Source organism: Pezoporus flaviventris, unplaced genomic scaffold (assembly GCF_033815535.1).
Source record: "Pezoporus flaviventris isolate CSIRO_AGI_PZ_B2104156 unplaced genomic scaffold, CSIRO_AGI_Pfla_v1 ptg000006l, whole genome shotgun sequence".
Taxonomy (NCBI): domain Eukaryota; kingdom Metazoa; phylum Chordata; class Aves; order Psittaciformes; family Psittacidae; genus Pezoporus; species Pezoporus flaviventris.
Window position 1 is genome coordinate 12,894,595 of NW_026892554.1, and position 61,111 is coordinate 12,955,705.

The window sequence follows — 61,111 nt, forward strand, 5'->3', positions numbered from 1 at the left end:
TTCAGTCAGCATTGCAAATAATCTACTGGCAATACTAATCTGTGTAACCTGAAGGAAACAGAAGCACAAAGGAAGCAGATGGCCCACTTCTTACAGAATTGCACCTGGAGGCTTAAAAATATCCTGAATCTTTTCTCTCCACTGCAATAAACCCCCCTTGATGGTCAAATAGCTGATTAAGAAGTTGGTATATTCTAATGATAAATGTCTGTGCCCTGGTGAGGAAACCCAGTTCCTGACTTACCTGTTTGCTGGTTAGCCATGGTGGTGGCTTATTTTGAATTCTGTTCATATGGGAGTTTTTTGACTAGCCCTGCAGAGAGCTGATGTGCTTTGACCAGAGCCCTGTGTCATCAGCCAAACTGCCAGCTCAAGTCTGATTCTTGAGTGTGGATGGTGACAGCTGAAAACAGAACAAATGGGTTCCCACGTGGTGCAATGAGTAACTCCCCTGAAGGAAATTGTCTTGGGGCAAATACTACACTTGATAGCTATAGCTGGCATTATGTTCCCTCAGCAAAGCCTTGGCCACAGGACAAAGGGAGTTGCAGAGCCTGAGACCCTTGATCTCTGCATGCAAAGAGTACAGAACACCTTATGAACTCGGCCAGGGATCCTATTAGCTCTCCCCAGCAGTGCCCTTTGATGTAATATATTTGAGCATGAGGGTGGAACCTCCACCGTAAGATCTCTTTGCCCATTATAAAACTATCCAAACGTCAGGACCAGACACTATTCTTTCGCTGAGAGAGCAGGTGAGAGAGAGACCCAGTGATTTTTTGTGTTGGTTTAAATGTAAAGCTATCCTTGGAGAGCCTTTAGGACAGCTTACCAAGCTGCTCTGGACCTTCTGATTCCACCCATCTTCACAGTGAGCACATCTGCGGTAAAGCCTGGTAACAATTTAAGTGTTAGAGATGACTGAAATGGACAGGCAAGTTCGAATCTTCAAACTGAAACTGTGAGGAAAGTCCTGTGGCCTGGGGAAATCAAGGTGTCTGATCACAGAGGACTCTCCAGTCTTGCACTCCCGTCCTCTGTGGAAGCAACACTAGCTTTGCCTTCCAGATGTGGCTAGCAGTAAGAGGCAGTTTTAAAATTGTTGAAATCAATCAAAATGTTAAACTGAATCTTTGAAAATGATTATTTTTTTTTTCTGATGGAAAACATAAACGTGTTATTCTCACTGAATGCTAAAGCCAGCCTACAAGTATGTATCAATTGCTAAAAAGAAAAACAAGTAGAAATGTGATCCAGAGAGAGAGGCATTTCTAGGTCAAGGTTTAACAGAAAGCTCTGATCTGAAAGTTCATAATTTTTCACAAATAATCCAAGCTATGATTATCACTTCCCTCATCTGGAAGTGTGATACTTAAGATACATGGAAGACAAGAGATGTGGAAGTCAGTGGCAGGCGGCACAGGTAGAGAAAGCTTTCCAGCTCTTGCTGCCACTTCTTCTGGAGGAAGGTAGACCAAAATAGGGAGGACTGTGATTTCTGTGCCACTAGCAGTGTAGCTTTTGCATCTGATACCACAGGAGGCTATTTCAAGGCATATAAAAACACTGGTGGGTGAGGTCTGGGACAATGAAGGGCCTGCTCATGTTTGGGGGTTGTGTGGGAGGACAGTGAAGTAGCATCAAATTTAAAGCTGCATTTGATCCTTTATAATGAATTTTCGTAATGTTAGATATGTAGTGCTTTTGTTTTTTTAAACTCTTTTCAACTTTGAAATGCAGTGTTTTAACATTCTGCTCTGTAACTGGGTATATACAACAGTGATTAGTTTGGGAATTTCTTCAGATCTTTAGGGAGGCCACAGTTTTTTTCTTGACAATATAATAATATATGAGAGCCCATCTTGGAAGCAGGCTGTGATAATTAGCTTGTTTTGGTATAAAGCTGTTCTAGCAGCGCTTTGAAGCTATGCCAGCTGACAAAGCCCTTCAACTTAGCTAGGGCCGTGCGAGGTGCTGAGAGCTGTAGGTTACTTTTATTGATGTTAGCCTCTAAAACTACGTATGGCAAATGTCACCAACAGCAGAATCCAGCTGGATTATGGGGGTTCAAGAAAAGTGTAAACACTGTATTTTTGTATGAATATTCCAGATCAGTCTTCTTCCAGAAGGCAATGTGAGCGAATAAGCTAGGCAACAGTGGTCTAAATGAAACAAGTGATAAAACTCTGTGCAGTGAATATAAGGTTGATTAATTCTTACCTAAATCAGAAAAGCTGGATTATCTCCAAAAGCGTTCATATTTCAGAGGCTTTGAGTGGTTACTTGATGTTTATTTTTAAAGACATCTAGAGGGGTGCTGCTCAGAAGATACTTTACATAGGAAAAGATTATACGTGGTAAAGGCAGTGAAGAGAGGGTTAGGAACCAAATCCAGTGAAACAGCCTAGGAATAGTATTTGTGAATGATCAGAGGCATTTGTCTGTATGCATGCTTCTAAGAGTCTTTTGGAAATGACTTCAAGATTTAAGCCCTTTTTCCTGCAGTAATGCTAACACTTCAGCTATATTTCCTTTATTTATTGTCTGTAACATATGGCTTGCTCTACTCTGCATGCTTTCTCCTTGTGAGTAACACCTCATAAGCATTCAAGATTATATCTTTAAATGAAAATATGATATCCCATGTTTGTCCTAAAGAACAAACAGCTATGGCACAACACACTATTTACCTCTTTGGGGTTGACACAGCAAAGCTGCAAAAGAGCTCTGATATTTAACAGTCACTACAGTTGAATACAAGTAGTTTTTAAGACTGCTGCTTTGTCTTTTATTACATGACTGCTTATCTTTATTTACATTATGTTTTCTCAGAAAAGTTTGACTTCAATAGCCAGCATTCATCTCTTCAAAATGTTGTAGAAGTACCTACTGGCTCCTTCTCACATCAGTGGCTCCAGAAGCTGCGTTACTTCTTACCATCCCATCAGCCACTAGCTGAACTGGTATGGAGATCTGTGCCCAAATGCCAGTTAGGATCACAGTGAGAGAGAGCTGTGGCTGTTCTTCATTATGTTTGACCACATCACACCCCCAGTGAGGCTACAGCTTGCATGAGATCAGCTCATGGAGGAAAACCAGCTGCCATGGCAGGCAGGCAAAGAGCATTCTCAAGGACAGAAGAAAGCATTCTGAAGAGCTTTAAGATAAGGTGTGGTGTCCTTGGTTGAAAGTAGAAAGCCATAATTGTCCAATTCCATCTGCCATTTAGGAGTACGGTTGGATTTCACAGTACTGCTAAGCTGTCTCACAATGGCACCCACTTGTCACTCTTCCCAGTACCTTGGGAAGGCTTGAAGTCTTGGGTCATTTCATCATTTTGTCCAAACATTCCCACAGATGGGCAGAGAGGTACAAAGCCATATTGTTCAATGCCTGCTGGGCATTTTTCAGTCAGGTCTAATAATAAGATTGCACTTCTGCGTTAAGCAGGAGACTTCCCTTTAGACGTGTCCTACAAGCTTTATCCGAGGGAAAGCTGGACGTTTTGCACATTTGTTGGGATTCCTGCATGTCTGGAAATCCAGGCTATGCAAGTGCTTACCTGGGTTTCAGTGTTTACTGGCTGATTTGGACCTCTTGTAGCTTTCTGACAGAGAAAGGCTACAGGTATTAATCTATCTGACGCATTTGGTGTGTCAGGCATTTTGTGCATTTGCAGTCTGTGCAAGGGTGTTCTGAGCAGGTTGGGTACCTCTCAAACACGTTGGTGCTTTGAGACAGTTATGCCTTAGAGACAAGGAAAGTGAGATGGCTGTCTGTGACAATGAGTGCTGGCTACAGGCAAGGTGAAAATGAAGGGTTTGGCTTCCTTCACAGATACTGTTTTTCTATTGCGTACCTTCATCTCTGGGCCAGTCCTGGTCTTATTCACCATCTCCAAGGGAATGATGAAACCTGCCACTGAATTCCTCCTGATTTCATCCTCTTTTCCTGCTCTTTCCTTAATGGCCTTGTATTGGCCAGAGTCAGAAACAGGGTTAGGCTAGATTGGTCTGATCCGGTCTGACCCACTATGGTGGTTCTCTCCTCCTTAAAGAGTGCTGTTAAAACCATAGCCTTTGCTTGTGTGCTGGAAGTCCTCACTTGTTAGTATTGTAACACACGTGAAAGCTGGAATGATTTGAGTTTGGTTTTCTTCTTTAATGTGAAGCCAACCCTACAGAAACTAATGGGTGCAAATGGCCCCACAGGGTAAACAGGACTTGGAGGACTGCTGGGAAGAGAGATCAGCAGGAGCAAGAGTCTGCCTGGCATAACTGTACCAGGCACCACACACTGTGTACTTTCAGGATTTGGGTCTCAACGCCTGCTGCTGTAGGAGGTACTGTGCACTTATATAGTCTGGTGCCCATGGGCTTTAGGAAGAAACATAATTTCTTAATACCTTTTCCTAACATTTTTCCTACAGCCTCCTGTCTAGCAAAATGTATCCAGCTGATGCTGGGCAGGCACTACCATTCCATTCCAGCATTCCCATCTCTGCTGCTTCGGTGTGGGCTTTCCCTGACTTGCTCCACCAAGTGGGTTTTGCACAGGGCTGTTTGCTGGCTCTTGACCCGCTTCACAGTGGAAAATTCTTCCACAAGTGTTACTTACAGGAAGCAAATGAACATCTCTTTAAATGGTCTGGCCACATGGGGAGGAAACGGGTCATTTAGTGAGGTATACTGTTTACCGGATAGCCAGTGGACTGTCTCCAAAATACATACTTAGCCCAAAGGAAGAAAAATATCTGAGGTGATTCAATTTTTATGTCAGTGTTTAAATATTATGTAGTTCATGGCTTATGAAACTGTGGGCTAACCCCCTCCTATCCTGTACCAGGAAATTGGTAAAGCCAAGTTTTCCATTTCTAGAAAAAAAAAAAGTCCTGGGTGTGCATGGCTTGCACACTTTTTAGCTTCATTATAGTGGTTGGTGGTAGGGGTATGAAACAAAGGGAGTGCTTCCCTGGGATACTGACAAATTCTGTACTTGTTTCACTCTGTAGCTTTAACGCAGCAGCCAGCTCAAGGCTGGAGCATGATCTCAGCTTCATGCAGGGCTGGTTTCGTGATGTCTTCATTTATAATTACAGTTTCTGCCAGAGTCTCTTTGGTATTTTTGGTCCAACCTCAGGCTGAAGGGAAAGTGCTGCATTCCCTAACCCAAGAGACATGAGTAAGCGTGTTGACATGGATTCAGTGCAAGATTAGCGCTGCTTTGGCTTCAGATTATCTAGATCAGACACCATCCTGCAATGTGATACTCATTCATCCAAGTTCAAAACACTGTAATCTGGCATAAACAAAATGCAGCCAAACACAGTGTTTAATGAGGAGCTAAGGCGAAATGCCATGCTGTGGCATGGACACTGTCAGGGAAGGCAACAAGTGAACATGAGCGCAGCACCAGGCTGTTGATGGTGTTTAGGGGGAACTCTGCCTGCGAGCAGTACAGAAATGCCTGTAACATTCATTACGTGGGTGCTCACTGCTTCACACTGTTAAATACATATCATCTTTTCAAAACTGTCAAATATAGAAGAAAAACAGAAAAAAAAGCAGCAGAAATCTCTAAGTATAGAGGCTGAGCTCCATGAAAGTGAGCAGCATGTTTGGGTCTTCTCTAAAGGTTAGTAGTTGGTGAAACACCCAAGGGTCATCCAAAGCTTCATGGTCAACATTTGAAACTGTCAGAGCACAGAAAGCATCCTGCATGTGTATGTGTCTCTGGATCAGCTCCATGATCACTATCGGATTCGGTGTTATCGGTTACATGACTCCTCATGTTTCCAACAAGTAGGTGTTTGCACAGTGGATAAGAGCCTTCATTTTCAATCCAAAAACATTCATCAGTCTGCTCCAGCAGTCAAATCTTCAAACAGATGATTCTACCATCACCTTCTTCATGTGATTCCAGCACAACGTGGTTATGACTTTTACTTGAAGGTATGTCCAGGGCTACGGCAAACTCCTCTGAACTGTTTTGTCAGGCAAACTCCCATACCTCTAGACTTTGCTTGATAATTGCAAAATGGTTAGCCAGTTAGTATTTATCTTATTGTTACTAAAGCTCACAGTTCAGTGTGTCTTACTTTAGAGAGCAGTATATATGTCAGTAGTAATTACAAGTTGCTCCTTGAGTTAGAGCCTCCCAAGCTAAATGAAAAGCAACTGTGGCTTGAGCTAAATGACTAAAGGACATGTTTCCAAAGGCAGCCAATCCCTGAAAGATGCAGTTACATTCAGTTCCTATCACTTATGCTTTCGGGTGGGATTTTCATTCCTAATTTATAATGGGATCTTTGTGAGTCCCTGTGGATATCCACCCGTTTTAATTTTATTTTTTAAGTCCTGCTTGAAATCTCCTTGCTGATGACTGTTCCAGTCTAGCATCTTCTGTGGATAGCACACAGAACAGCACAGACCACATCCTGTCTGGAAACTGCATCGCTTCATGAGTAGCAGAAAACCCAGCAGTGGTCAAGCAGAAAAACAGTTGTAGAACAGTACCACCCACTGAAGGCTTTGCTAGGGTTTGAGAATCTGTTTGTGCTCCGAGTTTGGATGTCTCAAAGGGACAAGATTTGTGTGAAGCTGTCTGTGAGGCACTGTAAGTCTGGGACACGATACAAAGGTAGGCATAATCTGTCTGCCATGGCTCTGGATTGTAACGGTCTGTGTGCAAGAGCCGCAGCTGGTGCCTGCCTCCTCGTAGCTCCCCGGGAGCAGTGCTGCCCCTCGTACTCCACAAAGCATCACAGCCACCTCCATTGTTTTCCAGACCATGGAGTGGTACCTGTGAGATTCTGGGAGGTGCCAGATGGGGATGGCTCCCAGATGACTCCCTCCTTTTTGCATTGGGCCGGTCCCCATCGGCCAGAATCATTCCCTCCAAATGCAGAAGTGTGCCCTTGTGAGGGCTGGTAGTGGGTGCAAGATGCTGGATTGCCAGTATAAAATTGGCTGGAAGTCCTTGTCACAAGGGTTTGTTTCCACTTGTGTAGAAAGAGCCACTTTGGTCCAGTTTGGAGTAAGCTGTCTGCAGGCAGTCCGGCTGGGAGATGTGATTCAGTGCAACCACTGCCTGGGAAGCTGTGCACAGCCACGCGGTTCCTGTGCCGAACAACTGGAAAAGATGACTGGTTTAATGGGATGCAGGTTCACGAGCTAAATCAGCCTCGGCAGCGCTTTTGTGGTTTCAACTGCTTCATGCATTGAAAACTCCACGCCATGGCCATCTGTGAAGGCTGGCTACGTACCAGTGGTGTAAGACCAGCACTGGTGATGGGTGCTCACTGCGAGGGTGAGCCCAGCCCCTGGGCAGAGGGGAGGTGGAGAGGGGCAGGTTAAACCTGTACCATTTGCTCTGCGGTGGCAGAGCTGAGGAGAGAGAAGGTGAACAGCCTAGACAGCAGTGCATGTCCTGTGCCCTGAGCAGCAAAGCACAGGCTTTCTGTGGAGAGCAGAGACAGCAAAGAGAGAGGCAGCTGTGCCAACCCACTCTGCATGCTTAGTCCATTAAGGTTTTGTCTGTCAAACGCATGTGGGCTGCAGCCACAGCCATTGCTGCCCTTTGTTTGATGGAGGCAACTGGGTGCTGGAGCTCTACTGGACAGGGGACCTTCAGGATCTTGTGGCTTGCAAAGGGAGATGCTTTTCAAACCTCCTCCTTCCCTCCCATGTAGAAATGGACACAGAAAAACAGATTTGCAATCAGGGAGCCCTCCTTGCACTTGCCTCCCAGAGTTCTCAATCGACTTTTCCTTGCCTAGATGCAGTGAACCTGCGCGTTCATGTCACATAGCAGGGGACTATGCACACTGGCTGAGGTAAATGGCAGTGTAGCCAGTAAGACCCAGACAAGTAATTCTTGGGCCATGTTCAGCAGAGATGTGGCTACAGCTGTAATTCTGGGTCTGGGTTTTGGGTGCTCTAGTTGATGAAAGTGGTGGATCACACTAGAAAAAAGCAGCAAAAGTAACAGCAGCACTACTCCCCTGCAACATATTCCATATGGAACAATTGAAATAAGGGTTATACAGGCTAAACTACAAAGAATTAAAGAGGGGAAAATTAGGGTTTAAATGTGAAGTCAGTACCATACTAAAGGACCTGCTCCCCAGGTGTATGGTGGATGACACAAGAAGAAGTGGGCTGAGCCTGCAGTGAGAAGGGTCATTGTGAGGCAGGAGCCTGGGGTCAGACTCCTGCCTTTCTGCTGCAGAGGATCTGATCAATGTGCAAAGCATTGAGTTGTTTTACCTGAAAATTAGGGATGATGCCTCCCTCCTTGCGTGTATGTCTTTATCATACGTGGGGGCCCTATGGGAAAGAGTGCTATGCAAATGTCAGGTATGAAACCTGCAGGAGCAGGTCTGCAGCAGAAGAAATATTATCTGGTTGCTTTGATCCCAGCAATCAGCTTGTTTCTGAACTGCTCGAGTGCTTTAGAGGTGTAAGGGAGCTCAGCCAAGCATTGCACTTGAGTAGCAGCTTGTGTTTATGGTGTAAGGCTGTAGCTGATGAGCATGTGCACACACGAGGGGTGTATGTGTGTGTACGCAAGCCACTGGCACTCCTGCACACACAGCAGATGCTCCCTGTACCTACAGCCGCACAAGCCTGCTGACTGCATCCTGCAGAGCAAATGGAGAGCAGCCGGTGTTTTGCCTTGTGACTGTATCCGTGTGGCTGCTAGCGTTCTCAGATCTGTTTTAAAGCATGGCAGAGGGTTGTGCTGCATTCAGGAAGAATCTGATTTTGCTGGCAGTGGACTCCTGCGCTGAGGTCCTCGGAGCCATGAGAATTTATGCAGCCAATATTGTCTCTGGTGTGATTCTTGTGGATGGTAGAAATAAGGTTGAAAGTAGGGATGAGGCTTGCCTTTCATCTCCCAGAGCCTTCTCAACCACAAGCACAGAGAGCTTTATCAGCTCTTGAAACTCCATTGTGAGTCCCAAGATACTTGGTAGCTTGACAAAGAGACAGCTGCTGAATACACAGTATTTCAGAGAAACTGAAGTATTTTTTAAAGGGCAATGAGGAAGAAGAGATGTTTCCAGCTCCAGTGCTTGCAGAGACTTAAAAATGCAAAGGGGTCATAACCTTTTTTTCATGCTGAGCATTGGTTTTAAGTTCAGATCTGTACAAAGTTTTGTACTGGTACTACTGCCTCTTAAAAGCCCCTAATTCAGAGTATTCCACTCCCAGGCATTGTGCAAGACTAATGAACAGCAAGGAAATGACTGCTAGAAGAGCCCTTTGTTAGGCTTGTCCAGCAAGCTGTGGAAGGTGCTTTACCTGCCACGCAGGTTGGCTGCAGACTAGAGAAGTGTGATGGGAGAAGGATGGTGCTGGGAAGAGGTTGGGAGGGGCAGAAATGCCACTCTGGGTTCCCTTATAGTCACCACTGGTTTAGACAACCAGCAGCATGCTTGCAGCAAGGCTTGTCTGTGTGGGGCTCAGCACAGTCCCCACGAGGTGAGATGCTGCTCTTACATGTTCTTGGATGTCTTACATGTCTTTGGATGCTTGAGCTTGGCTCCAGTTCCCAGCAAAGCCTCTGAAGTCCTTTCAAGGTGCCTGGATGAGTGTTTCTACCAGTCTCTTCATGAGAGGATCTGAGAACCTTGGGTCTGAGGGAGCGCTGGGAGCATTGTGCCAGTGCCTCCATTTTGTACTTTAGCAAGATTTTATAAATAGCAGAAAATGTGGTCATTCTCAGTGTGCTTTTCTAAAGCCCTCATTACTCACCCTGCAGTGAGCCCAGCATCTTCTGCAGTTAAGGCTGTCTATAATTTCTAGCTTTGACAGCCTTGACCGTGACCTGGCTGTAGTCAGACCTCTCTAAGCACTGCAGGGCATCTTGGAAGGATGCTTCAGCACAGATCTGCTTCTGCCTGGATCTGATGCATGGAGGAGCTGAAAGCTGTTCATGCAGATTGCTCATTGAAATGCAAACCTCATCCCAGTAAAGCTTCTGTCTGCCAGCATCCCCTTTGACAAACTGATAATCTGTGATAATAGAGAATTTTATCTCCATTCTTAAACATCATCAGGCATGATTATTAATGTCTTCCCATTGCACAATAAACACGGAGCCCTCAGCTTTTCTGAAAGTGGGAGGCATGCAAGTTACATCTGCACCGTGGGTGAGCTGTGCATTTACTGCTTCTGCAATCAGCCAACAAACCCCTCCAGATTTCCGAGGCCAGAATGTTGCTGCTGGCAGCTTATCTCCTTACTCAACAGCAGAGCAGACTCTTGGGGTGAAAAGCTGGGCCTGTTGAAATCAGTGGCAAAGTCCTGCTCGTTTTACTGGAGTCAGGGTTTCTCACTTGATCTCCTCATTTCTGAGCGGGCAGGGGAAAAAGCCCTTTCTTTTCTGAGAGCCTCTTTTGCGGTGCAGACTGTATAGATGTTCTGCTCTTGGTCGTGCAGAAGCTGTGCAAGGTGTTAGGGGTCCTGCAATCCTGCCCTTCCCCAGGTGAGCTGTGCTTGGGAAGGCAGGAGCAGGCAGACTGGATTGGTCTGCGCATGGCACATGGTTTGCCAGCCCAAATACAGTACCTGTTTTTCACCCTGTTGGGACTAAAACACATCTCAACAAAATACCCTGTATAATTCTGGTTAGGGTGGAGGTCAGGAACTTCTCTTTTTGATCCTTTGGTAATTTGTGTGACCCCCTCAATCTGATTAGGCAGTTTGCTTAGTGCTGTTGGAATCAAATTTACAATTCTCTTTACCAAGCATGAACTTTCCTACAGGCAGCCTCAACTTGTTCACAGGTATGTGTATGGAGTGTTACTCTTGCATGTAGGGAAAGTACAAGAGAAGTATGAGCCACCTTCCCAGCAGCTGCAGCAGGCAGTGACACAGCTGAGAGATCCACAACAGTCTGAGAAATCCAGTAGCTGCAACCCAACCAGATAGATGCTTATGATCAATTCTGAATCAGAAAGAGCCGTGGAACTAGCAGTTCAAAGATGGTTTCTGGCCAAGGGTAGATGGAATAGCCACTACGCTAGATCTAACTGGGAGTAGATGCTCTCAGCTCTGGTGCTCACAGTGCCGCACTAATTGCACGTGTATTGCAAGTACCTTGCTCCTTTCCAGAGAATACTCTGACCTGCCAACTGGTCACCTCCAGCTTCTGTGAACAGAGCAAAGTCATGGGAGCCAATGGCCCCAGAGGGCAAAGACCCCGTGTCTCGCCTCTGAGGCACAGCAACAGAATTGGCTTTTCTCTCTTATTTCCTGAAACCTGCCCTCTGGTTTGTTGTTTAAAGAGCAATTACACAAGCCTTTATCTCATCTCCTATTTTGTGCCGAGGACGTCAACTGCACCTGGTTTGTTGGGGGCTTTTTGGTTGTTTGGTTTTGGGGTTTTTTTCCTCCCCTTTATCTCCTAGAGACTTTGATGCACCCTTGTTCTTAGGACACCACCTTTATCGCAGGCCACCTAATAGATAATTCTGGTTGTGTTATTTCAAGGTATTTCCTCTTTCTCTCTTTTTATGGTAGACATTGGTAGAGCTCTGCTGAAGCACTGGCTGAACCCCTTCCAAGATGTCTTTCCCTGTGCTCCAGCAACATCCATAACAAAATCCCAAGTAAGGTGGAGGTAGAAGGATTTAAGCTGTGAGTAACCATGCTTCCAGCGATGCCGGGCTTGTTGGTTTTGACCTGCACGCTGCCCCAGTGCCTACAAGCCTGTGCTGCACCTCTGTAGAGCTGACGTGTGCTTGAGTCACCGTTAAAACCTGCTTCCTGCACAGCCTCTGTCAAACTTGATCAAATAACCAAAAATCAGAGGTGAAGGACAGAAAACGGCTTTTCTGCAGCTGAGACACTGCCGGGCTCTAGACTGCAACCACAGACATCTGACAGCCATCTGCAGAGGGGGAATGTGGTGGTCCTGTTTGCCAGTGCCGCAGAGTGTGGCACTGCTGGCTCTCATTTTCCATTTCTCAATTGAAGGCCTCATTTTGACACCTTTCATTTTTCCCCTAGCACAACTGGTGCTGTGAGGAAGCTGTGGGACATGCCAGCTGTCAGTCACTCTTGGCTGGATGCAGCTCACACAGATACATCCGGTCTTTGGCTGCAAATGAAGCTTCTTTGTGCAGTGATTGCACTTGCCTTACCCTGGTATTCAGAGCCATATGTGCCTACCAGGTAAGAAACCCAAGTAATCACGGGATTGTAGGAATATCTTTGAGGTATTTCATTTCTGTGGGAAACAGAAGTGCACTTGCCCCAGCCTTTCACCTTTTGCAATGGCCTGTGTTAAGGTGCTGTCTGCATGAAGGAGCAGGGCTGTACAGGACTCTGGAGGGGCAGTTTCTGTTGCTCCTCATTCAGCCGGAGGCATTGGCATTAAGCAACCCTGGGCACACATTCCCCCCCCCACCCCAAGCACACTGCCTACATGCAGGTTGGCCCTGGGGTGCCACCACCAGAGCCCTGCCCCTGGCCCTGGGGTACCACCAACCCTGGGGTGCCACCGGCTCCCAGCCCATGTGAGGTACCTCCGAGCAGGAGCAGCAGAGCTGAGACCCTGCCTGGCTCACAGAGCTGGGGATGAAAATCCAGCAACTGCTCCAGCGCTAAGGCAATCAAACCCTTAGCACTGGGGCCGGACCCAATGCCAAGCATCTGCCGGAGCAGCGCTAGGCACAGCGTTAGCTGGAAGCAGGAGCTCCCTTTGCAGAGAAATGCGTGTGTATTTGTGTGTTTGTGTGTGCACTTGCATGGCCAAGGCATCTAATTGGTTCATTTATATTTGTATTATTACCACCTATTTTGATGCATTTAAATATTGCCAGCTGTGTTAATGATGGCTGCAGCACATCAACCACTTCTGTTCTCTCCCAGACTTGCTATTTTTCCCACTGGTTCTCTATTCTATTTCATGAAAGTGTTACAGTGCAGTTACTTTCACACAAATGGTCTCATGTAGGCAAGGGTGGTGTAGATTATATATTTTAAACATTACTCAATTTGTACTGGCAGGATCCTAGGTTTGTTAGAGCAGAGAGAGACCTCATAGCTAGGATCAGCTAGCTGCAGAGGCTGAGGCAGGCTTTAATAAAAAAGCTCTATTATCATCTTTGGGATATTTAAAAAGCATATGCCTCCTCTCCAGTACTCCAGACTATTGAGCTTTATCAGTTTTACTGCAAACTACAAATGCTTTTTGTGTAATGACAGCTCTTTAATTAGAACTTGGAAGCAATAGCATCTGCTGATTATAGCATGGTCCAGCTTGTTCATATTCCTCAGTTTTATTTCCAGCTCTGCAACTAAATTGTTGCATGCCTCAAGGCAAGTGACTTCACCTTTCTGTGTCTTTGCCTCCACAGATAGGATTAAAACCTCTGCTGGAGATCCCTGGATAGAACCTGCTCAAATGGCACAGTCTTGGGTTACTTCTGCATCCTGTGCATGTTTGGGATCCCATGTATCTGTCCAGTGGATGAGGGCTTGGGATTTTCCTTGTCCAGGCAAATACCTGTGAGAGAATCTAGGTTTGAACAATGGAAATTTTATAGGCTCCAATTAACTGGCTGGGCAAGAAACAACAGTTTCACAGTAATGAGTCCTCACTTGCATGGTATGTCATTTAGTGTCTGATCTCTCCTTGGCAAAGAGAGATGCTAAAATCTGTCAATCCAGAGTGTACTTCTAAAGTGATGAAAAAGGGGGGAAATGCTTTCAGTCTGAAGCGATTCTCAGTTCTGTTAGCAAAAGGGGTTGTTTCCCAAGGGGGGTATTATATACTAGCAATTATGGAAAGAATGAGGCAATGCAGTTCAGAGACAGCATGGCTAATTTTGCTGCCTGCAATCTTTTCCCCCACCTTGGTGGGGATACTGGTGTAGATGAAGGAAGATGAGAAGTGGTTGCTGTGATGCCTCTCTTTAAATCCTTCTTTTAGGGATTGCCAGTTTGAACAAGAGGAACAGAATATTTATCCTTACAGCCAAAGGTAGCAGAGTGCTGTGCAGTCCCATACCATGTCACTGGTGTCCCTTTCATTAGGGATTCAAATAAAGGAAATGAAAGATTGCTTTAAAGTAGCCCCTGTTATTAGATCAAACTGGGGTGAAGTCAGAAGGGATGTACACAAGGAAACAGGGGTCAGACCATAGAATAGTTACAGCTGGAAAGGACCTTAAGGTCATCTAGCTCCACCCCCCCTCCCATGGGCAAATCAGTACCAAGAAAGGACAGTTAATCAGTGTTGTGTATGCTTACAGGCAAGCAGTGCTGTAAATCACAACAAGCAAATTATGTTCTTTTTTCTAGTCTTACTTAAAAATGTTCCCCAAATCCATGAGTACAGCGTCACTGAACGCCTGATACTCTTTAATGCCGCAAACACTGACCTTAAAAGACACCAGAAACCTCTCTGGGAGTTTTATCCATTTGCGGTGGAAACATGAGGTCTGTAATAGTGAGAATGTTTCAGTAACTTTCCCGGATTTTCTTCCACTTTGGCACAGCTGTTCCCCGACAGAGCGCAAAGGAAAGGAATTTGGTAGTAACAGCTTGATCCTGCAGGATTCTACAGCCTTTCTGCCCAGCGCTGCATGCCTTCAGCCCCTGCCCAGGGCAGCTTGGCATCTCACAGGATTACTCTGTGTGGAGCCTTTCCTACCCACTTGGCCTTGCCAACGACTTTTCTATTTCTATTTCTGTGGAAATGAGCCAAAAGCAGTGCCATTCTCTGAAGGGACTCATTAGCCTTCCTGTCGAGGAAAGGGCTCGGTGTTGTCAGAGGGAAGCAGCATACGACTGTGATGATACCACTTGACAATTTATGCATCAATTTGTCCCTCTTAGAAAGGCAACATCTTGATGCTAGGTTCAGTAATGGTGGCAGCATAACTGAAAGGTTTATTACGTTGTATTAAGGTTATGTAGAAGAAATGTCAGGGGAAATGGATTCCTCCCCCTCTTCTAAAACTAAGTATAGGCTCCAAATGGGTGTTTATTCTGATAGAATTTAACAGTTTGGGAAGAGGTGGTTTTTTAATTGATTAAATAAATGAAACAAAAAGTTATCTTCGCTACAGCTGGCATGGTCAATGTTAATTACACCTCTCATTCAGCCATCAAATACCCACTGTTGCATAAACAGTCCCTGGGCTTTACCCATACAGCATTTATAGGGCCAATGGTAAAGTTCTTGCCAGCTTCATGAGGCCAAAGGAGTTTCAGACTGTTCTGTCCCTTCCTGGTATTTGCTGTTTCACAGATCAGTGTATTGCAGAATCCTCTGTTGCTCAAAAGAAGGCAGAAAACATGTTTTCCCTCTTTTCACCCTGGCCTTTCCTTCTCAGAACAAGGGAAAAAAGCAGGAGACTGAAGCAAAACAACCATGAGCAGGGCAGGATGGTATTTGGTTACTTTGGGAGTAACTTAGCTGGAGTGAACTGCTCGCTGGTTTTAATACAGTCTACGTATGAGAAAGACAGCCCCACTTTCCATCAAGCACTCCCAAGCTGCTGCTGCTCTGCATGGGAAAGGGGATGCTTTCCCTAGAAACAGACCCAACTGCTGCACTGTGTTGTAGCTGGGAATGGCGATTCTGACACCCAGAAATCCCACTTCCTTGCAGCACAGCATGTCAGTCTTTGCCTTGGCACTGCTGCCAAATGCACTGCTGCCAGAGCACAGCCCAGGGGACAGCAGAAAGCCAATCCCTCCCTGTCCAGTTTTGAAAGCCTTATAGCCTTTTGCTATAAGGGCCCCTATAAGACCCTATGCCACAGCAGAAAGAATGGCCAGACCATCACAGGTGAGCCAGTGGTGGTTGTAAGGATGTCTTGGCTCCCTCAGCAAGGACACATGAACTGGTGTTGGTTGTGTTCCTAGTGCATAATCAGATAGGACACCTTCAGTCACCTGCTGCAGGGAGCTTAAACTGATCAGGGTGGTCCTTCTCAGCTGCTGGGATGGTAATTTTGTTTTAATTGTTCCAACTTGCTTGCATGCAATCACCTGCCCTCTGAGGAGAACATGCAATGCTTTAACACTGAGGTCAACCTCTTCTAATCACTCCTTTAGGCCCACTTTGCAAACTTCCTATCTGACCAGTGTTGAAACTCAGGCAAGCATTTATCTGAATGAGGGCTGCTTTTGCTCCTTCACTAATCTCTTGGTCATTAACTATAGAAATTAATGTAGGGTCTCAGTTCATACATATATAAAAAATAGATGTGCAACACAATGCTGGATTACAGTCCACTGAAGTGTATGTGTAACTAAGTGGGTCATATCCTACAGTGCTATCTTTCCTGTGATAACATTTAAAACATGCAGCCATGGGTAAGTAACTTCAGAGGTAAGCCTTGCTTTGGTTTGTTTAGTTGTTGGGCTTTTCTTAATACAAAGCTTTTCAGCAATGGACCGCAAAGCCTGCCTTTGAAGTGGGACATGAGACACTGCACTGATTCAGCGAGCACGGGGCTGGGAGCAGCCAGCCCTGGACTGGGTGCTCCCAGGGACCTGCTGTCCTCACTGGGGGGCTTCCTGCCCCCCCCCCAGCACTCACTTCCTCCCTCCAGGGAGCAGGGCTTGTTCTCTCCCTCCTCCCCACAGCAGCATGACATTGGGTGTTTATTTTCAAAAGCTGGCTGCAAAACTCCTCAGGGCAGTTCTCTATTGTAAGGGGGGAAATTAAAACTGAGTGAACAGTCACCTCTTGGAAAACAAAACCCAAAGCAAGTGATTTTGCTTTGTGTAGCAGGGTACACTGCCTTCTGCATCTGAAAAGGACAACGGCTGCAGATTTTTCCAGCATAAAGTGACTTGCAGCTTAAATTTGTCCCACAGGTCCTTAGAACCAGCTCCACACTAGAAGCTTATGATACTAAGGAAATGCTGATTAAAGAAAAGATTTCTTTTATGCTATTTCTGCATCATTAAAATCCCATTGTAGGTGTATAATTAAATCAACACAACTTTTTTCCTGCTTAGGTTATTTTACTTACTGAACTGGGAGATGCTCTGCCAGCAGAAGTACCCTTAGTAGGGAAGTTTGTCATTTTTACTGCTCTGAGAAAATCTGGGGTTAGAGACAGGGCTGTTATGTAAAGGCTTTTTTTAGTCTAGGCTGTGTCTTCAGACCAGAGATTTAGGAGTACTTTGGCTAGCAGGTAGTTGCCAAACTGACTCTAGCAGCCTGACTCCTGGGGACCAAAGCCCACTGACTGTCAGCGTCACTTCTGACAAGGTGACCACCTGCTTGTGCCATGCAGCAGCGCCGGTCTTGCTGATGAAGAATGAGTTTTGTTAGAAATGAGATAGACAGTCTTTGTACAACAATATTGCCATCAAAAGCATGGAGAAAAGAAAGATGTATTTCACTTACATGTACTGCTTAAGTGAACAGCACAGATGAGGTATCAAAGCAAGTACCGAGTGGAGTACTCTTTTGATTCTGATTCAGCAAACTGTTTAAGCATACACTTATCTCTGCTATAGATCTGCCTGGTTAAAAAATAAAAGAGAGAACTGAGGTGTAGTAGCCAAATCTCCAGTGCTGATTTAAGGGTTTTTTTTTTCCTCTCTGTGGTTTTCTTCTGTCTGTGGTTTATAGGCAAAAAAAAAAAACAAAACAAAACAGAGAGCAGCTTCTGGATGTTCTGGCAGCCCTGGAAGGCACAGAGCAGCCTTTTATGAAGGGAGGAGAGCAGCAGATCCAACACACGGGAGGGAAGAGCTGTTCTCACATTCTCCAAGGCTTGTGATGATGTTTGGCAAGCCTTAGTCCTGCTCAGGGAGCCAGGGGAGCTATTCCTGACATGGGACATCCCATCCAAGTGCTATCGTGTCCTACAATTTTAGCATTGCTAAGTTTATAACTGATCAGGAGAATAAGCTGCTAAAAAGAGTAAGTGAAGTAGGCTCCCAGCTTGGATTGCAAGAGAGGGAAGGCACAAGCTCATGGCTGGAGCATGGGCAGACCGTGGGGTGCTTAACCCACAGAGTGGCCACAAAGTGGGGGATAGCAGGTAGCTTGTCGCCTGTGAGTGTTGGAAAGGTTTATGGTCCTTATACCCAGTGGGCAGCAAACAGATGTGGTAATTAAGGCAAAGAACCTCGTCATCACTTACAGAGATTTACACTCAGAAATGCTGACAACTCAGGAACAGGTTTGAAGGTTCAAGCAATAGATACACAGGGTTGCGGGGCTGCACAGAGCAGCTTGTCTGCTGCTCAGACAAGCAGGCTGGGCTCCTGACTTGCCTGCTCTCTCTGCCTTAGTCCTGCACCTGGAGTCCCTAGCTGATGTTTTCCTCATCAGCCTGAAACCCCTTGCCCTGCCTACAAAGATATTTTGAGCTAAGGTAGTTATTTTGGGTGGAGATTCTGTAAAAGCCTGTGGTTTCAGCAGTTTTTGCTTTGAGTTTTGGGTGGAAACCTGCACCCAAAGCAAGGTTCACATGCTGCAAAAGAACCAGGCAGAAGTGTTCACACAAACTCCTGAAAGTTCAAGTTTCAGATTTATTCAGCTTCAAATCACCCTTCGGTTCCCAGAGTGCTGGAGCAGAAAGGTATGTCTTGGTGAAAGCAGAGACAGTGAGTATCCTTCTGCTTCTCATCCTTATCCAGCCTTACCTGCAGGTGTTTTTATCTGCAGGCTGGCATCTGGCTGATCATTCCACCAGAAAGGACACCCTCCTCTTGTCTGCTGTGCATGCAGTGAGACCTGCAGCATGCACTGCCTGGCTGCCTGGTAATGCACTCACTATCAGCTCTCACAGGGTGATGGGACCTGCGCTCAGCCTCTGGAGGGGTGGTGGAGGAGAGAGGCAGGACAGAGCAGAGGGGATCCCATTGGGTGCTCAGATCTGGGAGCCTGCTGAAGAGCAGGGGAACTGCATGGCTGTGGGAGCAAATTGATGGCAGCCTGGGATTTCAGTCCCAAACTTCCCTCTGACTATGGGAGCCATGAATGGTAAAGGTGAACATCTGAGAAACAATGGAACAGTGAACTGACTTTAGCGGGGATGATGAAATGGAGTCGTAGCATGGCCTGCAGCAGTCCTGCTGCTTATGTGTACAGACCTGCAGGCTTTTTCGCCCTTTTGGTTGTGTGTGTTAAATATAAGGGTTGAACCTTAGAGACTTTTGACCTGCTTCTCTTTGGCTATGGGCCTGTTGCTGGTTCCCAGGTGGTTACTGGTCCTGGCGAGTGGGTAGTGCTCGAGCTCCTGTCAAGCCCAGAACTGGAGACTGCTCTGTATCACTGAGCTCAATCTTTAATTCAATGCTAATCAAAGATGTAGTTTTCTTTCCCTTCCCTTGTCCTTTAGTCCTGGGTGGATGCCTTGGCTGCATGCTGGAGGATTTCTCTGTGTCCTGTGCAGGGTGAGGTTGAGGCTTTGCCTTTCTTCTATGAAAAGTTCAGTATCTTTTGGAAGTACCTGGGCTGAAATCTGTGAGGAAGGAAAGATGGGACCCAAGTGCAGGTGGTGGCTCCCAGCCCTCCCTCTATTCTCTGCCTTCCCAGCCCCAAAGGAGAAGCAGTACTGGTCCTAGGACTTGGTGTGACATCTGAATACATGTAATATCTCTGTCCTGTAATGGGTTAAACAAAGAGCCAACTATTAATACTACAGAATGCTGGGGGAGCCTGCCTGATTTGAAGTCCAAGTGTGTGGTATGTTTCTAATTGTCACTGTGTGTGTCCATCCCTAAAGCCACCCCCTCTCCAAATACACAAATGGAGCATCTAGAAGAAAGGAACTCTGTGACTTCTCAAGCTGAGAACAGATATTGCTCCATTTGCCATCCTCCAGTGTGCTCTCCATGCCGGAGCTGGAAGTCATTAACTGGCATGTTTCCACCTACTTTGGACTCTGATTTAAGCTTGTTATGGCAGAATTTCCTCTTTGGATCTGTGCAGTGCTGATTTCACTGCTGCTCTGATGAAAGAATAGCTGTTTGGCAGCTTAAACACTGCCTCTTTGCTTCCAATATGCCCTTGTGACCTGCTCAGAAGATACGGGCTTAATAATGCAGGATCATAGGTACTTACAGTCCCACCTGCATGGTGGGAAGGAAGCTTGTGCCTGTTTAAATGGGAAGCTGTCTGGGATACAGGAAATCTGCTCCGGAACAGGCAGCGCTGGAAGGCCCTGGCAGTATATACGAGCCATATGTAACCTGGAGCATTGTAAAGTACGTTTCTTGTCCCATGGGACAAAATGAGGAAATGAGCCCCATTCATCTTTGCAATCAATGAGAGTTTGTCTGAGCAAGTAGGGTAGGACTCAAGGTGCTGACTAACCTCATGGCAAAAGCAAGGACTGAAATAAAGTGTACTGCTGCACAAACAGCAAGTAGTGGACTTCGTATCTGGGGACAAAAGCTTTAAAAGTAGGATATTGAAAGCAAATCTGTGACTAGGTGGTCCTGGAGAGATCTAACTGAGGGATATCTAAACTGTTTATCCCGTCCCAGGGGTATGGAGGGGCATGAATAAACTGAAGTGTGCTTTGACAGTTAATGGCTGCATATAGTTCTGTCCCTTATCTCACCATGAGAAACGGTTATTGAACAAAGCCTTACCCAACCTGGGTGTATAAATGTATTAAACAGTTTCCATTTGAACTTTACATGCTGATCTAAAGTATTCTCTAACACAGGTACATACCACTACTTACAGCATTTGGTTCCAAAATGAAAAAATACCACAGCATCCAGGCTATTGTAATAATCACTGAGGGTAGCTACAGGTGCCCTAAGAATAGCTGCTATTTCATTTTACTTCAAGAACATTTGTGTAAAGGATTTTATGGCACTTTAAGCTGCCTGATCCTCATGCACAATACAATCTCTGTTGAATTTTTTACCTTCCTTATTTCGCTTTCCTCTTTCCCCTGTTCCCCCTCCTTATAGAAGTTGTTTGCTCTGGAGTCTGAGCTCCTGAGAAAGGCTTTGCTACTTTCACCAGCATTAGGCACTGCTCATTTACAGGGTCAAGACTGAGCCAGCTACAGTGAGGATGTAGCAGGAATATTTCTATGTTTGGGGTGGTGTATCTGTTGAGGATATTATGCTTCTAGGCTCTGAATATACACATCCAAACATCTTGGGCCAAGTCAGTAGGCAGCAGTGTGAATTGCTCGATTTACCTCTCATGGTTGGGCTGTACAGCAGGCCCTAACACCATCTCTCATTGTACAACCACCTGTCTTCAGAGAACTTGTAGGGCTGTATAAGGATGGTTGTGTCTATGCTGCCCTGTTACAGCTTCCTCCCAGCTGTGACCTTAAGGCTTAATGTTTTACAGACCGAGTTGCTGAAATGACTTTAGCTGGGCCAGGGAAGGGCTGCAAGGAAGGCTGAGCAGGTAAAGCAGGTAGAGCAGAGAGCCGGGCTAGTCAAACAGTATCTCAGCCTGCTTTAGTATCTCTGTTGAAAGCATGAGAGCTGCTGGTGCTGAAGGCACAACAGTGAGAGTTCAGCCACGGGCTCTGGAGGGAGAGGTCAGCCAAGAGCGTACCCATAGATAGCTCCTCTGCCAGCTCCTTCGTGCTGAGCCAACAGGCGGCTGAGGACCCGCCTGGTGCCAGCACACAGCAGTCCATGCAGGTGGCAGCATGAGGCCCACGTGCCAAACCCACAGCATCAGGAGGTGGGCTCTCCAGGGGCACTTGGCCTGGCAGTGGCAGCTCTCATGAGCAGAGGTGCTCAGTGGACATCAAGACAGCCGAGGGCTGTATGGTTTTTCCTTTGGAGTTCTGCTGAGCCTCGCAGGTTGGGACTGGAGACCTCTTGGTGAGCACGTAAATGGGCAGCCCAGCATCTGAGCCTCTGGTCCAGAAGCAGATGGCACCTCAGGGCCCTTTGTACACTGTGCCCAGCAGTGCTTGGCCAGGACATGGCAGGAACTTTGTTCCCTGTGACCGTTAGGAGCTGCCCAGGGCCCCTCGGAGCACGAGTTGCAAAGAGAAGCTGGGGCACAAAGGGAGAGCGGGACCAGGCTTGGCCAGCCCTGATGAAAGCTTGGGGCTGCCAGGGAGCTGTGGACTCTGAGCTGTGTGAGCTTGTTCCCGTAGGCTGACCTAATCTCTCCTTGGCTGTCCCGGCTGTGCTGTGACTCGTGTGTGCAGGCTGCAGGCAAAGTGCTGGCTTCTGAGTAAGAGCAGGGCTTTTGTTTGGTTTGGCCTCCTTCTTTCTCCTGGTGCAGCACTGTCAAGTCTGGGCCAGCTCGCAGGGCTGGAGCTGCCTTCCTGCGGGAGGCTGTGCGGTCTGCCCGCGCTGAAGGAGAAGTGGGTCCTGTTTTGGTTTGGTTTTTAATGAAAAGGAAAATATTTTCCCTTTCTGGATCAGTGCTCTTTGTGGAAACATGAAGCTGGCCTGTTCTCCTTACCCAGCCCTTTCCAGAACACTCTTCTACACTTGCCTCTTTGAACAACTTCCCTTGCTAGAGTGAAGCATCTTAATTACAGAATAGCTCAGGGCTGCTGGCCCAGGCTTGGCACAGCCATGCAGCCCACCTAAGATGGGATACCTGTGCAGAGCAATGCCACCAGGCATAAACCTCCTGTGGAGAGGAAGCAGGAAGGGAGATCTGGTGTTCTGCTTGGTTTGTACCCCGAAAGTAGGGGCCTGAACAAGGCTTCTTTTCCTGGGCTTGCTAGCAAGAGTGAACAGTGTGGCATGGGCTTGTCAGCACAGCCAGGCTGCATATAATGAGTAACAATTGTGGGTGTGGAGAAGAGTGGGTGTAGAGAAACTACTCAGTGGAGGGGTGAGGTTGGAAGGAGTGGATAGGGAAGATCCAGAGGCATAGGTGTCAATTAGGATACTGGTGAGGTTGCTCCTGCCCATGTGATGCTCCAGCATCATGCATGATCTTCTAGGCAAACCCTCTCTGGTGGGGTTGTTGGACCTAGGAGGAGTCTCTCAGTGCATCTCATCTTCTGAAACCTTCAAGAATTCATCACATGGTCCTGGAGCTCCATGGAACATCAGCCCTGGTGTCTCCAGTGTCACTGCTCCTGACCAGCAGCAATGGGTACAAGTTTGTGCCATCTTGCTGCAGGCACAGCCAAACACATAATGGCATTCAAGTATGTGCCACCCATGTCCCTCAGCCTCGGGGACCTCTGGGGTGACAGTGGTGCTACTGGACATGCTGGTGCTGTCTGACTGTGCTACCAACTGCTGGGCATGGCTGTGTCCAGGGAGCAATGTCAGGGACATGTGTCAGGTCACCAGTGTGGCCCCTGCAGTCCCATAGCCATCTGGTTCTGCTGCAGGCATCTGCCCTCACTCTCCTTGGCAGCATATTCTTCCTCTTCCTCCCAAGCCCTCATAGCAACAGCTCTTCTGAGTGTGCTGGGGTAGCAAGATCCCTGGGTGATGGCAGCCAGAGCTCTTTACATCAGGTAGCTCCGCTGCCAGGCAATGGAATGTGTGTGTGTTGGAGAAACCAAGCACTCTCAGATGAGGAACAGGTAGTCCTGGCATTATCTGTCCCCTTGCACTGCATATAATGGGTAGCAGACAAGGAAGAAATGAAAGCTATTTTTTCCCATCTACTTCTGTAAGTGTAGGCACCATGTAACTCAACCCCAGAGGTGTGCTGAAAATACAGGAGTCCACAGCGAGGTGAGTCCTGGGTCACGAAGCAGCAAAACACAGTCTCTGCCACCACGGGCAGGGAAGGGGGTTAATGTTTCACAGTATAGTTAGCTGAGCAGAGTAGCTCTGTCAGTGTTTCACTTGGTAGAAATTATTTATTGGCAAAGAGGTTTTCCAGACTGTCCCAAGGAAAATTCTTTGGGAAACTGTTGGGATTTCTTCCAAGTTAAGAGGAGCTATTTGGATCAAGAGCTGAAAACTGACCCAGGGATGCACACTCCCATCAATCAGTTACATTTAGGAAAGGAAAGATTAAAAAACTCTGAGGCAGAGCCAAGCACTTAAAAGGCAGAAGTCTTTGCATCGATTCCAGTGGTAAAATGCCAAGCCTTGTGCTTTCTTGGACTGAGTGCAGAGAAATAAAAATATGAATAGGCCAAATACTGAGATCCTTATTACAGAAAAGGGCCACTTGAGAGTACCTAAGACCTGGCCTCTCATCAGGGAGATGCAACAACTGAGGAAGCTCATGCTGCAGTTCTCAGCTGTAGCCTTGTGCTGAGCATCTTCAGCAGCCTTCTTCTTCCTCATCTGTCAGCTTTCTTTTTGTTTCCATTCCAATTAAAAAAAAAAACAGGAGACGAAAGTACCTGCTCTATTTTTAATTCTATTTGTCTGTAGATAAACTTCGTGTTAGATGATTAATAGATTGTTATCACTTCATAAAGTTTAGACTATAAAAAGCCTGCCCTTCTTTTTTGACGATGTAAGCCTTGCTGCTGTTACTTGGAATCTAAGAGACAGCTGTTCTGAAAGCATTTGTTCACTCCTCAAGTGCTCCTTTGCAGATCCAGAGGGGAGTTTGTCCACTTGTGTGGCCTTCAGGAAGCACAACTGCCTGGTTCCATCTAGAAAGATTGTGCAATGGAGCCTATCCGGTTAAGGAAAGGTTGGGCATTGGTGCATGCTGTGTTTGACCATATGTTCGGGCCAGCAGTCTGCATCTGGTGGTCGTACCTTTAAACTCTAGTGATACTAGTTAAATTAGAATTTGCATGCAGTGAGGGCATGGCCCATCACACTGACCCTTCTGTTCCCAGGGCAAGTGCAGCAGCCAGGCCCGACGCTTGGTTATAAGAGGAACAAATGAATGGTATGATAGCTACCTTCTGAGTCAGGAGTTAGGTTACTTCTCTTGAAATGAAACACCAACAGAGCTAACTTCTGCTGACCAGCCTTCGAAGTTGGTACTCAATCCTGCTGTAATTGGCACATGACTTCCCCAAGGTGAACAGAGGCTACCCCCAAATCCACAGGAGAGGAATTTCAGCGCAAAAGTGCACCCAAGGGCACTCGAGAAATTAACTGTAGTTTCCTTGGCCAGGATTTATTTCCTTGTTTATATCGTATTTTAGAAGAAAAAAGGAGCATAGGCTGGAGTGGTTGGCATTTGGGCAGACATTGGACAACGCCTGGAAAAGCCTTGACCTCAAAGGTACTTGACAGCAGAGGCTGGAGCCTCTTCTGAACCAAGATCATTGCTTTGGATTAAACTAGCAACTTCTTCAGTCAAGAAGAGAAAATCTGAGCAGTGGCTTCTGAGCCTCCCCAGACTTCGTACATTGATCTGGTTGTCACCAAGTCAAGCTGGAAATTGATGCTTGCCTGTAAAGACAGTATAAAAGCTGTTGCAATGTGGTGCTTTATGGAAGCTGTTAACTGCCAGCTGACCCAATCTGTACCTGAAAACGTTTATCTTTGATCACACATTCACCTTCTAGTAACAATTCAGTGGTTGCAAAGACTTTTCAACCTTTATCCACAGTTTTATTTCTGGTTTGAAATGATATGTTAGCCTTCTCTCCTTGTTAATGTGTATTACTATGATTCATGCACTTGCTTTTTAAAATGCAGACTAAAGGGAAGGAGGGAATAGTCATGAGACCTCTTTGGCTTGCTAACCTTTTCAGGCTGCTGAAGACCAATGGGGAAATTGGAGGCTGCTCTGCAGATTTTTTAGCAATAGTACATAAATGCTTTGAAATCTGAACAGCTGCTTGCACAAGGAGGACGTTGGTTCTGAAATAGTATGTGTGTATATAGAGTGGAGGAGAATGTACAAGGACAAAGGGAGTCTGACTTACATCATGTTTGACACTACGAGTATAGGGAGCAGCAAATATTTTGTATTCCAGTGGACCAGACCAAATCCCTTCACATAAAAAGAGAGGTTTGCTGCTTGAGGGACTTTTCTGCTTCTTACAGCATTTTTCTTCTGTGGCCAGTGACACTACTCAGCACCCTAGCTGGCTGAAGACTGAGCCCTCTGGCTACTGAGATACTAGTGAGGCTGTTGCCTTGGGAGTCCAAATAGTCTTCAACCTGCAGTAATCAGACACTTGTTGGGGCCAGAACTGTCACTAGAGGCTGACACAGAAGCTCAAGGGGTTGGTGGATGGCTTCTTCCTCTGCATGTGTCTGGGAACATGAGTCCAGTTGGGAGTGCTAATGGGGTAGACAGCTAATTCCAACCTTGTGTATCCATCTTACACATGAGGCAGCAGTGGTGGTGGAGCTGGTGCCAGGAATTAAAGCCAGTGTGGTAGGCCTGTTCTTCCAGCACTCCCAAAATCCAAGGAGGAAGAGCCTAACCTCTCCTGCACTATTACAGATACAGAGAAGAGGGTATTTTCCTGTAGACCTTGTCATCTACTCTCATGAGCACTCTAGACTGATCCCATTTCTCCAACGTGCCCAGGGGTCTGATATTGCTTTATGTACAAAACTTTGTAGCAAGTTCTGAAGACCAGTTTTTAAATGGTCACTCTGCGGGGACACTGACAACAGATATGGGGAGATCTGATGAGAGATGTTTCTGTAATTTATTAATATTGTGAATCCTGTTACACAGGATGCATCAAATAAAACCTCCGTATCAGTCAGCGGAAAACAGTATCAGCATTAACTCAGGCTGTCTGCAAACCTGATTTCGAAGGATTAGGCTAAAGAAATGAAGAGGGAGAATGTCTTTGCTTGAATACAAAACAAATAGAAAATTTATGATGAAGAATTTGCCTTGGTGTGCTGAGAACCGATGTTATTGCATGAGTTTGGCATCTCTTAACGGTTGTACTTTGTGTGCCTTGTATTTTCATGCTGAGCACTGAACTGAACGCTTCTCTGTGGATGTGTTCTGTTACAAACTGTTAGTTACTTAGCCTCATGGACATTTGTGGAGTTTGTGCCCGTATCTCTAGTTAAATGGATGTTTATTACCTATATGGAATTATATAGCCAACAAGGCAGTGCTCAACCAGGTGTGTCGTAGTAACAGTCTCTGCTAACAAGGAGGAGTTGGGCAGAATTAAAAAGAAAAACCCAGCCCCAAAAAACCAGCATGTGAGAAGTGTGTTTATATTGAATTGTTGGATGAAGTTGTGCAAGCCTACATGCAACCAAGCGCGGTCAGGCTGCCTCTGCTGCCAGGGATGCCACCCACATCTGTCTGGGTTATGCCTGCATCAGCTGTTTCCTCCAGCCCTCCACCTTGTGCTGAGCCTGCTCTTGCTGGATGCTGCTGCTCTACCTCCTGAAGCGCTCCCCCAGGCTCCCCAGGGCTGAGGCTCTGCTCCTCATACCTCCTCCTGCAGGCAGCCACTCCTGCTCCTGCTCAGGTCTCCTAAGCCTACCCATGTCAGGGACCCCGATGGGCCAAGATGATGGAATAAGCCTGGAGGTAAGTGAGCCCTGATTAAAGACATGTTTTTAATCAACATGTCTGTAGATAAATGGCAAAGTACAGCAGCGACTCAGCAATTCTTGGTGAGGAACTGCCAGGCCAGGCTCCCGCAGGCGGCTTTTTGCAGGAAGCATAGAAGCTTGCTGGAAATACACTGAAATCTAAGAAACACCATGTACAGACCTGGAGCACTGGTTGCTGGATTGATTTGTTCATTAGGTAATGGCTGCTTCTGAGAGTAGAAACAGAATTTAACTTGCAGTAGTAGAACTAGGATAATTTCTAGACTTCTTCAGGGACCAGTTTGCCTGCTTTTATTCATGAGGTAATGAAAGCAAGCCTTCCCACTCTAGAGCTCCTAATACTCCTTCTGTGTTCGTGGCCTATTTTTCTGCTTAAGGACAGGGAGGGACCATTGAGTCACACACAATCTTGTGCTCTCCTCCTCCTCTCATTTAAATATTAATATGATGAATTATTACTAGAGTAACAGCTGTGCACTACTCATATCACAGCAACATAACCTTCCCCTCCTCATCAGAGCACAGCTATTCCTGACTCGCCTTTTCTGGTCGACCTTCTCACTTATTCTGGATGACTTTTTCAAAGTTACTTTGTTAGTTCTGGTGTGGTATCATTCAGATAATTGTTTGTTCTGTTCTTTCTGCTTAAATATTAATGATACTGAGGAAGTCAAAAGATAGCTTCAGTAATGGTAAGTTAAATATCTGTGTGTATTCTCCTATGAGGTCTGCTTGTTTAGAGAAAGAAGTACAAAGGATTAAGATCAGTGTTTCCAACTAACCCTTAAAAACACCTCTCTCTTTGAGAATTAACAAAATAATAGTATATTTATATAAATAAAATCACTGTATATTAGTCAGTGCCTGTAGATAATTCAGAGGAATACCTAACATTGTACCTAGAAGTACTAATGCATTGCATTCTCTGCAGATAAAGTATTGTAGGAGATACTGCTAATAAAATCATAAAACAACTCTGTACAGACTGCCGAAAATAAGTATTTGGCATCAAACAGAGAAAGGAGGGAATATGAAGGAAAGATAAACCATCATGAGAGCTCGATACAATTGGAAATACCAATGTAAAGCAGTCCCTGCAGATTTGCAAATGTTAGCAGATGTTAAATTTTGTGGGCAAAGGTCCTCCTCTGCTGAGCACCTTTTGCATGCTTCTTGTGTTTGTGCATGTGTGTGGGTTTTCTCTCCTTGAAAATGTCCCTCCTTGGAGTACTTTCATGCTGCAGAAGGAGCAGCTGGGTTTGTTGGTTTCTGGACCATTTCTGTGGAGGACTTAAAGCCAGCAGGAGCGTGTAGAAATCAGGTTTACTGGATTTGCTCAATTGCTTATATTTAGCACTGGATGAAACTCACTGCTCTTGTTACTTAGGCAGGAAAAAATCTGAAATGCTCTTACAAAGATTTTAAAATTAAATGTCCATATTTTTATTTGAAAATTTTCATTCTATTATTTTGGTTTAACAAATCAGTAAAAAAAAGTCAAACAAAATGCTTTCCATTTGAATAAACTATTGGTTTATTGCTTTGGGTTTGGTTTTTGTTTTTGGTTTTTAAATAGCTCATAAATAAAATGGGAAACTTAAAAAAATAAATCACAATTTATAAGTTATTCCCTTCTTTTCCCACTCCTGAAGAAATCCATAGAAACTTTTTTTCCCGATCAGCCTTACCAGTGACAAGAGAAAGTGATGCAGGAGAATTCTACTGCCTGAGAACTCTTTCCATTCAAAATCAGTGCCTAACACCACACCTGGTTAAGGGCTGGGGAGACATAAAAGTGAAAAGAGAGCACAGAATGTGTTCCTCAGTCACTGACTGCTCTGATGTAATGCTAACAGTACTGCTGTTGCTTCTTGAGTATTTTTTCCACTCTGCTTTTTCTGTACAATTACTTAGTGGAAACAAAGAGCTTGATCCTGTCTGCAGTTCCCACTGTAGTCAGCAAGAGGAAACTCATGGACTGAGACATGCTCAGTACCACCTTTATACATGTATATATGTAGTTTTCTCCCCTTTATGTTCTGCTCCTTCTCAAGTTTGTGGGAGATGGGTTTTTTCCTCAATTTACCATCCACACTGAGGAGTTTTTAGTTCTGGTGCAGGTTACTGTATTGCAAATTACTTGGCAAAAACGCTGCTTTTATAAAAAGCCTTGGTAAACTTGTAGCATATCCCCCAGATTAGATCTCATTTCAAACAGTCCCTTCAGATGATTATCTGCAGTGATTACGACTGAACCTTGTAGCGATCTCGTAACTGTCCCTGTGGACGGAAGAGAAACCTGCTGTCAGAACTACAAATAATTTACGTAACCCAATTTAAAGCTCTAACAAAATGTTCCCTTGGTAAGAGGATTGTTATACTTAACGTGTGAGATGAAAATACTTTCCGAAGGTCAGGAATGCACAGACGATAGATTAGATCTCTCGAAAAGACAAAAAATAGGGTTTTAGCAGAAGTTTTTCCTCTGTCAGACGTTCAACTTGGCATTCTCTGGAGCTTATATAAGCATAGCTTTAGTCCTGCAAGTGCTGTGTTCGCTCTGCAGAGGGAGAGGAGCCTCAGAGCTTCAGGTCTGCACATGGTAAAATGTAACTGAAGGTGCAGTGGGGACTTGGGCTATTTTCTGCCACCACCAGCAGTATAAATAAAAGTCTATTTTAAAGAACAGAAGGGTGGATTTGGGATGTGTTACTAGATTGTGCCTGCTGCAGGTGAGCAAGCACCCCACTGCAGTGGGTGCCCCATGGCTGGCTGCTGAAGGATGGAGGGGTGGGACAGGCTCTGCAGATGGGGGCTCTGAAAAGCACATCTGACCCAGACAAGGCATTGGGGCACTGTCATGCACTCCTGGTGTTCAGTGACCTGGTTGCTTATGCTCAGTCAGAAGTTAATGCTGTCTTCGTGAAACTGTCAGACAGAGCCTTGAAACCTGAATTTGGCACACTGGGAAACAGCTTCTTGAGATCTAGTTTTTCATGGCAGGATCTGGGGGTAGGGCAGGTATTGAAATGCTTTTCACACAGGATTCAGTGAGAATAAAAATAAATTACAGCCTCTGTAACCACCAGAAATTCAGGCTGATGTTGCTGTTGTCCCCATCCCCTGCACACAGTTACGTGCGGTTTCTGTCCATCCCTCCAACCAGCCAAAAACTGACATTACAGAGAAGCTAATGGTGGAGATTATTTAAGTACTTATCTCCTCACCTCCTTCACTGTTGCATTCCCCTGATCTTGGGCCTCTCCATGTAACTGCAGGCCTCCTGGGTGGTAGGAGAGGCTGTGTGACTGTGCATCAGAGTAAGATAATAGAAGAAGCCTTGTCCTGGAGAGTGGGATATTTCCTTACAGGAAGCAGCCCAGCCCTCTGCTTTCCCCTGCTGAGACCCTTTTCCCAAAATACCTTCACAAAGGTGAAAAGAAGCTGGAACAGGGCCCAGCAGCAAGTGTCCCTGTAGGGGTTCCCTGTGCCCTCCTAGAAACCTCTCATCACAGGGAGAACACTGATAGGACCATATCTTTCTCAGAAGCTGTCTGGTCCACCTCCCCCCTAGTGCATTCCTGTGTAGGAAGACCCTTTCACCACCATCTTCCCTGACAGCTAGTGGCTTTCCAGCCCCAGAGATGTCAGGAGAAGGCTGCCCAGAGAGGTGATGCAGCCTATGTTAGCTTTCTGGGTACCTCCTCCTGGGAGTGGAGAGGGTGTGAATGTCCCTATTCCTTTGCCCAGGAAGAGAAGCAATGATGGAGAGGGGCTGTACAAGTGGGAGCAGTACACCTCTTGGTGACTTGGGCAAGGCTGGGAAGTTCTTGTGTGCCTTGGTCTTAGTGCTTGCCTCAGTTTCAATAGACCATGATCTTGCTGATGGCTAATTCTTTGGATGGAAACATTTTTGTGACAACTGTATTTCCAAATCTGAGCTTTACTGGAATGTTTAGCTCAAATACTTTGTTGTTTTATGAGAACTGGCATGAAGGAAAGCATTGATTTTATCCTACCTAAAATCAGGCAAAAAAAAGGCTCTTAAATGGCCCTTGCCTATTCCAGAAAAGGAAAGCACTCTTGAAATCCACACTCAAAGACGCACATTTTATCCTTGTGGAAATTCTCTTGATGTCTATGAACTGGAGACCTCGCGTTTTGCAGGCTGGATAAATGCGGTAGCAGGTAAATCCCCATATTGTCGCTCCTGGGTGTGCTCCTGCCCAGTCCACTTCTGAAAGTTCTCCTGTGACTGCATCCAAGGCTACTGCAGGCTGTGTTGGGTTTGTGCATCTAAATTGAATAGAAGTGGACTGTTCCTCCTGTGCACTGCTTTACCGGCTCCTGTTGGCTCCAGTTAGGAAGATGGAGGTAGCTACCTGATAGAAGCAAGGACAAAATAGGAAATTTTTCAGGAATATGGTGGGAGAAAAAGCTTGTAAAAAAATGAGGGGGGAAAAAAGGAGGAGAAGAAAAAAAAAAGAGAGAAATTGGGAAATGGAAGGAGACTTGGATAAACTAGATGACTAGGAGTGGCAAAGCTGGCATGGAGGGTTTGCAAACACAGCTACTTGGGGTATACAAGCACAGCTACTCAGGGCTTCTGGTGATGGGGAAAATCACAACTGCCTAAACAAAGCCTAGAATAACTTGCAAAGAATGAGAATTCAGAGCTTTGGGGATCTGCACTTATTGCAAGAAGTACCAATCACTTTGAAAAGTGGGTTGGAAAGTTGAACAGTGGAATAAAGTACCAATCCCTTGCAAAATTCAGTCTAATAATGTTTAATGTATCTGCTCTTAAGGGCTACTGCGACCTTGATCTTTGTGGCTCAGTTCAGGAAAGTGGAAATGCTAATACCCTGATGTTCTTGCAGATTGTAGAAATTAATTTAATGGGTATATGCAAAGCCCTTAAACCCTGGTGGTTCTGTCTTTAGACTGGGGCAATATGTGACGAATAAGACATAGGGCAGTACACTGATTTTATTTTGTCTGGTATCCAATTACTGCTAATCAGGTGAGCACTGTTTGTCTTGCGCAATGAATGAAGCAGAGGGCTGAGCACTTGCAAGTGGAAAAAGGAGTATCTGCTCATGCAGTAAAGCTGTATCAGAGCAGATAGAGCTTGTTCTGATTACTGTGATTGTCATGTCACATGGAGTTCCCTTCAAAGGTCAAAGAAACTGACATTAAGGCCCATATTCCCATGTTCTCCTGCTATCTGAAACATCAGGGCAATCAGGAAGATAAATCTTGTTCCTCTGTGTGAAAAGGTTCAAAAGTTTCCATTACTACCCTGCTGTTTCACTTGATTACAGCAGGCACCGCAGGTTCTTGGTTGAAGTTTTCCTACTTGACAACAGCCTGTTCAAGCCTTGCCACTGATTTACTATCGCCTAGCAATGATTACACTTGTATTGTTTACTAACAAATGTCATTGGACCTAGGATGATAAACATCGGGTACAGGGTAGTACTTTGATCTCAAATTGTACATAGTCCTTGAATCTACAAGCAAATGAATTGCCTTAATTATTTAAACAGCAAAATTATCGCAAACCATAATAATCTTACTTTCGTCTGTTCTTCTAGGAAGCATTTAGGCAGTTCATGCAGCTGTGGAAATACCAGCTTGGGTAGTCTGTCAGGAAAAAAAAATAGCTGACATCTTGAAACCTTTGTTGGATTGAGAGGAAACCACCACCTTGGTTTTGATGAATATTGTGCTGTCTTGTGAAGCGTTTGTGAAGCATCTCTGACAGACAGGCTTGAGAGTGTTAAGTCCTCCTTGGAGCTGCCCTTGGAGCAGGATGGTTTGGGCAGCAGCAATGAGACTCCTAGTCCAGCCCCAGCAGGATGGTTCGACTCTGAAAGCGAGGGCTAAGACTCATGTCCTCCTGGATTTCTGGGATATATCTTTTCCAAGGCAGTTTGTAGCCAGGGAGGCTGTCTGTCCTGGAAAAGTTAATTGCAAGGAAAAGCTGAGAGGTTTGTGAGCTGCAGTCTTGCCCCTCTAGGCCACCATTTCAGGACACAGGCTACCAGGAAGGGTTTGCCCACTGTTGTCTAGTGGCTAAAGCCACTGATTTGAGTGACTGGGATCTCTACTGTGCAGCATCACCTTGTCACAAAGTCTCCCACTACTGAACACAAGTGAACGGATTTGGGCACCTAACTTCTGTGATAATGGATACAAGGGAACAGAATGGTCGTTCAGTTGGCTTGTGGTGCTGTGAGCCACTGGATACATCAGATTACAGATAGGAACCACATATAGGGCAATGTCATGGAGCATACATGAACCCTATGATCATGTTGGAGTCTGTTGAATTGCTGCAATCATGAGAACCAAGTATTGCAATTAGAGCTGATCTAAAGGTTGAAACTCCTTTTCTTTGAATCATCTGATTGCTTTTGTTTTGGGAGTGTCCAGTTTAAACAATACAGAGAAATTTGAGATAATGGTTAGCAACTTTTTGTGTTTACTAAAATAGGCTTACCAGGAATTGATTTTATTTTAACTGAGGCTTAAATGGTTCTCCAGGGCTTCATAAACCACAAAGAATGAGGGAGTAACAGCTTTCCCTTGTCATAAAATACAGCTTTATATGTATATGTAATCTCTTTAAGTTTTCTTTGAACAGTTTTCCACTGAATGCGATTGAAAACAATTTAGAGATATGCTGAAGATAAGAAAATGCTGATGCACTGAAAAGCAGAAGGTTTCTCTACCTCTTTATCTTTCTTAATTCCAGCTCACTTGCAAAGTAAATCTCACATTTCAAATAATGGAAAAAACCTTTAGACATAACTATACAGTTTACCTCTACAAGATCACTTTCTGGTTTTAGGACTGCTTCTCTGATTCCTCAGCACCAGGGTAATCTATGGAGTTACTTTTGAGAAGCAGTCTGCAGGGGCCCTTGACAAGAAGAGCGTGTCTCTGCGGAGGCAGCTACACAGCAGTGCAGTAAGAGGCATGTGAGACACATTTTCTCTTAGGTCAAGAAGCAAAAAAGATATACAAGATCTCTTTCTAAGTGCAGAAAAGAATGCAGTCTGTGTTTACAATTTTGGGAGGTTTTATGCTTGTGGTCATTAAGGAGAGCTGGATCTCAGGCACTGGAGCTCTTGTTGAGCTCTACAGGGGCTTTCTTCACATTCACTTATAGCCTTCTCTCTTGCACACATGCAGTGTGTGAACACCTGCTAACAAGTGGATTTGCTTTTATGTCCTGCACTGTATGCATGGACAGATGTATTCCATTTCTGTTTGTACAGCCTTTAGCCGAGAAAGTTTGGGATGGCCCAGTTTCAGCACTGTTGTACCTCTAAGAGACGTAATAAAAATAGAGGTAACAAATCTTATGTTTTTAAAACAACAAAGATTTCATCAGATTTAATGTCTTTAATGAAAAAAAAAATAAGTTCTTTAGACTTACAGAGATGTAGATCATGGGTAAAATCAGTTAGTACAAAAGGTCAAAAAATGTGTGGTGTATTATTTACTCCTGTCACAGGTAGGAAGACTTCTAGGCTTTTCTGTCTGCCATGGGAACATGTAGCTTACAAATGATGGGTAGAAACCATCCACTCTGGAGAGCAGGATATTTCTGAGGTATAGGTCACAAGAAGGGTCAGATATACCATTGTCTGTTAAAGTGAAATCTCAGCAGACGTCTCAGGCTAGCCTCCACAATGCTGGGTCCGTGGGAGAAAGCACTGTGGCTGGTTATGACAATGAATGTGGCTGCTTTGAGGCCAGCTCCTCTAGCCCCACGCAATGCTTAACTGCAGTGTGGGAACATAGAGGATTTAAATGCATCACACGCTGGACTGGATGACTCAAAAGCACATCTGCTGGGGAGGTACACTATCTATTTCTCACTAATACTTGTAGTCTTACATGTATATCACTCTGTTCAGTCAGCAGTGTGAAAGTGTGGTAAGGAGTGGGCTGAGAGGTGCTTATTGCTGTTAGGAAGAGGAGGCAACTTGGTAATGGGCGAGAAGGCCAGAGTCACTGCATTTAAATTAAATCTGTTGAGAATTTTGACATGGACTTAAGAAGGCTGAGAGTTTGCTCCTATTCCAAATAAAGCAGTTATTTGAGGTTAAATTACTGTGCTTTATCTTTATGGAAGCTGATAGAAACAAAATGAGACAGTGAGTTGATGTTCAATTCTGTATTACTATTGTGAATACGAACAGATAGTTCTTGAGATCAGATGAATAGACACAGATTAACTTCTACACAGTTATTATTGGAGCTATTATTGGAGCCCATTTAAAGCAGTTTGAGTTGGAAGGCCTTTGCTGAAGCTGATGGGAAATGCCAAGGTAAGAAGATGATCCCAGTGGCTGGCACCAGTCAGTGTCTGGAGAATCTCCAATGCATGTGTTAGCATTTATAAGTGTGTTAGGAGGGGAAAGCTCCTCCTTGAGAGTAAAAGACAAAGCATGTTTAGACAATTCTGGTCAGTTTTTCCTCTTCAGAGGAACATTCAATTTTCCTGGTTTTCATTGTAGTGTAGTTGCAAGCTTTTTGCTTGAGCTGTAATACGATAGAGAGATCCTGTGTTTCATAAGCCTGATACCCTCTGTAGTAAATGATGCTTCTGTGCTTCTTTTCTTCCCTGTGTAGTAGTCAATGGTGCAAGTCCCTCTTTCCTGAGCACTTCAGACAGTTGGCCTCTGTGGAGTGGCCTGAGATCTTGCATCATTTCCTGTCATCTGTCCAAAGCTATTTATAAAATGTCTCCTGATTCTGGCACACAGGCAAAGCCCAGTTTTCATGAGAAAACAAACAGTTTGGAAATGTACTCCCTCCAAGCAAGTGTCCCAAAACTGTTGAGAAAACCTGAAATGTCCTAGAAAATCTTAATGAAAGCTAAGATATAATGGGGTTGGGGAATATGGGGAATTTAATAATCCCATATCTTTGTAGAAAAATCTTTAGAAGTAGATAGAGCAACATGTGCTGAGAAAATGTTACAAAGCATTAAGGGACAAGAGATGGTTCCAAAGTTTGTTAACAAAATAAAAACTTTGGGGTTTGATGTCTGAAGGTATAACAGAAGTGACTCAAGGCAGCTTCTGTGCTGCTGAGTTTTTGACATATAATTTGATGGTAGATGTTCTATAAAAAGTTTCTACTTTTTGGTATTTCTTAGGTTTTCCATCTCTTTAGCTTCAGGAGACTCACTGGGGTAGGAGCCTGACAGGGACAGTAAGAGGCATTAAGTGAAGCAGTGCACTCCCCAGTGAATCTGCTGTTTATGATAAGTGCTATTTTGGGAATCCTGAAAAAGCATGTTGGCCATAGACAAAACGCACCCTGAGCAACAGCGCTCACATCGGCTTCCCACTGGCCTGCCCTGACCCTGCTGTCACCGTGCTTCTTGTCTCTTGATCTTTAGCCATCCAATATGCTGCTTGCTTGTGAAACTGTTGTATCCATGAGCTTTGGCATGTTGGAGACCACTGTGTGCGGGGTAAAGTGAATGGAGGATGACCTTTGCCTGAGCAGTCACAAAGATGAGATTTCCTAATGTGTCTCCCAGTCCAGCCTGTTTCATCCTGTTTTCACAAACTGCTATAAGATGTACCAGAGTCCTGCAGGTGCCTAGGCATGATTGGAGTCCATGTTCCACTCATGAAGGCCTCTACAGGGTACAAATCTAAGTAGCAGAAGAGGTCGGACACTCTTCCACTATAACCAATTAGTATTGCTTTTCCAACCCTAAGTTTCTCATGGCAGCAACGGATCATCCTCTTGATGGCTGACAAAGATTCACTTCTAGCCATGCCGCTCATATGTAGGTTATTGTAAAATAATATTTGAAAGTGTTTGAAATGCCTTAACTCACTGCACCTCCTTTCTCCCCTTGTAAGATCGTAGATAACATTTGTTGCTATTTGAAACGTAGAAGTTTTGTAGCCTCAGGTTGTTAAAGCAATGAATTATCTGATGCCTATGTATTCGTATTTAGTTTTGCCCCCCGTAAATGTATTTCAAGAGGATCCTGGTGTTGGTGAAAATGTTAGTGAATGCTAGTTTAATTATTTTTTCCTCTGTAAATGACAAGCTCTGCAGCACCAGCTGTATTTACAGTTGCACAGCAGAGGTTTTATCTCTGCAATGCAATAGAAGTCAAAATGATGCATGTAGGAGGGTTTACCGTTCTGTAGGAATGAACAAGAACAGTTCTACATAGCAATATGTATAGTTCTGCCATTAAATGCAACAGTTTTACAAAACCATATAATTGTTCTACATAAATCCATCATTGGGCCCTTGTAACTTCTGTTCAAGAGGTGACATATGTTCCAGTAGGGATCCAAAATCAAATGCACTTTTTGCTGAGAGCACCCAACCCTGCTTCCAGGGCATCTCTCCACATTGGAGTACTCACGGTATTACAGATACTTAAATAATACCTGTACAGTAATATGCTGCCTTACAACTCTAGCAGCACTGCAGCCAATGCAATAACTAGCACAAAGGTGCCTTAGACAATTGCTCTGGTGCCACTTCAGTGGGCAGATGTGTTCTAAGTACTTCATTTTGTCTGTTGGAGGTGGGGATGAGAGCAGTGTCTTCCTGCAGATCTGAACAGGGCATAACTGTTGCACACAAAATTCTGTTGTGCTGGGAAAAAACATTTGGTGCTTCTTGTTTCCAACTCATCCTATGCTTTGCCTTGTCACAACAACCCTTTTCCTCTTTCTGTGGAATGTTTTTCAGCTGTAGATTTATCCACTGACTGGATCTACAGCCTGGTTCCAGCACACCTCCTGTGTCCCACACTGGGAAGTTAGAAGCAACTCAGGTCACTTGGAGAACCCAAGTGTGAAAACGTTGGTACTAGTCATGCTTTAAAAGGTGATTAAACCTAACACATACTGCCTTAATTGCCTACCCTGGTAATCTTTTTCTATGTGTTTGCTATTCTGTGCATGAAATACTGACAGATACCTGTGTACAAGGTTAACTAATGAGGAATTAATGAAAAGCTGAGAAATCTGGGAGAGCTCCAGCCCTTCAAGTGAATTTCACAAAGAGGGCTGATGCTTTCAGTGATGACCCACCTACAAGGCAAGTTTTCTAAGCTTTTCTCTTCTCCCAGTATTGCTATGGCTTTGCAAACTACTGCTCTAGGCAGTTGCTATGTCTTCTGTGCAAAATGTTGGCTAAGACATAGAAAATGTAGGCAATGGAATTGTCTGACTTAATGAAGATGTGTGATATTAAGTGGGGAGCCTGCATGCAGCTAGCTGTACCAAGTGTCCTAGTTTGCTGATGATCTACCAAGGGGGGAAGAATGACTTGTTCTGGTTTAAGCGTTTAATGACTTTTTTCCTGCAGATTCACAGAATTTCCAAAGTATGTCACAGAATCCATTTATTTCTCACCTCAAAGTTGAATATCTTCTATTACTTTCTTTTTCCACCTTCATTTGCCCTTCCTACTTTGCTGCTTTTGGTTTGAACTGCTCTCTGTTAATGGTCTGTTCTTTTCCAGTCTTCCTATTGTTTCACACAGGGATGAAGATCTGAGGGTTTGCCTTTTCCTTTCTTCTAAGTCCCCTAACATCGTCCTAGCTTCTTTCCTGATCAGAATGTAGACGATACAAATCTTGCTCGAACAAAGCTAGTTCCACCAAGGGAGTGCAAATGAGGTGATAGCATGCTGTCTGTGTCCAGGTAGCTTTGGCTACCATCAAGCAGACTTCAACTAAAAAAACAAACCCAAAATTTTTTAGATGTCAAAATTTATAAGATGTCAGCTTCTGTGCGGTTACCTGCTAATAATGCTGGCATGAAGTATGCTTTAAGATTTATTGGGAAAGCTTTAATGTCTACAAACCCAGAGAGCATTTGTTAGGAGAATGTGCTTGAGTTTCAAAAAGAACAAATAAAACCCCCCTATGTCCAGTATGGAAGGTTATAGTCCTATAGTCCAGGAATTGGAGGTGCACAAGAAGTGAAGTTGGGCTGTCAGTGAAACTCCAATTTATCTGTTTGTGGTGAACATCAGCACTATGCAACTGTAAGCTGGAAGAGCAAGTGCTTTGTAAAGGCTCTGCCTAACACAGTTAAGGTAGCAGTTAGAGACTCAACCAATCTATTCAGACTCTTGGGCGTTGTGCCAGGAGAACCAAATTGTACTTCAGGGCCCATATCACCCTGTAGAACACAGGTAAGCATGCGCAGGCCAGGGAGGCAGCAGAAATTGAGTGTTACTTGAACCTCTGCCCATCCCCTTTAATAAGTTGCATTTTCTGTCTAAAATCATCCCTATACCCATGCAAAAAAAATCCTAGACTTTGATAAGAAGCATGGTCAGTCCTTAAAAATGTGTCCTAGGATACATCTCCCTTCCTCTGGGAGGACATGTAAGTCAAGCAGGAGTGGTCCAGCAGGCATCCCGGGTACTTTCTGCTGCCAGTCTTCCCCTTTGTGTCTTAGCAAATTCAGCTGCTCAGGGGACTGATCCTGCAGGACAGTCCAAGAACCAGGTGTCACCTTAGATAGCTTCATCTTCACTGGAGGTGGAGGCTGCTGGATGTGAGCTATGCACTTAAGTTGAGCCTTTTCTGAAAATACCTGGAATCATGAGAGAGAACTGCATAATGCCAGAAAACAAAGAGTTCCCGCAGAAAAGCCCAGCAAAGCAGTGAAACTGAGAAAAAAAAAAAGCCTGGAGCTGCCAAGTCACCTTGGGCAACCTTTTCAAACAGCCTCCAAATCTTTCTTCCCTTGCCAATCATAATGGGTGTGGACACTTAAAAATACTTCATTATCTTTTAAGACACAAGTAACACACAAGACTGAAATATTACATTGGAATTTACTGTTTGATCTTTTTCAACTTTAATACAATAAATGAATCACTGTTTCACTTCTAATTATTTTTTAACTGCTGGGCTTTATGACCTTCGAAGTCCAGCTCTTTTCTTACTCTGCACTTTATTGAGCTAGTATCTGCAAATGCTTTAGAATGGGTTGGTATCACATAGCATATCATCTGTGTGCTATGTAATGGCATTTTTGGGGAATGCGGAAACAATCTGATGCAATAATTTATAGCCTAATCAATAGGATATTAAAAATCTGATAACAGATTAGCAATTTGTTGGATTAGATAGCTATATGTTGCCATGTGATACACAATTAAATTCTGAGCAACTCTGACAGGCATTGTAATTCTACAGTGAGGCTGAAGACAAGTAACATTGCTGCATCCCCTTTTTGCATGATTTTCCTCTAAATCCGAAGGATCTCATTCACTGGATCCTATCACAGACTCTTAGAATTGCAGAAAATAACTGGGGGGTGGGAAGAAAAGAAAGTAGATCTTGATTTATTGATTAGGAAGTCACCCAAATGGTGGTACTTCTGGACTATGTGAGATTTATGAGTGAGTGTGTGCTACCCAGACAAGAAAGTGTGCCACTTCCTCCAAGGCTCCTCCATGTTTCCTAAACAGTGTGGGCTGCTGCAGGGCAAACTCCATGTATGTGCAACTTCTCCACCTGACTGAAATGGCAGTGTGGGAACTGGCAAATAGTTCCAATGGATGCATATGATGATGGGCTCTCTAGGTGCTGTTGCAAAGTTATATAGAAATTTTTTCTTACTGCAGTACCCTAGGATCAGCTCTTTTGCCTCTCATAATGAAAATACTTCGTATGGGTGGAAGGATTCTTTAATTAACTAAATAGCTCTGGGTTTAGACAAACAACCACTGCTGCTCCTGCCTTTTTTGAGTCCCAAATCTCTTTCTTTAATGCAAGTAAATACCCCTCTGTGGCTTGGCTCTGCTTGCCGTCCTAACATTACCTCTTCCAAATATGCACTCCTGCAGTTTTGTTTTCTTTATAGGCTGTATTTAAATACAGCCTTCTGGAGCAGCCAGTACTGTAATCTTCCAACTCTTTTGCTGGGTGGGCAGAAGAACTGCAACTTTGTCTCTGACTTTTCTCCGCTGTTGGCAGCACAGTTAGCTGACTATAAATTACCAACTGCTGTAAAGTGTTAGATTAGTTAGTGACTTCTGCATGTGTGCTATCAGCACAGCGCTGTGTTATCAAGTATCACCTCTCCTGCTAGTGGGGGCAATGTCCAATGCAGGCAGGTTGGAACTGGATGATCTTAAGGTCCTTTCCAATCCAAACCGTTCTATGATTCTATGCTGTGTTGTGGCCAAGGGAAACACTGAGGCAAAGCCCTAGGCCTTGCCGAGTGTGGCCTTGCCTGGGCTCAGGATGGACTTGGGGGGTTCAAAAGCGCAGGCCTGACCCTAGGTAAAGCTGTCAGGAGGCAGCAGAGATCAAATAGGTGGAGGAAGCAGCAACTGTACTTGAAGCTTTAGAGCATCACTGCAGTACTAACGGGCCACCATTCGCATCTGTAAGCCTCTAACTTATGTTAAGTCCAGCAGCAGCGCGTACCCCTCCACTAGGCCCCTTTCTTTGAAGTTGTTGGCTCAACTGTTCTTTGAAAGTGCCGAATTCCTCTAACTGGACACAGGGGCTGCTTGGAGCAGCCATGTCCCATGAAGACAGGTGAGGCTCTGAGGTGACTGCTCAGCGAGAGGGTGTCCTGCTGTGGCCCTGGGGCACAAGCACCGGGGAAGGGGTCGGGTGCTCTTTCGGCCTCCATAGGGCGGCCAGGACTCGAGGACGACAGCGGCACAGGCGTGCGGCGCCGGACCCGCCGGGCTCTCTGTGCTTCCCCCGCCCCGCCGCTCTGCTCCCCGCCCCTCGAAGGCGGAGCCGCCGTCGGAGCCGCCCCTCCCTGCCCTCCGCGCCGGGTTACATGGCGGCGGCTGCGGCAGCGGCAACTGCGGCGAGGCGGGCGGGCGCCGGGCGGGAGCCGGTGGTGGGGCCGCGGGGCCTGGCCGTGTGAGCAGCGCAGCCCCCGATGAGCCTGGGAAGGCCCGTGAGTGCGGCGGGGCGGGCGGCGAGGTGGGCGGCGGGAGAGGGGGATTTCGGGCCGCTGCACACGCGGGCCCGGCCCCGCCGCACAAAGGCGCTTTGTTCCCTCCCGATGGACGGCGGCGCCCCCCGGCCCGCTGCGGTCCGCGTCACCCCCTTTCCCCTGCTCCGCCGGGGCCTGGCCCGGCCTCTCCGCACTGCGGCGGCTGCCGCCCGGGGGCAGAGGCGGCCACGGGGCTGAGGGGGACGAGCGGCCGCAAGCAGGGCGGGCGGGGGCGGCCGCGCGGTGCTGCGAGCGGGGCGCTGCCAGCGGCCCCGAGGGCCCTGAGGGTCGGTTTCCCGCCGGAGCGGGCCCGGCGGCGGCGGCGCCCTGAAGGGCGTTTGAAGGTAGGGGGTAGGGCTCCGCCTGCGGCGGACTGCCGGGTCCGCTGGCCGAGGGCGGTGCGGCTGGGGCCGGGCTGATGCTCCCTTTTCCCCGCCGTGGCCCCGGGCAAGGCGGGCGAGGGTCCCCTCTGCCTGAGCGTTCGCCGGTGTTCGGAGGAGCGGCGCTGGCAGGCGAAGCCGTCCCGTCCCGGAGGGGCGGCGGGAGGAAGGATGTCCTCTGCCGGGACGGCTGCGGGCTGGCGGCGGGCCCGGCTCTGCCAAGTCTGCGGAAGTTTTGCTGCTGAATTGGGTGCCGCCGGCGGCTCCCCGCGGGGCCCTGGGCGCTGTTCTGCAGCCGCCGTGCCGGAAGGCATGGGGACAGGTACCGCCGGCTCCTGCAGCCAGCGCGCCCGCAGGCTCCCTGTAACCTCCAGCGCCTTTTGTGGAAAAAGGGACTGAATACTTCCCATAAGTAGCTTGAAACGCCCGATGAAAATAGCTTGAAGGGAGGCTGCTCGAGTATCGGGGTTTGGAAGAACAGGTACCCTTGGCTAGGCAGGCAAAGGCACACGCTTTGGCTCTGTATGATGAGTATCTGGTTAATTCAGTGCCATTTTAGATCAGCCTGACAATAGTGAGGTTAACTCATGGAAAAAGAAACGGTGGTTGACGGGTTATCATACGGCTCATGGAAACGTTGATAAAAGTGCTTTTGCCAACAAGCTTTTTTTTAATGTATGTATGAATATATATATATGTGTATGTGTAAAAATAACACTGTGACAGTTCATAAACCAGTTACAAATTCCAGGCTTACAGCAGAGGTAGATTTTTGTTTGGTAATCAGCTGCAGAAAACGTGTGCTGTAAAGCTGAAGCAGGAACTTTCATTTCAGCCTCTCTCAGGCTCAGTCCTTGCAGTGTGGTTGTTATCCTTAATTTGCTCTTGACTAGGTAACTGTTCAGTGGAACAGCACACGGTAGCAGATCTGCCGATGTGCAGAAGGATGTGCTTAGCTGATGATAGGCTTCTTCAGTGGTGAGTTTTCATTGAATTATCCGAAGGCAGAACCAAACTACTTTTATTTCTGATACAGAAAAACGCAGTGGATTTTTGTGTGCTTTTACAGAGCCCTCAGAAGATTTATAAACTAATAGTAACATTTGCTGACTGCCAGCACAGAGTTCCCTAAACAGTGTGGGGAGCAAGTAGGAGGCTGTAGAAAAGCAGCAGTTTGGTGAGTTGGACGGTGACTCACTCTGCCTACTGACTGCAACGTGGCTGATCTAAAAAAATACTTCTGCACCCCGTATTTTTATAGTCAAAGGGATAGTACTTGGCAGGTTGTATAATATGTCATTAGTCATTCTTGGTCTTTGTCTTGTGAGTAATGATTTGATCATTATGTGGTCTGCATAATCAGATTAACTGGTATCTGTCTGTCTTATTTGTATCTGGAAAAGTAAACGCCTCATACTTGACTGTGTTTCAGTGTACATCCTGTTTCCTGAAAACTGTGATAAATCCACGTGCAGAAGTTGAGCTCGAATTGAAGGGGCTGTTTGCATAATGCATGAAGCCAGTCGAGTGTGATGATGTCTGCCAGCACTAGGGATAATGTCAAAGATGACAGCCCTTCTGTGGGTCACTTCAGTTGCCTTCTCCCAAGAACCAGTTTTAAAAGCATAGTTGTAAAGCACTTAAGAAACTAGTGTCTTTGTGTTTCCCTCTTTAAACTTTGTGGGAGGAAGGAATGAAAGTATTGCTTACACAAAACGGTAGTTTTGGGAAGGTGACAGTTTAGGCTAAATGAAAACAGAAGTGCCTGTGTGAATAGCCTGTTCAGCAGGCATTGGGGTTATAAATCCCTCTTTTTCTTGATACTATAGTCCAGGTGGTCAGAGCACAACTAAAGAGCAGTTTGTCATGTTTGTTTTAGTGTGTATTTTCAAGACAGACAGTTGGACTGACCGTTATGACTTTCATTGAAACTGAAAGTGTATAAACTGAACAGGTGTTGGTGTCACTCTTTGTAAATAGTAGTATTTTTAAAAACCACCTCATTATTTTCCAAGTTGAAAAATCTCAGTACAACCCAAAGAAGAAAATGTTATTTTGAGCTCACTTTTGGCTTGAGGAAAGCCTTGATTTCTTCTGGTTGATTACCCTTTAAATAACTATTATCTTAGAGTGGAAGAAAGTTTGGAGTTAACTTTTTATTTTCCCTCCCTCCTGTCTGCTTCTGGTCCCCAGGACTGTTTGTCTTAAATGTCTGTTTGCTATTAACTCATGATGGGGAAACTAGTTCAGCAGCTTCCCTGGCCCCTGGCACAGGCAATGCTCCGGGAGCTGCAGTCATGGCAGGGGGGCCAGGTCACGGGTGATGGCAGCGAAGGAACTATAGCATGAGAGCAGAGGGCTGTGCTAAGTGAGAGATGCAACGGGTGTAGTGGAAGAAGCGTGTCTTTAATGTGAAGAAGATGGGTGTAGGTGTGGCATTAGCTTAGAAGCAGGATTTTACTGTGTAGACAAGGATATATGAACCTGCTACAGCACTGTCATCTCTTACATTTCCAGAGTAGAATTTTCAGTGGCAGTAAACAAAACATCATTCTCAATTACTGAATCTTAATATGCATTAGTAGTGGGGCATTTTTGCTAGGACGATCTCCAGTTGTCCTCATCCTATTCGTGTGATGTACTCTGGTTGCTAGACAGGCTGCCTCCTGGTCAGCTTGCTAGGACTAGATCCTTTTATGAATGATAGCTGGGCCCTGCTTTCTGTGGCTTTGGGATTAAGTAATTTGCTCCTGAGTTGCGTAGAAAGTTTTGTAGCAGGATCAAGGAAGTTTGTTGGAGGATCAGGTCAAATTGAAGGCTGTGATGGGTTGCTTGTGTTGTCAATATTTGTTTTCTTAGCTAAATCACTGATGCTGAAAATCATTACGTGCCTTCTGGATTAATGGTCGTCTAGTGGAAGGATATAGTATAAACTAATTAAAAATGCATCATTTCAGAGATAGAGAATGAAAATTTTAGGACTCCTGCTTCAGTAAGCAAGTGGGCCATAATTCCCTTTCTCCTTGAAAGCAGTAATGTCATTACTGCTTTTGTGTTGCACTTTTGCTGCTGCCTTTGTTTAGTCATAACAGGGATAAAATCTGAGTTACAGTGAAGCAGTCGGCAGATCTTACACCTTGCTGCTCATAGGCATCTTTCTGAATCTGTTCCTGTGCTGTTTTATGGAACTAGCTAAAAGAGAGGTTTCAGATGTGTGACCCAGCTGGTGCAGACCTCTTTGGTATGGCTGCATATTGAAGCCATCAGCAATGTGAAACAATAAGCCTAATTATGGGGAAGAATACAACTGGGTTTAGATGGTCCCCAGGATATAAACCACAGCTTATTGCAGGGTATTTGAACAGAGGCCTTGGACCTCTGTTAACATGATACTATATTATGTTATACTAACATTATATAAATGTAATTATATAATCTATAATATATATCATTGCATTAATGCAATTCATGTTAACATGAATTTAAAGTGTTAGTGTGAGCTACAAAAGTGAATTTCCATAACAGTTTTTTGCAGGGGGTTGACAATGAAAGGGAAATGGGCTGGGTTGATGTAAACTCTTTTACAGGCAGCAGCTCAGAATGGGAGCCTGAAAGTGGTGTATGTGAATGAGAAAGTATTTTTAGGCTTAAAGAAATAAAATGAAAAATCAAGAGGCTAGACTTCTGGGTTTTATAATTGTGAACAAAGAGTTCTTTAGGGTAAATTTCATCCTTTTTCTTTAAGAAGACGCGTGTATATTGTAAGGGTCCCTACGCTGGTTTCTTAATGCCGATACAAATTCAAGGTAGTTTTGGGGAAAGTAACAGTGTTACCTCATTATGTTTGTATGAAGGTTATAATAACTCTAAAATTAGGGCTTTTGGCAGCATGCGGAGAAAGGAATCTCAAGGCAATAGTTATACTTGCTGAGTAAAGAAAGCTTTGAAGATCACCCTTCTGGCAGGGTACTGTACCACATCAGTGGAGCGCAGCTGAATGCTTTTCAATTTAGAGATCCTCTATTTGGTGATCTTTACTGAAAAAAAACCAAACCCCAGCAGACGATAGCATCTGTTTGCTCCTTCTTTGCTGTGTTTGCTATGTGGCTGTACAAACACCTGCAGGCAGGTGGTGTGGGGCAGGAGGGAGGGAGAGCTGGGGCACTGGGGCTGTGTGTCTTGGTGGCAGTCAGGCTTGAGCCTAAGGAATGGTAATGTTTAAATGTCGTGAAACAGTCTTGTTTCTGCTTGCCAGTGTGCCTGCCTTTATTTTTTTTTTTTTCCTGCATGCAATTCTGATTACTTTAGTGAATTGAGGCCATTATTTCCAATATGTTAATAATTTGTCAGCTGCTCTTGTTGCCCGGTTAAGAGTGGGGAGACTTGTTTTGCTTGGTCCGGTTTGCCCCACTGAAGTGCCAGCACGGTTTTAAGGGAGAACATTTGTACAATTAATTCTAAAGTATTGGGGTAGTTTGGAGAGCTTAGAGAACTGGATGAAGGGCTGAAATGAGTTAATCTAAGGTTGAACAGAAGACATTTAGTGGTTTGATGTGACCTATAGTTGTGGGGGAAGAACATGCAAGTGACTTATAATGGAATTGCCCAAATCTTGCCACAGTGTGTAAGGTATGCCTCTGACTCTTCTCTTTGTGGTATCTTTGAGCTTTTAAAAGAAATGAGGATGTTGTGCACAAAATGCAACCTGTGGTCTTTATGACTGCATTCTGCTGCAGCAAATAAGGGCATTTACCAAGGAAATTATAACTTTCGTTTTCATAAGTAGTAGGTGCATTCATTAAACTATTCAAAAATAATTTCTGAAAATGCACATATGTATGGAGAAATGGTTATAGAATGTACCAGTTATTGTGTAAAATGTACTTGCTGTTTCTCTTTGTAATCTAGGTTGCATAAGTGACAGATAATTGATAAGGTAATATTTGTCTAATATGTAGGAATTACCCCTGCGATTCCTGTAGCAGTTAATTTAGAGGGGCCAAATTATGATTTGATTTGTTAGTAAACTTTATCCAAAACCACAAGGATTTAAGCTTTATAAGTGGCATTGGATGTGTGCTGTATATTCTGGAAAGTCAATAAATACTAGGAGTGCACAAACCATTACCCTTTTTGTGTGAATGGTACCCAGTAATCTCTTATTATGATGAAATAGTCAGATTTTGGCTTTGAGTAAAACTTTAGTGGAAAGAATTATTCCAGAATTTAGTGACTAAGGTGCAGGATATGAGTGTTTCTCACTTGTCTTAACAGCTATGTTGGAGAATTACCAAGTTTTCTGTGATATTCCCTTCTTTATTAAGATTCTGTAAGATTTTTCGTTGTGTGCTGTATATTCTCAGTAGATTATATCTAAAACTTTCACAATACTTGTTTATAAATGATGGTTGGTGATTATCATTGGTTTTCCTCCCAGAGTATGAAAAGCCTATGCTGTTTCTGGTTAGTTCAGCTTTTATGATCATTCCTTATTTTGTAGCTAAGCACTGAAGTTGTATATTTAGGGAGACTTAAGTAGTTGGGGGAAGAGGAAGACTTGTGTATGTGCTGGAATACTGATGTATTTTTTCTCTGCTTTTCAGGTTGTCACGGAGTAAAATGGATGGTAGCTTTGATTGTGATTGTGGTGAGCTGGAGCCACCTGATCATTAACAGAAGGCATCTTTTGTAAATCAAGAGCTGCCAGTTTCCCATTTAACTAGACTGTAAACAAAGGAGAGAAAAAGGAGGAAGAAGAGAAAAAGGAGGAAGAAGAGAAAAAGTAGTGCTTACCAGCACCATAGAATGATGCTGCTCAGGACCAGTCCAACACTGAATGTATCTGCACTGTGAGGAGGAGGATGTTAACAGAAGCCTATTATGTGCATATTTATTCACATTTTTGTTAAATGTTAACCAGTTTAGCCCAGTAGAGCTGAGTGCATAGTATGTCATTTCATTCCGTTTGAGTTTCTTGTGAGTATTTTCTTTAATGTCTGCAGAAATGCTGCACCTTTCTTGAACTATGAATGCTGCAATCTTTCTATCTTATGCTCGGTTTGAGTTCTAGAGCTTACGAGCTCTAAATTCAAGGGGACACAACAGGCCTGGCTGGCTCATAATGAAATGAGAGTGTCAAGAAACCATCTTGCAGTCAAAGCCAAGTGTTTCTTCTCCCTTTCCGTAAGACCTTTCCTTCAGATACCAGTGGAAGTGTCTCCGCGTGTTTACAGAAGCTTAGTAGTTTGAGAAAAGAGAAAAGTAAAGAATTTAAACATGGCAGAAAAATTTGAAAGTCTCATGAACATTCATGGATTTGATCTGGGCTCTCGGTATATGGACTTAAAACCACTAGGCTGTGGTGGAAATGGCTTAGTTTTTTCTGCTGTCGATAATGACTGTGACAAAAGAGTGGCTGTCAAGAAAATTGTCCTTACAGATCCTCAGAGTGTTAAACATGCTCTACGTGAGATCAAAATTATTAGAAGACTTGACCACGATAACATTGTCAAAGTATTTGAAATCCTTGGTCCTAGTGGAAGCCAGTTAACAGATGATGTGGGCTCCCTTACAGAATTGAACTGTGTTTACATTGTTCAGGAATACATGGAGACAGATCTGGCTAATCTACTAGAGCAAGGCCCTTTACTGGAAGATCATGCTAGACTTTTCATGTACCAGCTGCTACGTGGGCTCAAGTATATTCACTCTGCAAATGTTCTGCATAGAGATCTCAAACCGGCTAATCTTTTCATTAATACTGAAGACTTGGTGCTGAAGATTGGTGACTTTGGTCTTGCACGAATCATGGATCCTCATTATTCCCACAAGGTATGTGAAGAGTGGGAATATTCAAGTGACACACTCACAGTTGTGCCTTCTTAGAGTAGTGTTTTTCTCCCTTTCACAGAGGTAGATAGTCTGTGGAAGGTCTTGTTAGCGGATGGGATATAATGTTAGAAATCATACAGTAGAACTGGATGCTTGTGAATAAAGTAAAGCAGATCTATTTCTAATGATACGTTTTGTCTCAGACAGGACTAGTGCAAGCATAAAACTTCTTTTTTTACTATCTGTGTTCAGAAAAACAGATTTTTAGCAATGAATGCAGGACCCAAGATTAAGAGCAACATTTAGAGGCATAACTATCAGAAGCCGTAGGCAAGTTTATATGTGATGCATTCATAGTGTACAAGTGGGGCTACTTCCTGGGATTGATTTAGAGTTACTGTGTTCCTGGTTTAGATGTTTCACAGAAGAGTTTGTTATAATCTCTGTGTTTATTTGGCATCTGGGAATAAGAAAGTTTTGCTGCAGTACCTCATTTGCAGTACCTCATAATAAATAGTGGGATATTTCAGCACTGTTGCTGTGCACTTGTAAAGATACAGCTGTTATATTTTAAAAGGCAGAAAGGCACAGCAGGGGGCACATGGTAGGACCTTGAGACCAAAGCATCTTGTAGTTGTGCATTAAAAAATAAGAACAAGTAATTAAAAACCCCATAACTCTTAAAAATCTAAGTAACCTCTTTTCGTTTTTTAATCAATTTAGGGCCATCTTTCTGAAGGATTGGTTACTAAATGGTACAGATCGCCCCGTCTTTTGCTTTCTCCTAACAACTACACTAAAGCCATTGACATGTGGGCTGCAGGTTGCATCTTTGCTGAAATGCTGACTGGGAAAACCCTCTTTGCAGGTGGGTAGAATAAAAATATGTGTATGTATGTATTGCTACAAGGAGTGGTACTGCATAATTATCTTCCTCCAGAAAGGTTGTTTCTCATGGGTAATAGCACTAGTCACTGACTATCAGGATATGCTATATTATCATGCATTTATGTAAGCAAATTAAAATCAATGTACTTGTAAAGCAAAAGATGTTTCAGTTTTTGTTACTCATACCAGTGTGTATACAGATCGCAATTTGACGTAGTACTCCTGTATGGAAAGCTGTCTGTAATTAGGTTAAGCTAAATTTATTGTATCCCTATGAAGTGTACTAAATACATGTGTTTTAGTGAACTGGTTTATTCAGGGACTGTCTGAGGATTATGACTGCCCTGAGCATTATATAAAGATTTTTATTTTAAAATACAGTCAGCCTAATCACATCTCACTTTTTTATGTTAAATTACAGAAGAGTGACCCTTTTTTCCCCATTCCCAATTTTTTTTTGTCATCTGCAGGTTCGTTTGGCCTGACCTTTGTTTCAGTGGTCTAGGAAGGAGACTTAAGATTTAAAATTTAGTGTGGCATACCAGGGAAATGTGTAACCTCTTTTTAGATAAAATCAAACTGTCATTTGCATTGTAGGAGATCACCCCATAGGCTCCACCTGCTGTTAGGCATTCAGTCCATGGGAGCAATTGAGCTAGTCTAGAGTAAACCCCTGACATGCTTACTTTCTGTGCACCCTGGAGCCTCAACAGCGGCTGCCTTATTCAAGCTCGCTCTTGGATTTGCTTCTCTTGGTCTAAATTACTGGAGTAATACAGAAAAAACCGCTTTAGAACTGAGCTCCTCACATTTCAAAGGTCACATTCCTTTAGGTACATGTGGACTAAAACCGCATCTCTGTATTAATTCTTACCTTTGTATGTCAAGGTAATGAAATTGAGAGCTTTTCCCATTAAGTACTATTAATGAATTTCTGTCACCTTGGAATCATTATTTTAATTAATTAAAATTAATGATAATGGTTAATCATTAATTGTATAAATTGCTGATAGAAATCAGCAACTAATATGCAAAGAGGCTTTTCTTAACTTGCAGTGAGTTGCTAACTTTGAGTTACTAACAGTTGCAGTAAAGTTCAGTGTATTAAATGCTCAACTGATAAGAGATTTATTACGTTTCCATTGCATCAAGCAGTTCTGCTAGAGGATAGTGAAACAGAGAAAGTCTGCAGATTTCAGTGCTCAGCATAGAGTGATTGCAGCTGCTAGCACTTTGGCTTTTCTTTTTCTGTAGTGTTGGTATTTGCCAAAAGTTTTTATTGGTCCAATAGCTGTGCAGTGAGCTAGAATTCTGGGGTTTTTCCAACTTGGTCTTAGTAACCAAAATTCATTTGGGGTCATGTTTTCTGCAGTGGCTTTGTCTTGGCTTTTCTTTAAGTCATCTGGCAGATGTGTTGGTTGGATGTCCAGTGCAGACTGCTGAAGTGAACTGCATAGACTTCATCTCCATTTATTTTTGCATTTAATGTCACATGCATCGGTATAATTATCTCCCAGAGCTGCTTGGTGAAGGAGAGAAACACTGGCATCAAATAATTCTATATAGTTTAATCTGCTAGTTGACTTTCTAGGGTGCTGTGTGCTTCTTTGAGCTGAACAATAAACTGAGGTAGACAAGCTGTATTTCTGGGTGTTCCAGCTACATTGGTACAGCATATAGATGCTGTCCATTATTCGGAATTGACCTGCTATGTGGTTCTTACCCAAGGAGATTTCAGTAATGCTAAAAGTATGCTATAATTTCAGTCCTAACACAGTATATGAATACAAATGGCTGTGTCCTGTAAGATCTCTTGCTGAGCTAAACCTCTGGTTTTATTAATAAGGGACATAAAAGTCAAAGTGAGGTTAAATATTGAATCCATTAAGTGGATCACTTCAAAGAGGAGGATTGCAGTAGCATAGTATATAACAAAAAGGTTGTTGCTGTAGAGTACTGCATCTTGAAGACATTCTTGCAAAACCTTAAGGTTGGGTCATTTTATCTGTGTGTAGCAGCGCTGTGATTCTTCATATGCTACCGCATTTTTGAGAGCTCTTCGCATTTATCAGTCAAATTTAGAACTCCAGCCTTTCCTCTGTTGTGGGAGATAATAGTCTTCTGCTGAAAATAGCTACTCAGCACAAAATTTTAACATGCTTTTCATATACAGGGATCAGGAGTGTTTTGAAGTTGAAATAGCAGCTTGTGTTTTCTCTGGGTGCTTAGGTGCGCATGAACTTGAACAGATGCAGTTGATTCTAGAATCAATTCCTGTCGTACATGAGGAGGACCGTCAGGAGCTTCTCAATGTAATTCCAGTTTACATTAGAAACGATATGACTGAGCCACATAAACCTTTAACTCAGTTGCTTCCAGGCATCAGTCCTGAAGGTAAGTAATTAAAAAAAGTACTTCCTGTATTTCAAAATCATAAAATAGTGAATGTGTGTGCTTGTTAAAAGCAAGTGTCAGTGAGAAGAATCTCTACGTTCTCTGAAGCAGGATTATCTGCTTGTATGATAGCTACTTGGTCATCTTTGGAGTGGAAATGTGAATCTCTGCTGGACCTGTTTGCACTAGAATTGCTCTATTTTGAGACACTGGCCTCCTAAATATAAGGGAGCACTGGAATGGAGTCAGTATAAAACAGCTGTCCTTCAGATGTTTCCAGAAGTGTCTCAAGTGAACTGACAGCAGTGTTTCCTGGTAGCTGTAGGTGGATACTGATTCTGCTTGAAGCGTTCTGTCTCTTAGTATATTTTCCTGCTTTAAGTTAAATTGTTGTTGATCGTAGGTTTGACCTCTGCTCTTCTAGCTTTCTTATGGCTACAGAATGCATATTTGGCAGTAAACTGTCAAGAGCTGATACTTCACAGGTGGCTATTTTCAAGCAAATGCACACCTTTAGAGCAAAGTTCTGGACCTTAATCTTAAATTCTAGATGTCTGAAATGTCATTTCTCTTCTATTTACTATAACTTTTTTGCTGCAGCACTGGACTTTCTGGAGCAAATTTTGACATTTAGTCCCATGGATCGATTGACAGCAGAAGAAGCTTTGTCCCATCCTTATATGAGTATTTATTCCTTTCCAACGGATGAGCCTATTTCAAGTCATCCTTTTCACATTGAAGATGAAGTTGATGATATTCTGCTGATGGATGAAAGTCACAGCCATATTTATAATTGGGAAAGGTAAATTTATCACTTAGTGAATGGTTACGTGCTAGAAGTAATTCTGCTTCATGGGCATAATATCCTTTTCTGCTTGTTTCTTGTCAAGTTGACCTGAGAATAAACTTTTCCCTTATAGGCAGTGCCTTGTCATTGGGTTTATAATTCATGAGAGTGACTTGGCAATGCTGATGCGTTCCTGAGATGCACTCGGCAGTCTAGAATCTAAAGCTAATCTCCCCATTACTTTTTTCCCAAAAAATGTTTCTCTAAAACAGTTTTAAGTGTGAATGTCTCATCCAATGCTTAGTGCATGTTATAGTAAATAGATTGACAATAGTCATTGAAAGTCAGTTTAACACACTTTAAGGAAGACTTCTGTAAATGAAGTGAGTTGTCATACATAATTCTGGATATAAATCTCTCGGATGTGTGTATGAGGATTGCTTTATGCCAGATTAATTTAAAAGCCTGGAGGATGTACCCAGTGAATTGAAAAAAATTTATCTGTGTTAAATTGTCGTTATTCTGTAAGAGAATTTCTAAACTTAACTCTCTCTGTCTTGGGAGTGAGAAGACTGGTTTTTAGCTGCTAACACTTAGGAAATTGTTTTACAGATACCATGAAAGTCAGTTTTCAGACCATGACTGGCCTATTCATAATAACTATGAAGCTGATGAAGTTCAGCGTGATCCAAGGGCTCTCTCTGATGTTACTGACGAGGAAGAAGTGCAAGTAGATCCTCGCAAATACTTGGATGGAGATCGTGAAAAGTACCTGGAGGATCCTGCCTTTGACACCCACTTCTCTACTGAGCCTTGCTGGCAGTATTCAGATCACCATGAAAACAAGTATTGTGATCTGGAATGTAGTCACACTTGTAATTATAAAATGAGGTCATCTTCATACCTAGATAATTTAGTTTGGCGAGACAGTGAAGTTAACCATTACTATGAGCCCAAGCTTATTATAGATCTTTCAAACTGGAAGGAACAGAGCAAGGAAAAGTCTGATAAGAAAGGCAAGTCTAAATGTGAAAAGAATGGGTTGGTGAAAGCTCAGATAGCGCTTGAGGAAGCATCACAGCAACTTGTTGAAAAAGAAAGGGAGAAGAATCAAGGATTTGACTTTGATTCCTTTATAGCAGAAACCATTCAGCTTAGTTTACAACACGAGTCTACTGATGTTGATAAATTAAATGACTTGAATAGCTCAGTGTCTCAAATAGAGTTGAAAGGATTAATATCAAAGTCAGTTAGCAGAGAGAAGCAGGAGAAAGGAATGGCTAATTTGGCACAGTTAGAAGTTCTGTACCAAACCTCCTGGGACAGTCAGTTTGTAAGTAGTGGGGAGGAGTGCTTCCTCATAGACCAGTTTTGTTGCGAAGTAAGGAAGGATGAACAAGTTGAAAAAGAAAATACTTACACCAGTTATTTGGACAAATTTTTTAGTAAGAAAGAAGATGCTGAAATGCTAGAACCTGAGCCAGTAGAAGAGGGGAAGCTTGGGGAGAAGGAAAGAGAAGAGAGCTTTCTCAGTAACAGTGGAGAGCTCCTCTTCAACAAGCAGCTTGAAGCTATAGGTATTCCTCAGTTTCACAGCCCCGTTGGTTCGCCGCTGAAATCAATACAGGCCACATTAACGCCTTCTGCTATGAAGTCATCTCCCCAGATTCCCCACAAAACGTACAGCAGCATTCTGAAACATCTAAATTAAAACACTCAGCAGACATTTCTTTTATATTCATGAGATGTGTTTGTCTTTTTTTATTACTAGTGTAAGTAATTTTTTTACTTGAATCAGACGGTGTAATTTTGGTATGGATTTCATTAGTTTTCTGTTTACCATTGTTTTTACAATCCAGAATTACTTTCTATACATAAGTTAGTTTTGTTTTTAAACTGGCATGTCGTTTGCACACAAAATTAAAGAATAGAGCAAAATAATGCAAAATGCAGGAGGTAACAAAAAAAAATGCACTAAACCAAGTAAAAAAAAACATTCTCTCAGTAAAACAGTGTCCATGTTTTGCAGAAAAAGAACCTTGCCTTGAAATTTACACAGTGAGACTGTACATAACTGCATGAAAATATCTATTTTTCCCAAAACATTTTTTCATTCATGCGTATTTTAGAGTTTTTCATACTGTACACATTTCTTAGACACATGATACCAGCAGCAACTGAAATGAATGCAGAATTTGGTACGCATGTGTTATCTACCTCAAGGTAACAGCAGTATGTGGCAAAACATTAACCACCCATAGTGCTTCTCATTATGCACTTCTATTTAGCCAGCATTATTGTAGTAGCTATTCTTATTGAAAATCATTCAATATTTATAAATGTTCTGGTATGCATTCTTTATAGTGAAGTGTTAATATGCAGCACTTTTATTTATTTTAGCAAATAAGTATATTTCTGTAATTATAGAAAGTCAACTTAATTTTTGAGTTACTTTTCAGATAAAAGTTTCTGTTTAGCACTATGGTTTTATTGCCTACATAGCTGGATATATATTAACATCAGCTTATTCTGAGGCTATCAAATACATTCTTTTTATTTTTATTTCTTAGTTTTCATTTCAATGAAAGCACTCACTGTGTATAGGAATTTGTAATTGGAGGTGCTTGATCTCAACAAAAGAAATTAGGAACTGCTTTATTATCAGATGCTCCTAGAAGTCTTAATTGTGTTCATTTTTTAAGATTTTGTAATGTTAGTTGTGTGCATGGAAATAATTAAGGTACAACATTACTGTAGGTTAAAGTTCTATATGGTGAGACATTTTGTTTTTACTGTATGTTTTTACTGAATGATTCCTGTCCCGCTCCCAACCCCCCTCAAAAGCAAGCATGACTAAAATTAGGTTAAATATAGCATGTAGCATCTCAGTCTTCTGAAAATTTGTTTTACCTTCTGATTTTTTGAAATACTGGATGTATCATTGGCTCCCCTGTTTAAAACGAAGAACAAATAAAAACATGGCCAGCAAAAACGACTGATGTTGCTTTGTGCAATGTAAGATAAAGAGCTGCTGCTGTCATGTTCCGTTGTGAAAGGCAGCACTCCCTCTACAAGATCCTCAGGGAAACATGAGGAATTGCCTTCCCTGGGAGTCTGCCCTAGATGTGTTGCTTACAGGGGGTGTAGCGCCCTAGTGGAAGGAGCCTCCAGAAATATAACTTTGTCCCAGTGCACATGGCCTGTGTTGAAGAGAACCTTGTGTAATGGTGTGACTATGGGAGTGTGAGTGTGCATAGCATCAATAACCATGTTTTGTTGAACATACAGCTGACTTGCAGGTGTAAGTGAGCTTTACTGTTCTATCAACTTTTTAAACATAACAGTGTTAAAGCAGAAAAGCTGCTGTAAGCATCTTCATGTTGTGGGCAACATGGAGTGAAGGTGTTGATGCAGGTCCTTCACCTAAGAGTCTGTCAAGCACTTTGCACGAGGAGTATAACCAGGTAATTCCTATGGGGTTTTCAAAATGTGCAGATCAGGTCTCTGTTGCAGCAAGCCCTAAGATGTATTTCTCTTCCAGTTCCTCCCATCAGAGCTGTTCCTGGGGGAGCTAATTAGCTGCGCAATAAAGCTACATCTTTTGGCAAACTGCAGCTTTTTCCGTGATGGTATCTTAGTTCTTCCAATTTTTCCATCCCTCCTCCTCTGGTAAGTAGCACAGATGCAATTTGCATACAGCAAGGAGCTGCCCTTCAACATGGCAGACAGTGGTCACCTGGGGAGATGGGCCCCAAAGTATGTCTTTGGGTATGGCGTGTGAATGCTTAGGTACATCAGTTTGTATGTATGGGGCTGTGGGGAGGAGGAAATAGCTCATTGCCTTTTCTCCTGGGCAGGGGACTGTGGTAGGTTTTACAGAGATGGAAAGCAGTGGGTGGGAAGTGTTTAGAAACTGGAAACAAATTTCAGCTTGAAAACACATCTTTGGCAAATGAATCTTTTTTATTTGTTTAGTTTTTAAGCACACCAGTGACACTCAGTGGAACTTAAGAAGCCTGTAATGGTAGAAAGGGAACATTTTTAAACTCAAAAAGGGAGAGGCTAGCACGGGGCTTAAATCCAGTACAGTGCTTCTCACTGCCTTGGACTTCTACTTGCACTGGGGAAGCAATGCTGTACAGGCACTGCTGGCTGCTTTGGTGAAAACCCTGCTCTCCTAAAGGGGTTTCGTTGTTGGAGGTTTCAGCTAGGCAGTCAGGCCTATGACTTGGAAGTAATTCCCTGTGTGGAGATGGTTAAACAGAGTAAAAGTACTTTGTAAGGCAAAGTGAAATCTACTGTTAGAAAGTGAAAATACTGAGCGTGGTGCTGGTTTCTCCCTTGGCAAGGCACAGGAGTCCTGCCTTAGAAGAGCAGTCTATGGGAAAGAGCAGGTTTTCATGGAATGCTCCCAGCAGGTGAAAGATGGTTTTTGTCCCACACTCATCAGCCGTGCCCATCCTAGGCCAGTTACATGTGTAACCCTTTGGCTATGACCTAGCAACTGATATGTCTTTAAAAACAAGTTATGGAAGAGGCTTTAATTATGAACTAGACAAAGGGGCTGCTATTCCATGCCAATGTACTTGCCAAGTAAAATGGAACACCCTTTTTTAACAAAAAAGCAATAAGGAATGAGGATACTAAATGTCTTCAAAATACCTTTTCTTCTCTCTGTGGTCTTTGGTTGAAAGGCAGCATTTTAAAATATATCCAACAAGAGCTTCAGCTAAAAGAGGTGATGTTTACCCTTACGGAACAGACCAGGACAGAGCATTTTACATGTGCTCTGCCATCACATGGGATCTAATAATTGCAGAGTGGCACAATGCTGAACAGTTTGTTCTGATCAAGAGTTGTCAGTCATGGTCACTTCCTCACAATTGTATTTAATTATAATTAAATGAGAGTTGCTATATATAACCTTAGCTATTTATATGAGACTTTGCCCATGCGACTTAGTGGTATGAGTACAGCATGAGTTTCCTTCATGGCCCTGGTCAGCAGGACAGCACTGACTTGCAGCAGTAGCTCTGCTGCCTACAGCTGATGTTGTATGCCTTGATTTACTTTGTTTTTCTATTACCTTACCCTTGCTTTTTCCATGCTGTAGCAGTTCTTAGAAGCGTGGCTGGTACATTTAAAGCCTTGTGAAGTTCTCGCTTCAGTCTGGCTTGTTGCCTGGAGGTGTTAATTTACAAACAGGTTTTTAATACCTTTTTTTTTGCAGAGGGGAGGCTTCTTCCTGGAGAGTTTTTCTTCCATATGGAACTGATGTTATTCTGGGGCTATCTTTGCTGTCTTTTTCTGTCCCTTCTACACTCTGTGATAGTCAGAGGTAACAAGTTTTTCCATATGTGGACTTCCATTCCCTATTCTACAGGCACATATACCACAAACCACAGAGAACTGTACGTGGGGTCCTGAGGAATTCGGTGACATGCTGTGGTGCATGTTATTTCTGGGTATCAATAGAGGGGAAAAGCATCCTTGAACTAAATCTGCTCTCGCAAGTCATCTTTATTTATACTCATGTTGCTTTTCTGTTGCTGAGGTTTTTTAGAAGCGCTTGTCAAGCCTTCACTTAGGGTTTATATGTAATTGAACAGTAAACTGTCCTCATTCCTCCAAAGGTGCAATCCTGAGCAAAGCAACCCTGTACCAATTTGCTCCTCATTCTTTTGAGTTACCTCAATTCTTACAAAATCCTGCAAATTCCTGTTTGTTGTTCTGCCAGTGTTTGCGTCAGTGAGCGGAACAACCTGGGAAGTAATGCTGCAGGGTATTTAGCAACAAGCAAATAATCCAGATCACCAGCACTCTTGGGCTTCCATTCCCGTGTCTCTATATTTAAAGTGGTTATCTGCTTACTCCAAGTGCTATTTGAGAACTCCTTAAAATATTGACTGTTGAAAAGTTCAATGACTTCTTTTGACTGAGAATTAACATCACTGATAAGGTGATTTGCATGCACCATGTGCAGGGGGAGCTCTGCCCTGGTAGCCCATGTGGACATGGTGATAGCCACGTATAGCTGTGCTCTGCAAATAGCTGTCTCAATAGGCAGCAGCAGGCACATAACATCATTGGCTTTTCTCTGGAATCCGTCTGTTGCATCCTGACTGCAAAGCAGCCCTTCTATAGAGAACTCTGATAATAAAATTCCTCTTGTAATCTGTGTGCTGGTCTACTGCAGCCAAAATCACTTAACCTTTATGTCACCCGGCCTGGCTGTTATGTGTGGTATGAAATACAAAAGTCTGCTTTTCGCAGTTGCATGTGGGACAGGGAACTTATGACTTGTCTGGCTTTAGAGCCAATGATACTATTGCCTTTGACAACCCGCTCACCTCCCCAGCTTTGGTTCCCTTGCTGATGGAATAAAGGTGCTGGGCTGTGATTACCTGCAGGGCTGCAGCAGTGCAGCAAGGCTCCTGCTCCGGATCTTACATGATTTATTGTAACTTCTGGTTTAGACTTCTCATAGACTTATAGTAACCATTCATGGCTGAGTACAGCCCAAGGCATGTGGTGATCCCCTGCCTGCTTGGTTAAAGATTGCTGGCCACTTTCAGAATAGATGTGATATAGGCTTTCCTTTATACCTGGTTTGTTCCTCAAGCCATACCCCAAGGCTCTGGTGCTGTGCAGCATGGAAGCTTTTTTGCCATCCCAATCCCACCATGGCTGGTGCAAGGTCAGTATAAACCCAGTAATTTTCCTATGCCACCATCCCCACAGCATCTTTCCCAAGGTGTCTGTACTGCAGGTGTAGCCAGGGCAGAATTTCTGCTTTACCAAATGGTTGATCCTTAGACACGCTTTTACTTTGCAGCTCAGGCTTCAGAAACTGATGCTCCAAACCCAGACTCTGTCAATAAAAGGACATTGTCTTGTTCTTCCGGGTGCTGTTCAGACTGGATTAGAGCTTAAATCTTCAGTGCTAGAGGCTGTAGAGGAACAGTGTTTCCATTTAACATCTGTCATGAATTTTATCGTTTTTAATCATTTAAAGCCATAGACCTGAATAACTGCATGACAGATTTATTGTGACTTCTGTGTTTGGATATAGATTTAAATGGTACAGCTCTTTAAATAGCTGGATAGCTAGCAGAGACATTTTTAAAGCCTGTGATTAAGAAAGTAGATAGGTTTGTATTTTCTTTTGTTATGTCTGCCTCAGATCTTTTTCTGCTAATGCTACAGTCTCTTAGTGAATTTGATGTTGACGCATATTGAAAGGTTGCATTACTTCCATGTAATACATTATCTTTTGCACCCTTGCGTATGATATTTCACTGATTTTTCCATCATTTTGTTTTTCTTGCTTTATGCAGAGAGACTCTCAGTTGTTTGAGTCTCTCAGTTTTGTACACGTAGCCCTGTGAAGCAACAAGGTGCAGGTCTATGCAGCTGTTGGAGTGCAGAGTGGACAGGAATGTTCTTTGGGTATTTCTGGCACTT

At 43.9% G+C, this 61,111-nt stretch overlaps 1 protein-coding gene across 4 annotated transcripts; it reads left to right on the forward strand.

Annotated features, from left to right (window-relative positions):
* The first annotated feature begins 27,870 nt into the window (after positions 1-27,870).
* On the forward strand, positions 27,871-56,639 carry MAPK6 (mitogen-activated protein kinase 6). 4 transcript variants are annotated; one of them, XM_061446981.1, is made up of 7 exons: positions 27,871-28,069; positions 38,130-38,267; positions 48,351-49,578; positions 50,302-50,446; positions 52,696-52,860; positions 53,461-53,662; positions 54,260-56,639. In XM_061446981.1, exons 3-7 carry the CDS (start codon positions 49,024-49,026, stop codon positions 55,356-55,358), a joined length of 2,166 nt encoding a protein of 721 aa, XP_061302965.1. In that variant the 5' UTR covers positions 27,871-28,069; positions 38,130-38,267; positions 48,351-49,023; the 3' UTR covers positions 55,359-56,639. The 4 variants fall into 4 exon arrangements, with proteins under 4 accessions (XP_061302965.1, XP_061302966.1, XP_061302964.1 ...); XM_061446982.1 differs by lacking the exon at positions 38,130-38,267; XM_061446980.1 differs by lacking the exons at positions 27,871-28,069; positions 38,130-38,267 and adding an exon at positions 42,176-42,328.
* The last annotated feature ends 4,472 nt before the right edge of the window (positions 56,640-61,111 follow it).

Excerpts from the sequence above, each read along its gene's own strand:
- MAPK6 (XM_061446981.1), top strand. The coding sequence starts at position 49,024 with ATGGCAGAAAAATTTGAAAGTCTCATGAACATTCATGGATTTGATCTG. Across the intron at positions 49,579-50,301 it reads ATCCTCATTATTCCCACAAG|GGCCATCTTTCTGAAGGATT; the intron begins GTATGTGAAGAG and ends TAATCAATTTAG. Across the intron at positions 53,663-54,259 it reads CATATTTATAATTGGGAAAG|ATACCATGAAAGTCAGTTTT; the intron begins GTAAATTTATCA and ends ATTGTTTTACAG.